This window comes from Drosophila erecta, unplaced genomic scaffold (assembly GCF_003286155.1).
Source record: "Drosophila erecta strain 14021-0224.00,06,07 unplaced genomic scaffold, DereRS2 tig00000021-arrow-pilon, whole genome shotgun sequence".
Taxonomy (NCBI): domain Eukaryota; kingdom Metazoa; phylum Arthropoda; class Insecta; order Diptera; family Drosophilidae; genus Drosophila; species Drosophila erecta.
The window spans coordinates 21,770,135-21,832,508 of NW_020825198.1; the positions used below are offsets into that span (position 1 = coordinate 21,770,135).

Here is a 62,374-nt window from a genome sequence, read left to right on the forward strand (position 1 = left end):
TGTTAAATGGGTAGGCTAATTACAACGCTCGTATGCTCGGGTTATTTTAAAACAATCTCATGCTAGAATTGTCTTTTTTACAGCTCACAAGAATACTATAGTTTGAGTGATTTTAGTGATTAAAAGATTTCTGCAATGCCCCCAGATATTAGGAACCAATATCTATATGTTTCCCATGCGATCAACTCCAATCGCAATCTATCCGAAAAAGACTCACATACAAAATTTAAATATACAAAAGACTTGGGCGACAAACTTGTTTTCTCCATTTTGCGAGCCAAGCAACAAAAAAGCTCTGATGTTTTCTTGGTTTCTCCCAATGTTTATTTACACTGATCGCCGGGCATTAAGTGCCCACCTCCTTGCCACATTAGTCGTCCAATACGAGTTCAAATGGATGCACATGCACAACGAAGCAAACCAGGGCCAACACTCTCGTGGCCAATACACTCAAATGATAACAGTACCGTGTGTAGAGTCAACTGGGGGTAAAAACTGAACAGCCAACAGCCAACCGCATCGACACAATATTCAATGGAAACGAACGAAACGTTTTGAGATCGTGCCGGTGCCAACAGCCAACCACAGAGCAGCACTCAGAAGAAGCGACGCTTTAACATTTCCGGAGAGCGGAGAGTCTCAAGCCGAACTGCAAACGTACAGCAAACATGTTCGAAGCAAGTCGGTACAGTGGTGCACTTGGAAAAAAATGGTAGCTCTTTGCAACAATTATCATGCCCAAACAATCTTTAATAAAAGTTAAGTTCAGAATTATTCTTATTATTAGCATACAATTTGCCTGATAATCGCTAATTTAAGTACCAAACATTATATTGAAAAATCTATTATTTTCATCTTAATAACTTATAAAGAATATGGGAGTATTCAAGTAGGTTTAAAACTTGAAGTTTGGTTGTGGATTTTTGTCTCGAAAGCTTTTGCGTTTTGTGTTATTTCAGAAAGTATAGTAAAAGCAAACAATTTTACTTTCTCACGGAACTTACTTCTCAATAACATCTTTAAAAGTAAACATAACTTAAACTGAGCTACCTTGTAATTAAATTTCTCACGAAAAGAACATAGTTTGGCTGAAAAAGACTCATGCAATTGGTTCGGTTAACAGTTCAGTCAACAGATCTTACCGCATTAACATTTCTGTAAAGCCGGCAGAGCAGAGCATGCGCAGCATTCGTCACAGCAGCTGTTTGCCAAACAGGATTTCCTGCAGCGGCGGCGGCCGATTAACAGTTAAGTTTCGCCGTGCCCTGCCACTGTTGCAAACGCACACACACACTCTTGAGACGCGTGCGCTTTGTTGTCTTGTTGCTGTTGCTGCTGTTGCTGTTCGTGCTGCTGCTGCTGTTCGTGCTGCCGCTGCTGCAGATGCTGCTGCTGCTTCTGCTGGGTAAGATGATCTTTGAGGCCAGGGCCGCGCTGGCAGTCCGAGTCTGTTTGGCGCTCAGAACGACGGCGGCGATTTAGTCTCGGATGGACGCTACGCTACCAAGCACCGTCAGTCAGGCTTTCGCTGCTCTCTCGCTCTCGCAATCGCAGCCGCATTATATCCGACCGATCGCGAAGTTCTTCGGCACTATGTGCGCCACGTGATTGCTGAAGTCTCCTTCGAAAGCCGTCGCTATATCATCAGCAATAATTCGGATTTAAGGTGTCATGTGAAGAGTGTGTTTGATATAATCAGCTGAGTTTCATTCAAATGCACCCAAGTGAGTGAAATAATAAAAAAAAAAAACTTGAAAAATTAACATCTAAAAGGAAACCATATGAAAATAGTGATTTGCTAAAAACATCGAATTTATGCTGTTTTGGAAATATACAATCAGAAAAAGGTAAGGTTTTTTATGCCACAAATCCAACGCTAAGCCCTTAAACAATACAAGCAATATACAAATATAAAAGATTTAATTGAATAAAAATCACTGCATAATTCCATAAATAAGAAGATTATGCCAAATAATGTTGGTATTGAAAAAAAACAAACAGAAGACTTACAAATTAAAAGACAATAAAAATCGCAATTGAAAATATAACACCTACAATTGCGTCTATATACATAATATATTTATCTATTCAATATAAATCCTTAAAAAAGAATAAAAAAATCCTTATTAAAAAGAACAATCCTAATACAAAGCTGCTGCAAAGAAAGTTACCGAATTTCCTTAGCTATCAAAAACCAAGCTTAACTCCCATGAGTTCATACTCACCACTAAGGACGGCCAAGGGGAACCAGAAAAAGTGTAATGGCGAAGACAAAAGAAGCTCATTGACATGCTCATTAATAATGTTATTGCCTTTTGTGCGATAAGTGTCAAGAAATTACTACAATAGGGGCAGAGGATGGACAAGAATAGGAGATATACAAACATTTAATTGTCCAACTGCTGTCGGCAATCAAGCAGAAAAGGGCCAGGGGCAGCCTGGAGCGACTGGATCGTGGATCCTCGATCGCGGAGGATGAAGGATCGAGGATGGAGGATGGGGGATGAAGGAAGGAGGAAGGAGGATCGTAGATCGAGGACCGCGGACTGCGGACTGCGGAAGGAGACAATTCAAACTAGAGCGTGTGACTGCTGAGTGGATTTGCATACTGCGAATGTCCGTCTCCAGCGGCTAGCAGGGCTAATAATAAAGCATATTACGGGCAATTGTCCGCCAGATAGAAGGGATTCGGGTTGAGGAAGGGTTTGGGTTTGAGTTTGGACTTGGACTTGGATTTGGATGCAGATTGTGTCAATGCTCCGGGGTTCAGTGGGCTGTGTGTTCTGCATTCTTGTTCTATTTTGTAGCGGCTTCAAAATATTTGAGACAATCGTGGTTTGCTTGTTTGAACACCTTTTCTCCCTCTGTTGCCTTTATCTGATTTGGCATTGTCCATCATTTTGTTTGCTTTTAAGGACACATTTTTTTTGGAACCTTGTTTATTATTCTTATTGAGAGAAATCCAACGTTCTTCACATTTTTTTCAGCTCTGTCAACAGCGAGTTGATGAGCTTGTTGAGAATGTGGCAGCGACCAACTGATCTGGTTTTTATTGTCTAAGCCGCTCTGAACTTGTCCCCCCGAGTTCATCTACAGATTTCCAGAGATTAAATCCAAACAATCATCCACTTGGCTTGCGATCGATATGTAGTTTCTGTAGCAGTTTAGGTTTCTAATTAATTGTCTGTTTCTGCTCAATGTGTAACATTAATCTTGGCTTAATCGATAAGCCCGACAGCCAAGATCGTTCCTATATTGTGATCTGTTTGGTTCGATATACACTCAGAAATGAACAATGGGGATTCTGTTTTGAAATTTGAAAGGAACCTGCAGAGTCAAATATTTCGAGTTTGCACAACTCTCGACTACTCATTGTTTTCCCACAAACCAAACTGGCCATCCGACCCAAGAATTACATTCACCTTATGCTTGGGCTCGGCTTGAGGACTTTTAATTAGCCCCAGGCATGGGAATTATGTACTCCTCCATGACTTCTGCTACTTCTATTCAGTGAATTGAAGGGGTCCTAAAGATGCGCCAAGAACAAGCCTCTCAAATATGCGGCCGGTTACGTGGATTAGTGGCCTTGGTCTTCGTCGTGATAAAGCTAAAGGATTGAGATGCCGCCTGCGGATAGAGATCTGCAAGTTTATAGCTCAAGCGTGCCGCTCAATTGGATTTCATTCGGGTTTCTCAATAAGGATCGAAATGATTTTTGACTTTTTGTTGTTTATCTACGTTGATCGGGTACAGCGAGATACATAGCAAATTAAAGCACCTCTATGCATATTAAGCGAATAAATACTTATTTCTATGAGCGCTCGGCAACATATTTTCAAAAACTTTCTTTATTTATGAAAGTAGTGCGTAGTCGGAGGTCAATTTCACCCATCTTATGCAATTATAGTTAATTCTCAGATTACGCGTTGTTTATGAATCCATTTCCCCAATACTGATCTTTTTTCTGGCTGAGTGCTAGAGTGCAGTCTGGCTTACCACTCCAGCTCCTCCAGCTCCAGGAACTGCGGTTCTAAGTCGTTGGGACCACGGGACTTTTGTCTGCGATGGAAGATCTCCTCGATGATTTTCCTGCTTTCTTAAAAAGTGCACCGCTGTGCCGAAAATTGTCACGGTTTCGCGGTCGATGGCTCGCTCGCTGTGAAGGTGCAAATTTAATGTTTGCCAATTTAGCAGCGCTCTGCTGTCACCTTTGGTGTCCATTAGCGAGCGTTTATATGCAAAGTGCCGAGCATTGGCAGGCCAGCTTCGGATCTGCCAGTCGGCGGGGTTCGGACGGGGCCAACCATTATCACAGAAGCAGCATCACGTTGTGGCAACACCACCTGCTGGGCGCATTTCTCGGAGCAGCTCCCTACCACTCGCAGCCCTGGTCCGGAAAATGTCCAGACTGGGAAACCTCTGAGGAGCACTTAGGCTGGCTGGCATTGGAAGAGGTCAGGGCAGTTCTGTTCTCAAAAGGGTGATCGAGAATTACCAAGACAGTGATAGGTTAGCCACAAGATTTTTAACACTAACAGTAAGAATTGTAATAACAATAATAATGACAATACTAAATATCATAACAATAAAAATAACAATAATAATAATAAACGGAGTAATAACAACAAAATTTAACAACAAATTTAATTGTTTTTTTAAATTTTTTAAATAAATGTTGTTTTTAAGATTTTTTGGTATAACAGTAATTAAAAATATAACATATCCTTTTTGACGACTAACAAATAAAAATGAAATTAAGTTTTCTACCAATTCTTTTTGAATTGCTTGATCTACTAACCTATCATTAATCTAATTGTATTATCCTAGGCTTTGCACTTATCAATATTATTTACTTATTTCTTAAAGCAGTTTATGTATTTCTGTTTCTTATTTACATATTTGTGGCTTTATTGGACTCCACAAAATAAATATAATCTAGGCTCCTCTTGATGCTTAAACTATAATACTTAACTTTTCTAGTTTATTGTCACTTTTAGTGGGTTGAAGATTTAACGCAATATGCTATCCATCGAAAAGATGTGTAAATTTTGATTTTGAAAGACTGATTTCCGAGATTGATTGACCAAAAGATAAAAGAATGTTAATTTCCCTAAAGAGGTTCCATAAAAATATTAAAAAACGAGCTTTTGCAGCTTCGGTCCTTCGCATGAAAAAGTATATAAATACAGAAAATTATAGAAATTATGAACGAAGAAGTCTGTCTATTGCAGCCCGTATTTCCCCAAAAAGTGGCAGCTAAGGCCTCTATGGAATACTTTATTTGCACACAAATGTGTCTAAGAATTTATATTGTATATCCATGACAAAATTGATACCTCCCTCGGATTCTTCATGCTCATTAAATAGTTGACGCAAGATTTTCGCAGATATTTTATTTGCTCGTCGCCGTATCTTTTCTCGCTTGACCTTAGGCTTTATGGGCTGGCAAAACAAGTCACTGTAGTACATTGCATTAGATGTGTGAAAGAGTCTTCCCGGGAGAAGGGAGAGGGGTTCTCGGGTGGACGAGGAGGGAAGACGAGGGAAGACGAGGTGCAGGGTCTTCTGACATTGCCGCGACCGAAACTTTGATGGTGCAAGCCCAAACCGGTCGCTGCATACCTCAATTTCTATCCACGACCTGTAGCGAAATAAAAAAGCAAAATTGCAAAAAAAAGAATAAAATAAAGAGAAACGCAGTGGGTCATCGGTTATGCATGCTGCTGCTTGCCGCTGCAGTTCTCATTCCTCCTCTGGTGCTTCTTGGCGTGGTTGTTCATGTTCGTGGTTGTTCATATGGCCATGGCCTCGTCTCGATCACAGCTGAGCTGAGCCAGCCAATGGCTGGTCCGCCAGCAGGAACACAATCCAGCGAGAGAGCCTGTGAAAATAGGCACCATCAATAACAAGGACAATCGTGAAGAGGTCGTCGGAGCTGGACTGTTCAATTAGACGCACAGAAACACATTGGATAGGATAGAAGATGCCAAATATTGCTCAATTATTTATGTATTTTGATATTACTTAAATTATGATTTGAAAGAGCGCCCTTACAATGCCAAAGAATTTCAGGGATTTCGTGTTGAAACCCAAATGGTTTTTATTCTATTCTAACAGCATATCCAGAAATGTGTTACATCTGAGGTGAAAGTTAAACTTTTAAGGGCGTGAAAGATGTTATAACTCATCTGGTATCCAAAAGGAAGCAGGTCTTCAATTGTAATCTGAATAGGACCACTAAATTAGAGTTTCGTTGTTGTTGATCGTAAAGTCTCCTTATCCGATATTCATACGTTTTTATATAAAATTTTGGAACCCTATCACGTCGATCCCATATGTAAAGTCTATAAAATGAAATTAAAAGAAATTCTTATTAATGGAAAAGGTTTTATAACTCCCTTCTTATGGATCAAATTTTAAATTCGATAAAAGTTAAACGACTTCATCATATAAGAGCATTAGGAACAATCTGATGATTAATAAGAAATTGGTTTACTTTCGTTATTCTTGGTAATGCTATATGTACATATATTACTGCAATGGACTGTATTACTGCCAGCTTTATTTCTTGTTTGTAAATACCTAGAAAGATTTGAAGGCCCTTAAACTGCAGTTTTATGTAATCCTCTCTATGATAACGACCAAAAAAGTACATAACTTAAATCCTTGCTTAGCCTGAAATAATTTATTATAAGCCTATTAACATAAGCTTCAGTGTAAATTAAACAAGCAAGTACACATATAGAGTAAAATACTTAACTTTTAAGAAATGAGACCAAGGACATGTAAATTGAGTTCAAACTAAAAGTAAAACAAAAACACACTTTATTCGATTTGATACCCACTTAATATAATAATATTAATATTAATAATAATAAATTATTGTTACTATTAATTTCTCCTCAATTTGTTGCAGATGAACCAGCTGTGCAAAGTGTGCGGCGAGCCGGCGGCTGGTTTTCATTTTGGGGCATTTACATGTGAAGGCTGCAAGGTGAGTTCGTTACTATGTGGGAATGGAAACCCAAATCGATATTTTATATAACTCATTTGTGACATTGTGAGAAACTGTTGGGATGCGATTTCGCACATTTCGTAGACAAAATGTGCAAAAAATGATCTCGATTTTGGGCTTTACTTTTACACAAAGCAAAATCGAAAACATTATTACTGTAATTAAAATTCAATTCGGTAAATTAATCGATTTTTAATTGACTATAAGTAGATACGTGTGCGCAGAGGCCACAATACATGGCTCACCTTCAAGTAGCATGGGAAAAAGTGCAAAATTCAGAGCAGTCCGCAGGGGAAGGGTGATGAATCCATATATAGAGCTAGGTAAGCCCCAAGGCGAACACAATTGTGAACTGCAGTCAATCAAATAAAAATTACATGCATATTAGATGAGTCAGCGCAATCGGAAACAAAAGTCCCAGACACCCATCAAACACCACTCAAAGTTGAACTTCAAAATCAACTGAGGGCAAGTTTTCCAACTCCAACGTGAGTTGGCATGGCTCCAAAACAAAGGCAGTCAACTGTAATACGTTAAATGGATCACGAAGAGCTGTTCCTTTATCTTATCTTCACAAGTAGTTGGCCGAATTATTGACGCACATTTTGTAATTGACGCAAGTTCAATGGGCCGAGCACTACATTGGCAGGTGCAAACAGTAGAAAACAATGAAGTAATGAAGATCAAATTGTGAGAGTTGTTAAGTGGATTATCTGATACAGACTTTGTTCAGTTTTAGGCAAGCTATTTGAATGGACTTATAATCGACAAATGAGGTAGCCCAACATATGCTGCAGATAAAATATTTACATATGTAGTTAAAATATTTACTGTGATTTAAATAAGGACATTACGGACCCAACGTGATAAGCTATCCAATGCCCTATCCCTAAAAAATATAAATATAAATAAAACGATTTTTAGGCGTTAGAATGGGTGTACAATTACTTGTGCTGGATCTACGCCTCTAGAATTTCGATGCTAGTCTTAACTTCCTAGCTTTTATAGAACTCCTGGTAACTTGACGTTCATACAGACAGGTTCAGATCGACGCGGCTAGAGATCATGATGATATACATACTTTATAGGGTAACGACTAAACAATAGGAAATATATATAATAGCTAGTCCACATAGATAGATAGTCCATTAGTTCCTTTAAATATAAAGAAAATATACTTATGCACTATGCCTTTCCCTCCGCAGTCCTTTTTCGGTCGAACGTACAACAACATTGCGGCGATAGCAGGATGTAAGCACAACGGAGATTGCGTGATCAACAAGAAGAACCGCACGGCCTGCAAGGCGTGCCGCCTGCGCAAGTGCCTCCTGGTCGGGATGTCCAAGAGTGGCTCCCGCTACGGTCGCCGCTCCAACTGGTTCAAGATCCACTGTCTGCTGCAGGAGCAGCAGACGACGTCGGGCCTCGGACTAGGGAGCTCCTCCGGAAGCGGATCAGGAGGCGGGGTGAGCAGTGCGAGTCTGGAGCAACTGGCGCGATTGCAGCAAGCCAGTAACCAGGCGCGGCAAACCTATCAGGACAAGACCAATCCCTGCATTAAGTCAGCCACGGCGACATCACCCACTATCGAGGGTGCGGCAGTGGGCACAAGAATCGGTGGCGGCGCCTCGCCGTCATTTCTTCAAGCGGCCAAGCTCCACCACCATCATCACCACCAGCGACAGTTAAAGCTCGAGTCCCGCCTCAGCAACACTCCCAGCGATTCAGGAGCATCTTCTGCGGGAGATCCCAACGAAGATGGGGCCACCAGCGTCTTTAGTGGCCAAATCGCAACACCATCCTCAACCAACGCCACCAGCCTACCTAAGCTGGATCTGCGGCATCCGAACTTTCCAGCCACCTCGGAGCCGGATGCGGATATGCAGCGGCAACGCCACCAGGAGCTGCTTGAGATCTTTCGCAGTCACTCGGAGCCGCTGTACAGCTCCTTTGCCCCATTTAGCCATCTGCCACCTGTGCTGCTCGCCGCCGGAGTTCCGCAGCTGCCCATTTTCAAGGATCAGTTTAAGGCTGAGCTGCTGTTTCCGACGACCAGCAGTCCGGAGATCGAAGAGCCGATCGATCTTTCCTTTAGATCACGAGCGGACCCTGCCAGTCCGTTGGCCCACAACTCTAATAGTCCCAGTTTAAGTGAGCCTGCTGCGGCGACCCATTGTTTGGGGGAGTCCCCAAACTTCGTCAAAAAGTCCACGCCTCTTGATCTCACCCTGGTGAGATCCCAAACGTTGACAGGCTGAGATCATCTCGTGATTGCCAGAGAATTCGCTCGAGTGCCAAAACAAATTCGATATCCATAGGCTTAGGTATGTAAAAAGATTTTAATCAACTTGAGAGATAGATGGGTTCCAAGATGATTTGCGGTTACATTACTTTTGTTTGCTAGTAAGTGTATAAATACTTTTGGAAAGTTACAAAAATTCATCGCAGATTATCAAATTATTTAAAAATGGTTCTAAATTCCCACCTACTTGATACATTAACTACAAAAAACATAGTAGCCAACCCATCGATTCAAAAACAATACATATTTTAAAATGCCTAAAGACATTAAACATTTTGGTGCCAGTAAAAATAATGTACAAATATCCATATTATTACACATAACTATAGCTCAATGACAGTAAAAAACCTTAAAATAATTAAGTTTATAAACTCAATATATGTATAATACAATATTTAGCCCAATTTACTTTGCTTAAATTTTCATTGTTTTCTTAACATATTTAGAACTTCTACTTTATAAGAGTAAGATAAGGATTAATAATTTAGAGTGTTGTTCTCGTATTGACTTTTTGTTTGTTTTATTATTTTTAAATTATTTATTTTCTTAGAAAGTTAAGAATATTAAAATGTAAACGAGGAAACAAATAAAAATGTGTAGAAAAGAAGTCTTGTTGTTTTTTCAGAGCTTCAGTATTCGGTCTTCTGTGTTGCTTTGACCTACAAACTTCCAATAAAAATCTGTACATTTCTTCCTCTGGACGCTGACACAAAAAGCTTCATTCCATTGACACATGAGAAAACTTTTCCTGCCCATCTACAGCAGAAATTTGTTCAGTACACAAGTACATTTCAACATATATATATGTATTTTCAATTCAACTGTCAATCCATCTGGGTTTATGTGTATATCCTTCAAGACGGAGCAGAAAGTCCTGGCTAGTCAATGCTTTATTCATTACGTAATAGTGCGGACTGACATATTCCCAAATGTCAGGCTACCTAGATGTTGACTATATAAATGTAATTATGACAGGCCAAGACAGATGACACAAGTGTATAATAGCACAACGATTGAGCACCGACTGGTACGTACGGGGAATAGAGACTAAAACAAATGACTTAGGCAACGAACGAGGGATTTCAGATAGAAAGAATTGTGCATGTAAGTATATCAATAAATGAGTGAATTGACTAAGTTATTGTGCAGAAATAAGTTAGAAATAATAGAAAGTTTATTTAAAAAGCTAAAGCAATGAAATATGCTGTGAACTCAATTAAAACAAATGACTCAGGAAACGAACGAATGTACTGTCCTCGAATCAACAAATAACTTGAAAATTTCGTAGTTCACTCAAGGTTGATGTCATATTGATTATATAGCGGGACTTACAACAAAAAGGCCATCTTATACGGCTGCCGTCTAGCCATCTTTGCTGATTTATACATTTAAACACTTTATTTCACTTACGCTCGGCCATTACTCACACTCCGAGGTGTGCATATATACGAAGACTTAACTCTTGATTGGCTGTGAAACTCTCGAACGGCAATTCACACGTCTATCCGATAGGTATACGTCTACATCGGTGTGTTCGGGAGAGTATCTTTGGGAACACGCCCCCCGAGAGCAGCGCAAAGTGAGATACAAAGCTGAATAATCGCACGACACACGCACAATTAGCCGCGCAAACAGTAGCTGCTAAGCAGAAATAATACCCCCAGCGAATTCCAAGTGGATCCAAGGCAGGGGGATCAAAATGGGAGACTGGAGATCGTGAGCAGAAACATCGACTCGCGTGCTCAATATGCTTTTAAAATGCATTTATGCACGGTGATGGGGAATGGTGCGCCGAGATACAAGTACCCACTGCTGTAGATGCTTGTTGCAGATACTTTCGCAATGAGTTTTATTTGTGTCGCCGATAGAGCTCTACCGATCAAAGAAAAGCCCCTGGCATGAAGGGATAAAGATAAGGTAAACGAAATTCAGCACAGCGTCTTAGATCGCCCAAAAACCATAGACCACCCAATTTATGTAATACAATACCTGCTCCAATAATAATCATAACATTTGACTCGATTTACGACGGCAGAACTGGGAGCATTCAATAAAATGAAAAAAATAAATAAATCTATGGCACAGGGAGAAAATGAAATCAGTTTACAATCCGATACAGGCTCAGCGGGCGAACATTTACAAACAATGAAATTCAATGCAATAATTCAAGATTCAATTGAATTTTAAGTACGCCCAGCGCCGAGCTTCCTTTTGTATCCGTAACTAGAAACTGACGATAAGCTGAGGCCAACCGACTGTCAGTCAGTCAGTCAGTCATTCAGTCAGTCAAGCAGTCAGTCAGTCCCACCGACGGCAATCCATCTCATCCCCGATCGTCGGTCTGTGTGTCTTTTCGCCTGTGTGTCGCGCACGCGCATACACCTCTCTCTGAGCCAGTTAGCTCTGTAAGAGGGAATTGGCCCCAAAACCGAGTCAGTTATTGGTATCTGCTAAGCTGTGATAGTGGGCTACACATTTGCGGGCTGAGTCCTAAGAACTGTCCTAAGAAGTGCTGAAATTGCTGAAGACGAAAGCCCTGCAGTTTGCAGATTTTGAAATAAAACATTAATGATTAGGCCGTATTTTAAATTATTTTAATTTCGTTTTTTTATTTTTAATTTCGTTATATGCGCCGAGAATGAAAATATCATATTAATAACTTTTTGATTTATTTATTTAATCTATTAATTCTATTATCATTTATTCTATTTATTCTATTTCACTTAACACACTTTCATATCATTTCTATCTTATTTAAATAAATAAGTTGAACTTTCTCAATTCCATGATGATAATAGCTAAATCGAAAAAAATGTTGTTTAAGTTGTCTACTAAGGGGTATACACGTATCTAATGTTATGGAAATAAATGTATTTATTATTAGGTCTTTAATTTGTTGCTAATTTGTTTTAAGATGCCAAATGGAGATGCTCTGCAAGATCCGTTTGACAGCATAAAGCCCGCTCTTTACCTTGACGCTGCAAGATCGCAGAAAGATCACCAACAACACTGTAGAAGAAGAAGAGTTCAGAGTCGTCAATAAAAATTAATTGCTATTTTATTGCCACAGAAGCAGCTCCTGCATACAAAGTACTCGATGTGCTTTACACTCGAATGCTCTTCAGTCTTGGGAGATACCAAACAATTGAATGGCTTTTGGTAGCTCAAATAAATAAAAAAATTAAGGCTTTCAAGCGTTTCTGGGGGTGCGGACATGGAAGCAACATTCTGGATCTAAAATTAACATAAAATTGCTTCCAATGTTGCGAACAGCCAACTAATCCATAACTAATACCATAACTAATCGGGAAATTATATGGAAAATAAGGAGAAGGCAATCAAAAAAGTGCATAATACAGAATTAATTTAATACATTTCCCCTATCTTCCCCTATTAAAATAAAAGTAAACTAGATAATTTATTTCTCAGTGAAAATAATAATCGAATATGTATTTGACAACGATTAGACAATTAAAACTATTTTTACTTTATCTTGCATAATAAAATAGTTGCGGAATAAAGGATAGTCTTAACACTGTTAAGGAAACCTTTGCTCATAATCTTATTTTTAATATGTAAAGATCTTATTTATGAAACTAAACCCGAAAAACTGGTCTATACCGAATTAGAAAACTTTTTGAATAAAACAACTAATTTATTATTCCTAGAAAATAAAATGTATTACAATATTTACTAAAGTTAAAATAAAAAATAACATTAGATAAGTTGTATGGAAACTAAGAGACTAGTTTCCGTAGAAATGGCTGTTGATACTGATCAAGAATATATTTACTTCGCGAACGCGTCCATATCAGACTAAAATCAATATATCTTCTGAAAGGGTATACAAGAAAAGAACGCTATAGTTGATTACCTCCAAGTGTACCCTACTTAAGATAAATAACACTAAAATAATTAAAATACCATAATAGTATGTAAATGTAAAACTATTTTAAAAATTATGGTCATAAAAAATCATATTTTTTTATTACTAAAAATAAAGGTAGTTATATCAATGTAAGAACATCTGCCTTTATTTTCATTGACTTTTGAATTTAATTTTTATCTAGCTTAAATATATGTTATACCCATTACTTGTAAGTTTAATGGGTATATTTTATGTCTTGAAATATTTTAAATTTATAACATAATGCTTTAATATTGTAGTCATTTATATTTGAAAAATGACTTTAAATTAAATAAGCTTGATACAAAAGTTATTTTCGATTTATATTTAAATAATTATTTTAGAATTGAAAATTATACCCGAAATGTAGTACAAGGATTACTTTTAATTTTTTAAGGCCATCTATTTCCTCAGTTTTTTCTGGTTTGTAATGAAATCCAAGACGAGGTCGTGTTTGTTGTACGTGTTGTACGAATCACCCTAATATTTTTCAAAATCTGCTGGTATTTTTTTTTCGCCCTGCAATTGGTAACACCATGCCTGGTGTCTGAGTTTTGACTTCGCCATAAATTTGCCGGCAGCTGTGCAAAATGTATCCTGTGAGCTCTCAGAAGAGGTCATGGACGTTCGCCAACGAGGGCCAGCTCATGGACTTCCGCGTAGAGCAGAACAGCAAGTACATCGAGTCGCACGAGGAGGAGGCGCAGGGTCTCGACCTTAAAGAGCACTTCCTTACGCCCGCGGAGGAGCGCCTGTTGCTGAAGCAGTACGAGATCTACCTCTTCGACTTCTGCCGCCGCTTCGATCCGCCGATGCCCAAGTGCGTGGTGGGCACGGCCTTCCACTACTTCAAGCGGTTCTATCTGAACAACACCCCCATGGACTATCATCCCAAGGAGATTCTGTAAGAAAGAGATTCTGTAGGCAAACAGTCGGTTTATGCCTCTTAAAATCATCAGTATACATCTATGAAACCGCTTACAACATTACCGGAAAACAGAAACATTTAAAAAATGTACCTATATACGTTTTCAGAGCCACATGCGTGTTTGTTGCCTGCAAAGTGGAGGAATTCAACGTGTCCATCAACCAGTTCGTCAACAACATCAAGGGCGACAGGAATAAGGCCACAGACATAGTGTTATCCAATGAATTACTGCTGATTGGACAGCTCAACTACTACCTCACCATACACAATCCGTTCAGACCCATCGAGGGGCTTCTAATAGATATAAAAGTGTGATATATATTTACATTTATATTTCAGATCGTTAACATTTCGTTTTGTTTTAGACTCGCAGCAATATGCAACATCCTGAGCGTCTGCGGCCACATATTGATAGTTTTATCGATTCCACATTCTACTCGGATGCCTGTCTTTTGCATACGCCCTCGCAAATCGCATTAGCTGCCGTCCTCCACGCTGCCAGCAGAGAACAAGAGAATCTTGATAGCTATGTGACGGATCTTCTTTTTGTCTCCGCCAGGGAGAAGCTACCCGGCCTCATAGATGCCGTGAGAAGTAAGTTTGTCCTGTGAAATAGCGCACCCTGCTCTACATCTCCTTTCCTTCACAGAAATTCGAATAATGGTGAAGCAATATCAGCAGCCCGATCGGGATAAAGTTAAGGCCATTGAGAAGAAGTTGGATAAGTGCCGCAATCAAGCAAATAATCCTGACAGCGAACTGTAAGATGGCCTAATTAGTTCATGCATTCTGTATTTAATAGCGTTTTTATTTTAAAAGCTATAAGGAGCGCCTACGCCGATTGTACACCGACGAGGATGACATGCCTGCCGAAGATGCCTCATTCCACATTGCAGACGTGAGCTCGGATACATCTGCTATGAACATAAGCCAATAGCCTACACAATATTTATTTGAATGATAGAAAGATGTACTTCTAAGTGGATTTCATCGATATTAAAGCATTTTGTAATTTACCATTGTTTGATTGTTAAAATTTATGTATTTGGTTATTTATGCATAGTTTAAAAAACAAAGTTAGTGTCACAACACCAGTTTGGAGTAAATAATTATTTAGCCTAATTATCGCGGCGGTGTATAAGTCTATTAAAATTTAAAAAAGTATTTAACTTAAACAATTTAAGCAAGGCTTTCCCAAACCCCTTTTTTAAAAATCCGCTAAACGCTGATTGGGAATTTTTCGTTCGTGGTCAACGGCCACACTGCGCAAAAAGAAAAACAAGATTAGTGGATCCAGTCACAACAAATAACAAAAAGAATTCGAAATGCACGATTTTTTGCCGTCCCTGGATGTTCTCTTCCTTGGACTACCGGGTCACTACTCGGTAGCTCTGATCACGCTTCTCTTGTGCGTTTTGATTGCTTTCTACTTCGCCAATATATTCAAGGACAAGGGCGTGGGTGTTTTTGCCGGAAGAAGTGGACATGTCCTGGAATGTTTCGGTATTTTATCTTTTGCAGGAACTGGAGGACGAAGGTTTGGGGGACGACGAGCCACGCGATGAAAATGATTCCGAGTCGAAGGAGACTCCACAAGGAGAGGAAACTGACGACGACGAGGCCTACGAAGAGAACTCCACCGACAGCGAAGTGGAGCCTATCGCGGAACAGCTGCCCGGGCACAACTACAACCACCTGATGGGCCAACTCAAAGCCAAGAGGCTCCAGCACAAGATGGAGAAGACTCTGACTCCCAGCCAAATCGAGGAGGAGCGACGAATAGAGCGGGAGCAGCTGGCGGCTATCTTTGAGCTCCTGCGCAAACAAGAGGTGGAATTAAATCTCCAGGACCGCATTAGCGACCAGGATCTCAAGCAGCAGGTGCGGCTCTATCGCTGAAGTGGTGGCAAGCGTACCTGACTTTTAAGAATTGTGTGATCTATAAGTTAAATGTTTAAAATCCCAGGCTTTGCTGTTGCCCACTTAGTACGGGTAAAGTCTTTAGTCAAAAGCTATCACAATTGCATGTAAATTATATGTATTAAAAAATGACTCTGTGTATTCTGTGAGTGAGTTCCTGGTATAATTCATATCTGATTTATCAAAGTTTTGTAGTAAGTGCCAGTTCGGATCTTAAAGTATGTTGAAATCAGTTTTCGAATTAAGAATATATATTTTTACATGTTAAATGTTAGATTTGCTAAAAGTCAAGATTAGAAAACATTTTACATAATATAAACATGGCATGATCTTAGCATTAAACATAATTAGTTGCCAAATTCGTTGGTTAGATAAAAATTGTATTTATAAAGCTTTAGTGTAATTACTGGATTTATTTGTTTAATAAAGAATGTAAAGCTGTGTTAATATGTAATATAAATACTTAAATTTAAATCAATTGGGGCCAGAACCATTTTCTGCTCATTTCTTAACCGACGGTAATATTTTTTATCTGTTTGCTGATATTTTGTAAAACTATTGACTGCGACTTGTTTTTTGTCTTTTTTGAAAATAATTGTATCAACAAATAGTTTCCATCAACACACCTTCGATTGGATCAGTCGAAATGCCTAGCGCTTCAGTTCCAAAATCGTTAGTACTAAAATGTTTTTAAATTCACGTGGAGCAGAAAATTTGTTGGAGTTCTAAATACGTTCGGTTTGGTTTGGTTGATGTTTAAACGTGTCGTTGTGGCGCCAATACCCATGCATGTTTACTATCGCTTATCGATACACCGCGTACACGGCAACCGTGTGTGACCAAATCAAGCACACAATCGTTGACCAACACTGACTGCACAGCAGCAACAACAAAAACACAAGCAACAACACCGACGTGCGTGTTCCTGTGTGTGTGTGCGTGTGAGATTGGAAGACAATGGCTGCAGCTGCGGATCTGGTTGTTCCTACCCTTGCCAGTGAGTATAATCCGGATGCAATCCCCACCAGGTGGTCCCTGAGGTGCCGTCGCCGTCTTGGAACATCGAATGCGGCCACTTTTTTCGCCCGGGTAGCGGAAAAATGTGAAAAACCGGGCGACCTCGTGTTTCCATCTGCTAATCGGGGCCACCTCTCGATTCTTCTCCACAGTTCGTTCTAGCGTGGCCGTGGAAGTGTGGTCCTCGGCGGGCTCCAAGCAGCCCTTCGAGCACAAGCCCCACCTGCCACGCGAGGAGACGAAGAGCTCACGCTCGATCTGCTTCAGCCCCGACGGCCGGTACTTCGCCTACTCCAACGGTCAGGAAGTCAAGGTGCTCCAGGCCAGCCGGGACAGCGCAGCCAGCTGGCCGGCCAAGTGCGTCCTGCCCAGGCCGAAGGCCTTCTACCTCCAATTCTCGCCACGTGGCAGCTACCTGTGCACCTGGGAGCACTATGCCATCACTAAGGACCGGCCGGAAGGGTCGCCCAATCTGCTCGTCTACGATGTGGCCACCGGCGTCGAAGTGTTCGCCATCGTCCAGAAGAACCAAACAGACTGGCAGCCCTCCTGGTCGGCGGATGAGTCCATATTCGCTCTGGTAGTCGGCGGCGAGGCACTCTTTTATGACCTCGGCGAGGGTGCCGATAAGGGATTCGCCTCCACATCGCGCAAGATAGGAGGCAGTCGGGGCGGTATGCTGTCGCTGGGCCCCGGTAACTGTCCCCCGTTCCTTGCCTTTTACACGCCGGGTGCCAAGGGCGCTCCGTCCATGTGCAAGCTCTACAAGTACCCGGCGCTTGGCCAAAACCAGACCGTAGCCTGCAAGAGCTTCTTCCAGGCGGATCGCGTCGAAATGTTGTGGAACAAGCGGGGCAGCGGACTGCTCCTCCTAACCAGCACGGAAGTGGATAAGAGCGGTGCCTCTTACTACGGCAACCAGGCGGTGCACTTCATGGCCACCAAGGGCGACACCTGCTCAGTGCCCCTCTCTAAGGAGGGACCGGTGCACTGTGTCAAGTGGAGTCCCAAGGCAACCGAGTTTGTAGTCGTATATGGCTACATGCCCTCCAAGGCGGCTCTCTACAACCTTAAGTGCGATGTGGTCTTTGACTTTGGTGAGGGACCACGGAACTGTGCCTACTTCAATCCGTTTGGCAACCTCATAGTTCTCGCCGGCTTCGGCAATCTGCCTGGAGCCGTCGAGGTGTGGGATGTGACCAAACGCGAGAAGCTGGCTAACCTCAAGTGTGCCGACACCACGGTCTTTGAGTGGCATCCCAATGGCGAGTGGTTCGTCACGGCCACCACCGCACCTAGACTCCGCATTAGCAATGGGTAAGTGGATCCACCCAAATGAGTATACTAATATAAACGTAACTATCTCACAGGTTCAAGGTGTACCACTACTCCGGGGCTCTGCTCCACGAGACTATGTGGCCCAACGGTCAGGAATTGCTGGGAATTGAGTGGCAGCAGTTTGCGGATAAGACGTTCAGCGAGCCCAAGATTACCAAGGCCAAGCACGAGGGCATCAAGTCCAGCCAGCCAGAGGCCAGCAAGAAGGCTTACACACCGCCCCATCTGCGCTTGTTGAAGGAGGGCAAGAATCCGGAAAAGTATCTGCCCCAGCCGAGTATTCCCGGACTGGCCCCGGCGGCAGCAGCAGGTAATGCGACGCGGAAGTTTTGGCACAGGCAGTACGACCTGGATAATCCCATTATGCGGCGAGGCGAGCAGGTCCAGTGCCAGCTGGTGGCGGCGAACGGCGCGGAAAGACCACCGTCTACCGGGTCCTCGACCAGCCGCCACAATCGGCGCTATCGACCCTACCAGCACAAACGCTACTAGGCTCAAAACTCACGCAGCTTGTCAGCTCCTCTCACCCCTTCCACACACATTTTGTATTAGCATGCCATTAGGATTAGGGATTGCGCGGCCGTAAGTAGGTTCGGCTGTGTGTTTGCTAATTGCTGTTTGCATTTCTATTCGGCCTGCAGGTGGTGCCAATGGTAACAAGAGGAACAACAAGAACAAGCAGCGAAGCGCTAAGAAGGATGTTAACGTTGTAAATGGCGGCGATGCGGATTCTGTCCCGACTGAGGTGACCGAGCACGGTGCTCCGGTTGCTCGTCAGTCACCCGTTTTCGTGGCTGCAGAGGAGCGGAGGCAGCAGCCCACTCCCAGACAGAAATACCAGCCGGATAACGCTGCCGATTCGCCACCGATTCCTCATGGACAGGGACAGCCCAACGGCCAAAACATCAGCGATAAGGAGCGAAAAATTCGCAGCGTCGCCAAGAAGCTGTCGGACATTAAGAAGCTGAAGGTCCGACGCAGCCAGGGCGAGAACCTAGAGCTGAACCAACTGAATAAGATTAAGATGGAAGCACAGTACCTGGATGAGCTCAAGGCTCTTAAGCAGTCTGCCTAGGAGGACGTTGATGGCGCTGACAATGACGACGGCGGCGAGAATTCTGAGAGATGCGAGGAGTAATTGCTCTTGTGATTGTGATACACTACCTCTTCTCAGCTCCACTCCATTTTCACCTGCTGTCCGTCCCCTTCCTGCTGTTTTACGCTCAATTTGTGGCCCATTTGCCGCAACAAGTTTCAAGTTAAAACATTTTTCTACTATTGTGATTTCCTAATTATTTTCGGCAAAACGTACAGTAACTCCCGTAAACAACAAATTTATGTACCAAATTGTGCTACCAAGTAATAAAGATGTTTCCACCAAAATCCACGGATTACTGCTCCCAATTCGACTTCTTCTTGATGAACTTTTCTTGTCCGTTCTCCTGGACGGCCACATAGTATCCCAGACTCTCGTACTTGTACCTCATATACGCGATGTAACCGAAGACCCCGGCAAACGCGGTCAGTCCCAGGCCCATGATAATCTTGTTCTGAAAACGATTATTATATACAATTCTAGAATTCGTTTAAATCCAATCGAACTTCAAATAAAACCGCACCGGCTTCGTGTACAACTCGAAGTTGATCAGCCGGAAGACTCCGGTGCTTCGCATAGATCGGATGCCATCGCCAGGGCCCTGTTGCTTTCCCTCGCTCATCCTGGTCGCGTTCTCCTCTTAACTGCTTTTGAATTTATTGCACAATAATATTGCATATATAAACATGTGAAAGGACTGAAGCGTTCTAACAGTGTGACCCTCGAACTGCAAAATACCTTCTATGTGAGACACATGAAGATTACCCCTGATGTGCGACTTTGGTTCCCTTTTAAGCGCAGAAAAAATATTTCAACGTCCAAAATCTTTACTCTGTTATCTAAGCTACTTACAATCCATTTACAAAAATGAAGGGAGCTTCGAAGGCTACCAATCCAGTTAAAATGCAAGCTGTTTTTATTTATAATAAATAATAAACAGCAAAAATCAGTTTACCTCCATACATTTTGAAACATCCATCTATGAAAATACTATTTACCTAAAAAGTAATACAACAAAAAGTAGGAACATTTAGAAGACCCACCTGTTGAATATTTTGTAACAGCTGACTGTTGGTTATTCGCAGTGAAGTGATTTCATTTCGGAAAACTGTTTTAAATGTTTATGGGATTAACAAAATGCCTTTAAGTCATGCGCTATATTTTAATTCACTGGAAGACTCCGATGAAGATGAGGACTTCATTAAGTCGAGGCATTCCTCGAAAGCCCAGGCTATACCAAACCAAACCCAACTTCCTAGAGGATATAAAAGATGATGAGTTTATAGCTTTATTTCGAGTTTCAAAAGCCACTTGTTCAAGGCTTTTACAAAAAAATAGGAAAAAAGATGAAGCATCCAACATTTGGGTTACTTCAAGACGAACCCCTTTTGACGCAGTGAATCTGCCTAGGCACCACGTCCCAAGTCCCGACGACAAGTTGCTCCTGGCCATGAGGTTCTACGCCTGCGGAAACTTGGCTGCCGTGGACTTCCGCATATCCTCTACATGTCGGGCGGTGGAGGAAGTTTCGCTTCACATTGCGGCCCTGTCCAGAGAATACATCAAGATCGGAGGGCACGATGAAGTCGTAGAGCAATTCCAAAGGATCTCCAAGTTTCCAAATGTGATGGGGGTTGTCGGCTGCACACACATTCGGCTCAAGCCACCGAGGCAGAGCCAAGACGATGCCTATGGCAACCGCGAGGAATTCGTGTCAATGAACATCCAGGCTGTCTCGAATGCGCATTTTATAATCCAAGATATCGTTGCACGGTGGCCTGGTTCAACCCAAAAGATCACTATCTTTGACAACAGTCGATTAACATCCCGGTGGGAAGGCGGCGAATTTGAAGACAACTCGGCATACAATGCCATCTCCAAATGTTTTGAGGTCTGGAGGTAGAGGTGTCCCGTCCTATTCCTTGGAATGCGCATCCCTATTGATACGGCGAATTGTAATCGTTGCATGTGCGGTCCTTCACAACATAGCAATCCAGGAAAAGGACCTATTACCTCACGCTCCTGTGGATATGGACATTCCTTTCGAATTTTTTGACGATGGCGATGTCCAAGCTCAAACCACCGATGAAACTCATAGAAACAACATAATTAGTAAATACTTTGAGAGCTTATGTACATTTTGAGAATTTTGACACTATTAATCTAGACCAACACTGTGATAATTACAGCTCATGAATCCTTTGGAGAGTCCTGCAACTAATAAAAACGTTAAACAGTTATTTGACTTACATTAAGCGTTAGCGTACATTAAGTTTCATTTTCTTTTCAGCGATTTCCAAGTAGAGGAGCTCCTGTTTCGCACTTAGAGTTTCCATTTCCTTCAAATGCTTTTCCTGTGCTCTGATGTTTTCCTGTTCATAAAAATGTCGCTGTGCTCTGACCAGGCGTAGCTTCTCTTCATGAAAAAGTCTGCCGGCATGACGCCTTAACCTTCCAGTTGGGCCTCTGGGCGTTGCAGTTAATTCCGCCTTCAAGTGGAGGGGATTACTATAAGTGGAAGCCTCGTTTTCATTGGAGTTTTCCCCCGTGAACTCGATGATGTCCCCAATTGATTCCGCCTTCCAGTCATCTATTATAACTGGAAACTAATTAAGTTTAGCTAGGCTAAGGACAGTCAGGATCCTTACTTACAGTCACTGTCTGAGTTTTCGCCACCCGTATCATCGTCCCCCAGGATCTCCCTCAGCTTTTCGGAAATCGATGGAGTTTTTGGTGGGTGTCCGTACGGAAGCCCGGCTCCCAGCTTCTTCTTCAAGCTCTCATATTTGGCCCTCAAGCTATGTCCACTGCGCTTAACTCCCGATCTGCTGGAGTAGGCGACTGCCAGGTCATCCCACGCCCGTTCCTTCTCCTTCCAGGTCACCGCATCACATTTCTTATTTTCGAAGATCTTGCGGTGCTCCGCCGCCATAGTGATGAGCAGAAATTCCTCCTCCGTGGAAAAATTTTGACCTCGCTTAAATTTGTTTCTTTGGCTGTTCATTTTCACGATTGTAGATTCAGTAATGGTTTCGTGTGCGCTGGTGTCTATCTGAATTCAAATACGCTTTTAAGCCCGAGATGGCCAAAAATACTTTTTGTCTGCAGATTAGATATCCATAGAAGCAGGGGTTGCGCGATCGCTTACACTTTGGTTTTTGGTAAAACAACAAGAGGCCTTCCTAACTACAAGCTGTACCTTACATTTATTATACCTGCCAGTTAAATTAAAACAGATGTTACGAAGTTGCCAATCCAAAATTAGGGGTATTCCCGCCAGCTAGCTATTTCATAGCTATAAATGTTTAATTATCGGTAACCAAATTAAATTGGTTCCACGTTTCCGTCACCTTAAGTGGTCGGTAAAATTACTAGGTTGGTTTATAAGAAATTTGACGCTAGTACCTTTTTTAAATTATGTATATCTTTCGAATACTTAAAACTCTTAAAATGAATTTCTTATATTTTAAATATTTATAATATTAATTTTTTATTTGAAGATAAAACAAAGGGTCTGTCGAATTACTTTTGAACCTTTTGTCAAATTCTTGAAAATTATCGTTTTTTTAATAGTTATATTATTACTTTTGTTATCTGAAGGTTAAATCAAAGGATCAATTAAATTATATATAATAATAATTGACACTTACAAGACCCAAAAGATTTAATACCACGGAATATCAATTTTTAAGCGTTTTGCCTTAATACGTATAGCTAACAAGTATTCTTATGGGGTCTATGTTAAACACCACGTTATCGGTGCTCTTCGTTACTACGTGGACTACAGTCTAAATGATACTCTATCATGCATTAGGAACAAACACGGGAATCCGCATGGGGCATGAAACTTTGAAATCCATTTTGGCTTTTTTTTTGTGCAACATATATTTTAATAATAAATTATTGAATAAATCTACGTTTGTATATTTACATATTTTGAGGTCAGTGAAATTCAAATTGGTAGCCGCGGTCCACAAAGCTTAGACCCCGTTCAGAGTCGACAGGAAAGTCGGCGGTGAAAACAATATATCCTCGATATTCCAAAGAGCTTTTAAGGTTCTGAAATGACTTAATTGATTAGACATAAATAGAGCGATATTAAGAGGTAAATAGTAACCGCTCGATCCACATAGTCCTCAAAGCCACTAAGGTCGTAGTAGAGCTTCAGAGGTGGCGACCGTCTAACTCCTGGCTTCTGTTTGTACGGCTCCCGCCGCTTAAGAATACTCAAGGCGCGTGGTAAAAATGTTGGCGTCAGATTTCGGCAGTAGGACACGTCGAGATGTTCCAATCTTGGACAGAGTTCCACGAATTCTAAGAGAATTTCGTCGCTCAGGTCATTCCAGTTGCGCAGGCAGAGCAGCTGCAGGTCTGTCATACAGGTGTAGCGCTTTAGGTAGTCTGCCGAATGCGTCCAGCTGCAAATGGCCAGGCGCTTCAGGCTGCGATGCGTCCAGATGGGCAGCTTCTCATCCCAACCCGGTTCCAGTGGCATATAGTACCCGTCAACGGCAAAGCCCACTATATCCCTGGCCTTGAAATCCATGATCTCGTAGAACTCGCTGACCTCGCGGATCTTGTGGTCATAGCTGTCCGGACTGACCAGCGGGGGGATATGCCACTCGTTGTCCAGAAGAACCACCAGTTTCTTGAGGGAGGGTAGCTCCAGAACCGCGGGTAGAATTGGTTTCAAGGTGGCCAGATTGAGCTTAAGATCAGTGAGGTTCTTTAAGCTCCGTAGGCAGTTTCCCAGCTGAAGTTTACTGATCATATCATACGTCCTAATGTCCAGGACTCTAAGATCATGCAGCTTGCTGTAAGGCAAGCGCAAAATGAGTTGCGAAAAATTAGGCAGCTGACGATTACTACTTACCGGCACACCTCGTCCAGGTACTTCTGCTGCAGCTCAAACGCCTTGTGTTGGTCTTCGTAGAGGTGGAGCTCCTGCAGGTGCTGGAAATTGGACAGGTACCGCCCGTCGATGGGCGTGGTGAGGCGCAACTTTCGCAAGCCAGGCAACAGCTGGGCCAGCTTGCGGATGCTCCGGTTCGTGGGATAGCAATCGACGTCGTCCGAGTCGTAGTAGAAGCTGGTCACCAAGGGCAGCTCCACAATGTGCATTTCATCTAGATCCTTCAGTATAGAGCACAGGCAGCTGCTCCCGCTTATCTCTCTGATGTACGGACGCATCTGGCTTAGGAAGTACACCAGGTCTTCATGGTTGGGCAACAGTACCCGCCATTTCTCCAGATCCAGTTGCTCGTATACACGGCTGGTTCGCCACTTGGCCAGACAAATGGACTGCAGTCGCTGGCAAGCCCTTGCAAAGGACACTTCCGACGGTAAGTCCTGCAAGCGTTCGAAAATCTCGGCCAGACAGTCGTCGTTCAGCTGCAGAATCTGGGATACCGGCTCGTCAGCCATGGTCCCGAGACGCGATTCTCGCTGCCGAATCTGGATTCAAGGACTGGTGAAATAGCCGGAGCGAGGAATAGTTTGCTGCCTGCGGTCGGTTTTCTGGATTGTTCCAAGCAGGTCAACTCAATTGAATAACAAACAAAAATAAATTTCTGTGCTCCCCCAGTGTGACCATCTCTTGATCCCCTAAATATCTTGCACAAAGAACGTACAACTTCGTTTTATTCATTTTATTTTCGTCCGGCTTGGGAATAGGAATTAATACAGCACATTTCCAATAATCTTAAAATTTATATACATAAGAATGTAAAAAGCAACAAATAATTTTGGTAATTCTAGTTCTGTCTAACGCAGCGTTGCGTTATTTCCCAATTCAACATTTTCATTTATCTATGTCGGCACGGTATTAATAAATGTTTACATTTATTTACTCTCATTTTTGAGTTTTCTTTGAAAAAAATACCCATTGTATTGACAGTGTTGAGGAACGCTCGAAGGCAATAGAGGTGTGGCCAGACCGATAGCTGCCGGCGAGTGTTGCCATACCACTGATAACTAAAAAACACGTGTGTGTGCGCATTCTTTTTTGTGTGACAAGCGTGCGGCTAGAAATTAATTGCGGACGAAAAATATTGACGAATAGTTCAATCATGACAGACCTGCTAAAGTTAGCCGATGCAATCGTCCTAGAGTACTTGCAGTCCAAGGACAAGAACCTGGCCAAGGTTTTCCAGCAGAAGACGAAGGCGGTGAGTCTCAGTGCAAAGCGGCAAGTGCAATGTGTGCGGCTTAGATGCACCCAAAACATGTGCCATCTGCTTCCGCCTGGCACTGTTTAGAAACCAAGTCCCTGTGCTGTTCAAAGATGTCTCATTGAGCAGTCCAGCTGCCCCTTGCAGCAGCCTTCATTACCACGTGCTTCGTCCAGCTAACCAACAACAAATGCCTTTTTCCAAATTCCAGGCCAGCGTCGCCAAAAGCAGCCCAAAGTTGAGTGAAATCCTTCAGTTCTACCAGACCAAGAGCTCCACCAAGATCCCAGCAATCAAGGCAGCGGCCGGTGACTCCAGCGATGATAGCGACTCAGACTCAGAAGCCGAATCGGCGCCTAAGAAGCCAGCGGCTCCACTAACAAACGGCAAGGCCACAAAGAAAGCAGCCTCTTCCAGCAGCGAGGACAGTGATTCCGAAGAGGAGAAAAAACCAGCAGCAAAGTCCACGACGGCCAAGGCTGCTCCTGTTAAGAAGGCAGAATCCTCCAGCGAGGACAGTTCCTCGGAGGAAGAGGCGTCCAAGAAGACTGCTCCAGTGAAGCCATCTCCGACCAAGGCGACTCCCGCCAAGAAGGTCGAGTCCAGCAGCGAGGATAGCAGTTCCGAGGAAGAACAGGCAAAGCCCGCCGTCAAGGCCACACCGGCTAAAACTGCTCCCGCCAAAAAGCCTGCCTCCAGCAGCGAAGACAGCAGCTCCGAGGAGGAAGCAAAGCCAGCTGCTAAGCCAGCTGCCAAGGCTACACCGGCCAAGAAAGCAGCATCGTCCAGCGAAGATAGCGACTCCGATGAAGAGCCAGCCGCTAAGAAGCCAGCAGTCCAGCCTGCCGCGAAGCCAGCTGCTTCTAGCAGCGAAGACAGCAGCTCAGAGGAGGAGGCCAAGCCCGCAGCTAAATCTGCCAAGGCGGCTCCTGCTAAGAAGGCGGCTTCCTCTAGTGATGATAGTTCCTCTGAAGACGAGGCACCTAAAAAGCCAGCAACTGTAGCAAAGCCCACTCCGACTAAGGCTGCTCCCACCAAAAAGGCTGACAGCTCCAGTGACGATAGTTCTTCAGAAGACGAGGCTCCCAAGAAAGCAGCTCCAGGAAAGGCTACGCCAGCTAAGGCAGCTCCTGGAAAGAAGGCAGCTTCCTCCAGCGATGACAGTTCCTCGGAAGACGAGGCGCCAAAGAAGGCTGCTGCGCCACCAAAGGTGACACCGGCCAAAAAGGCCAAGTCTTCCAGCGAAGACAGCGACTCTGATGAGAAGGAAGCTCCCAAGAAACCTGCTGCGAAGACAGTTGCAAAGGCTGCTCCTTCCAAGAAAGCAGATTCCGAGGACTCTTCGGACGATAGCGATAGCTCAGAAGATGAAAAGCCAGCAAAGGCTGCTGCTCCCAAGGCTCCGGCCAAGCCCGCAAAGGCTGCCTCCTCCAGCAGTGAGGATTCCAGCGACGATGAGACGCCGGCAGTGAAGCCAGCTGTCAAGAAGACTGCTGTTCCTGCTAAGAAGGGTGACAGCAGCAGCGACGACAGTGACTCTGGCGAAGAATCCGGCGAGGTCAAGCCCAACTCGGTGACCAATGGCAATGCGAAGCCCGCTCAGAAGCGCAAGTTTAGTGGTGGCGACCAGGACGAGGCCACTCCCAACAAGAAGTACAACAACTTCGTTAAATCGGGAGAGCAACAGGTAAGCCGGTGTACCTTATTACATCTAGAAATATCCGCAGTCCGCTACAGACTTTATTCGTTCAGACTCAAAATCTGAATGTTGACTTTACAAATTCCCAGAGTTAAAAACTTGACCAATGACCAATGGCTTAAAAGTAATTTTTAAAAGCATTAATGATTACTGTTCCCTGTGTCCTTTTGGAATACTGTATCCGAATTTCAAAAAGCGAATAATGTTTATATATTGTCCGAATCCTGTGCAGACAGTTTCACATAACTTCATTGCCATTCGCAGAAGAACGATTTCACGTCCACGCCTAACAACTCCTTCAGCCGAAACAATAATATGAACAATAGCGGAGGGGGAAGTGGGCGACGGTCACCCTTCCGGAGGGTACGCACCGAGGATGTGCTGGTGGACTCCCGAGTCCAGGACATGTCCTTCGAGGCGAAGGTAAGTGCCGCAATGGATTTGAGTAACGTGGGTGTGTGTGTTGAGGTTGATGGCTATTGAGGAATAGGAGAAGGGGGATCTATCTAAGAGGCTGAAAAGGGGCAGACACACAAATTAGCAAGATGCGCCGCGAATAAATCTCAAATCACTTGTGGCACTTTCCAAATCCCAATTTTGAACACATTTCTTAAATCAAATCGTTGCTAATTTGTGGTTTGCCCTTTTCGGCGTTTCTTCATTGCAGGACAACGGCTTCAAGAAGCACAACAATGGACGAGGCGGCCGAGGTGGCTCAGGCTTCTCCGGACGACCTGATCGCAGCACTTGGGAGACCAACAAGTTCAACGGCGAGGGTGGCGGCGATGGAGGCGGCTTCAAGAAGATAGGCGATCGCAAGAGCTTTGGAGGCTTCGACAACAACCAGCGCGGAGGACGTGGTGGTGGCGGTCGTGGAGGCGGCGGTGGCTTTGGTGGTCGGGGCGGTGGCGGTGGCGGCCGTGGAGGCGGTGGTGGCTTCGGAGGACGCGGTGGTGGTGGTGGCGGTCGCGGAGGCGGCGGTTTTGGTGGACGCGGGGGCCGTGGTGGAGGCGGACGTGGCGGCGGATTCGGTAACAAATCTTTTGACTCGTCGGCGCCAAAACCAAACAAGAAGATCACCTTCGATAATTAGAAATAGTTTAGATAGCGCCACCCACCCTACAAACAAACACATACCCCCACTAGATGCAAATATGTAATCGGGTTAACCTAATTTTATTTGTTCACCGCGACAGAAAAACGCTGCTGGATCTTGGGGCGAGCGAGCCAACAAGGACCTGAAGCATACGCGCGGCAAGTCCTTCAAACACGAGAAGACCAAGAAGAAGCGCGGCAGCTATCGAGGTGGCCAAATTGACGTAGGTGTCAATTCAATAAAATTTGACTAGATTTATATACACCCCGTAAAATAATCCTTATTCTAACGGATACAATTAGCCTGTAAGCAACAAAGTAACTATATAGAATAGTTTCTTAATAGTTCCGCCAACATGTAAATTCTTTCCCAAGTGTTGATTGACTTGGGGAAGTCTGTACTTCCGTTTTAAGGTGAATTAATCCAATGCAAACTGGCGGTCGACATACCCGGAACCCGGAACCAAGTTTACGCTTTTAGCCATTAACTCTTTTTAAATGGTTATTATAACTGTAGCGGATTAAACCCTTTCTTTTTCTGATCGGTCGGAATGAAACCGGAATGATTGTCGCGGACTTTTTATAAACCTTTTAATATTTAAAGCCTAATACATTATTATTGTATTAACTTTTATCTATTTTTCTCTAAAGTTTAAAAAGGTTTATAAGAAATCATGCTGAAAAACAAAAATATTTTCCAGTCACTTGGTTAAATGAAGGGTTGACTTCCTATTAGCAATTAAGTCATTTCCTGCTAATTTGTGGTGATAACCGGATTACCGCGATTCTGACATAAATATGTAAAAGATTATTTGTCACTTGGGACAATGTATTTAAATCAACTTAAGAAAAACGGAAAGAAATACATGTATTTTTAAATAACTGAATTGTTTGTGGTTTGATTACATATTTTAATTAAATGTGACAAAGAATAAGTTAAACTATTCTGACCGGATTGAAATTTAAATTCATTTGGATTTTCTACTTGCACCACACAGATTCTGAGCTCTAAGAGCTCTTTTGATTTCGAGGAAAAGAATGGCAACAATTGATTCAGATCGCATATTGAAAGGGGAACCCAAAAAAGATGTTTTAATTTTTCTCTCTATAGATTATTCTTTTAAAATGTAATATTTATTAATATGAATTTGATGCTTACGTTACAAGTAACTAGGTTTGACTTTATCTCTTCATGATCTTTCACATTAGTATTCAGAATGTATTGTCGTTTGATTTCACATACATAGGTGTGTACATAGACGCGCATTAAGTATTTTATAATTGAAAACGGTTTAACCAAATTCAAGCAATATCGATAAAGAATAAAACAGTGGGCGGGCCATTTAATTATAAATCATATAATTAAATAATCACATTGCGTATAAATCGTACGTTAAAGTAATGATATTACATAGTGTTCATTTAAAATATCCATGTCACGGTGTGTTCGTAGTTCGAAGGTATCAGCATATCAATTTACAAACTTTCGAGGCATTCTCATGGGTTGTTTTGAGATTCTTAGTGTGTGTATACGAAACGAAGCTATCTGAACTAGGCAGGGCTTGGGGTGGTGTTTAAAAATATTTCAACAAAATACATTTATATATATTTATATAGTTAGTAGTTATATGAGATTCCTGTCTGGTTTTCACTACTTTTGCTCATCCCATTCCCCTTGCGCTTCTTATTTTGTGCAGTTTACTCGCACATGTATGGATAGTTAACATCCCGCAGTGGTACAAAGGTCTCCTTGATGGATTGCGGAGAGGTCCAACGCAGAATATAATGGGGGCCTCCGGCCTTGTCATTGGTGCCGGACATCCGTCCGCCTCCGAATGGCTGCTGGCCTACCACAGATCCAGTTGACTTGTCGTTGATGTAGAAGTTTCCAGCGGCCATTTTGAACTCCTGCAGAGCGCACTTGACGAAATCCCTGGAAGCAAACGTTATGAAGTAAAGATAACCCTTTATATAGATGTTTCTTACTCGTCCTGCCCGAATACTGCTCCGGTTAAAGCAAACTTGGTAGAGGTGTGCACCAGTTTCATTGTCTCAAGGAGGTCCGACTCCTTGTATACATAAATTGACAGCACAGGACCGAAAATCTCCTCGGTCATGATGCGGTCCTTGGGATCCTTGCTGAGAACAATGGTCGGATTCACGAAGTAGCCCTTGCTGTCTGAGTAAGTGCCGCCGGCGAGAATCTCGAGGTTCGGGGAATTTTTGGCATGCTCAATGTAGCCCGTAATGCGTTTAAATGCTTTGTCATCAATCACAGCCGACGTGAAGCTGCTGAAGTCTTGAACGTCGCCGATCTTCAGCTTCTCTGCCTCTCGTAGCAGGCCCTCCTTGATCTGCGGGTGAGGGGTTAAACGGATCAGCGTTGCGAAAACATCGCATGATGCCTTTTGAACCTACCTGTGGCCACAGGGATTCCGGCACATACATGCGCGAGCAGGCTGAACACTTCTGGCCGCAGTACTCAAATGCTGAGCGTATCGTGGAGGTCACCACTGACTCCACATCGGCTGATGCATGTATAAAGTGGAAATTCTTGCCGCCACACTCACCAGTCAAGCGGGGAAAGTTGACGTAGTTGTCGATGTTGTTGCCCACCTGCTTCCACAAGCGGTTGAAGGTTCTGCGTCGGCGGAAATGGTATTGAACAGGAAAATCAATAGACCGACAATTACTTACGGCACGGAGCCGGTGAAATTGATGCCTGCCAGGTGGGGACTGGCCGTAATCGTGTCCCCAAACACGGGACCATCGGCGGGCACAAAGTTGACCACTCCATCGGGCACTCCAGCTTCGCGCATAATCTTGAAAATAATCCAGTTGGACAGCATGGCAGTGTCCGAGGGCTTCCACAGCACACCATTTCCCTGCGAAAATCAAAGGTGGTTAGTTGCTTTATTGGTATTTCCAGTCATTGGCTAGTCTTACCATCAGAGCTGGCGTGTAGGACAAGTTGCCACCGATGGCCGTAAAGTTAAAGGGGCTGACAGCGGCGATGAAACCATCAATGCCACGATAGCGCAAGGAATTCTTTGTGACCTTTATGTTCTCGCTGATGGGCTGGTACTTGGTGACCTCCTTCAGAAAATAGGCATTCATTCTGCGTAATAGAATTTGTATTTTAGTTCCAAAGGATAAATAAATTTAAATATAAATAAATTATAAGTTCGTATATACAGATTAGTTTAATTGTTTAATATTTATATTGATCAATTTATAAATAAATAAATTGATTCTTGTTTTGAAAAATTGGTATACAGGAAAACATTATTTTCTAAGAATTAAATAATCCATTAGCACAGAATCAGAAAGCAAATATTTCTAACCATGCAGATATGGAATATTTTGAATATTTGGTTTTTCTATTTGGAAAATCGTTTAAAAATGTGATTGGAACAGATTATGTACTTGTTCTCCATATATCTTGTAATGAATCATGACATCACTCACCGTATAAAGTCGATAAGCTCCGCTGCTGAATCGATTTCCGCTTGGATTGCCGTCTTGGACTGACCCAGCATGGTAGCGGCGTTGAGATCCTGCCGATACGTTGTTGCCATTAGGTCCGCTGCCTTCTCCCAGATCTTCAGGCGGTCTGCAATCGACACTCGATCCCACTTGGGCTGTGTTTCCACCGCCGTTTTGATGGCCTTCTCAATGAGCTTCTTGTCGGCGTAGTAGAAGCTGGCCAGCTTGTGTTGGTGGTCATGGGGCATGACCTGGTATCGAATCTCCGACGTCTTGTACTCCTTGCCGCCGATCACGATGGGGATGTCCTCGCAACTCGAGGCCGTGCCCTTCAGAGCCTGCTCCAGGGCCTTACGCTCCTTAGAGTCCTTGCGATATCCCAGGATCGGCTCATTTTCGATCGGGAAGTCCTTCAGTTTGAGATCCGGTATTACGGAACCCAGACAGCGAATGGAACTGAAATAATTGAAGTGCTAACAATGTAATAAGACCAACAAAAATTAAATGTGTGTATAAAATTATTATATGCATAATAGGTATCTTAACCTTTTGAGTGTCACTTTTAAATCAATAAATAAATAATATATTATAAACCTGGGCATACCTTTTCAGCACGCTCTGCTGCAGACTTGTGCATCTGGAGGAGGAACTTCGCAGCATTCGCAACATCTTGTTCGGTTTTAGGGGCCTGTCTCCTTTACTGCCGGATTATATAAGCGGTCTCTATATTCTTCGTCGTCGTCGGCTCGGTCCACCTAGAATTTTGCTATCTGAGCGATAGGCGAGACAAAAGTTTGATTAGTATGCACTTATCAGCAACCTTGGCAATTCACTGGGGGTCCGCGTCGAGTCGCGTGATTTTGATAAGCAGCCAAACGTGAAGCTCCCGACGACACACCCCCCAGATAAGACGCAAAACACTGCGACCCAAAAGTATGCGCACTAACATGCAATTCTAGAATATGCGCTCACTTGGCCAGTTGGTCAGCCGAGCAGATGACTGATTTATTTTCAGTTTATTTTATTATCGATATCCACGTTCCCTCGCACACACACACAGGCGCACTCAGAGCGCTTTTATGCACAATCACAAGGTAAAATTTGACGAGCATCAGCTGTTCTGTCTACAAAGCGCACAGTGGGATGAGTGCGTGCCAAAGCTGATACAATTTAATCAATCGAAAAGTAAGTTTGCTTATGCCGTTTTTTTTGTCAATTGCATCCACATAATGAGGGTTTTACTTTAAATTGTGTGAAAGAATAACAAGGGGAAATAAGAAAGAAAATATCCTTTGCCTGGAACACTGAACATATTATCTTTGAAACATTTTTAAATGGTATTGTTATGGAAATTAATACAATGCATAGGTAACCAATTGGTGCGGATTTCTTGGCACTGTGCGTTTAAAAAGTGAACGTTGGGCTCATCTTGCATCTCGATAAAAAATTAACTGTCTGCCCATAAAAGCGAGGTTGCAATCATGTAATTTCAGTTGCCGGCTGCTTGTCTCTTTCCACTGTGCGGTGGCTACGGAAATTTCCCATTGCCGAAACCAGAAAGACTGAGAAGGGGGCCGAAGGGGGTCTCAGCAGAAGTACATACGTATGTACGTAGTTCTTGCGTTTTTTAACTGGCACTGCCTTGATTTATGAAATTAAGCGGCACACATGAAGGGGAAGGGGTGCAAAAGTGGCGCAAAAGTAGAGAACCGAAAAACACCCCCCCGCAAGAGCAGCCTCTGTGAGAGGGAAAGAGATGGCCAATAGAGAGATAGAGAGAGAGATAGTGATAGAGAGGAAGTGGGGAGAAAGGTGGCGAATATGTGGAACAAGCTCTTTTAACGTAAGAATACTTCTGCTCTTTGTCTTCCTCTTTCCACTCACAGCTTGTCAAGTGCTTAATAATATATTACGATATATTAAAGACATTGATGTTTATTTGAAAGGAGGAGATTTATGGGAATGGAGAGGACGGGTGCACTGCAAAGTTGCCTTTTGAGGACGAATATAAAACAAATTTATTTACTGCTCAGCTGTAGATACACACGCACACACACAGGCGCAATAGAATGCAGTTGGTTGGCTTTGTTTTTTTTGCTTTTCTTATTGGCCTTAATTACGCAATGCAATTTTTTTGCCGCCTAATGGCCTCCGCCTTTTAACTCCCATTCATACAATTTGCACCACCAATTCGATTTTTCGGCGGTTTTCCACTGATTTCGGGCTTACTTTGTGTGAGTTTCAGGCGACGGCGGCGGAATTCGGCGAGAGCACGACGTGTGTGCCTTTGTTTTCTGTTTTGCGAGACTATTCGGTTCGAATTTGGAAGTGTTCACACAAATATAATCCACCGTTGGAAAGTGCAAATCTGGGCATACTGTCTTCGTCTGTGCCCGATGTGGCAGCCTCTTCTTTGACTTCACTAAATCTGGCATCACTCGACACTTGTTTACCGTTAACTTTCAGTATTCGATTCGATTCGAAAATTTAGTTTATATCTATCGTTGATGACGTGGCTACGAAAACTGATTTATTGTGAATTCTCGTTTATTTCGCACTCGCAGAAGTCTTGAAAATGTTTGTAAGGACGTAATTAATGTTAAGAAAATGAGTTAGAACCGATTTTGGACCGCAAAATTGGTTGCCCACGGCGCGGTGCAAGTGCAATTGCAATTTAAAAAGTTTCAATTACTCCACACACTTAGAGTAAAAGAGTATACTATATTCATTGAAAAGTATGTAACAGGCAGAAGGAAGCCTTTCCGACCATATAAAGTATATATGTATATTCTAGATCAGGATCAATAACCGAATCGAACTGGCCATGTCCGTCCGTCCGTCCGTATGAACGCCTCGATCCCAGGAACTACAAAAGCTAGAATATTGAGATTAAGCATGCAGCTTCCAGAGACATAGACGCAGCGCAAGTTTATTTCCAAGTATTGCCACGCCCACTCTATCGATCACAAACCGCCCAAAACTGTTAAGAACAACAAAATGAGTGGTAAGTTGTAGAACTATAAATAAAGTTAAATTTACATCTACTAATCTGGTAAATGTATTACATCATATTCGGCCTAAACTGTTGGTACGTCTCGGCGTTTGTCGGCCGATCCGACCAGGATTCGATCGCTATTCAGTGCCCTACTTGGTGGTCACGATGCAAGAAAAATTAGTCAAATTGACATATTCATTTTCCATATAAAAAACGTAAGCCGATCTTTTGAAAAGCCTCACAGTAAAAATTCTCCCAAGACACAAACCATTAAACGATAGTCTAAATTATCGATAATCAAACTGGTAAAGTTCCGTAGATCTTTAAGGTTTGTTAGAGCATAAGAATAATATTGATAATCAGTTATCAAGTGACTGTAATAAAGTGTAATGAACTACAAATAAATCCACCAAGTATTATAATTATAAAATTATATATTTTTTTTTAAAACACCTAAATGCATATTTTAGAGATCACAGCCTCCAGGGCACCTGTAATTACTCTTATAACGTGAGCTTAGAGATTTGGTCATATATGTACATATATTCGTTAAAGGTAAATACTTTTCTTTTTCTCAGAATCTAAACAGAAGCCATTCTATATTCTAAAATCTGCATCTTTCTGACCTTTTATGGTTCTTATAAAGTGGCTCCTTCAACTTGGCTATGGTCTGGATCATGCTTGTGCACTTATAGGGTCTGAAATGCTTCCTTCTGCCTTTTAATATTATTACAAATTACCACATTAGTTTTTCGAGCTATCATCAATTACTAATTATACAGTTTTCTAGTAGTTACATATTACTGGAAGTATAGAATTCTATGATTGTAATAAGAGTTTTAAGGTTCTCCCGTTTAGATCACTTTGTCACCGTGTTTTACCCCTTGAAAAAAGCATTGTAACCCAACAATTAATCTTGACTTAGCCATAGTACATAAATAATATATTTATTAGCACTAACACACTTATGGAGTAGGGTGACTTAACCGTTAACCGTACACTTAACTATCTCAGGTTGCGAGCCGCTTAGCCGTAGTATCCGCTTCCGCCCGCACTGGCTGTTGCGAATCCTCCACTGCTGCTGGCGTAGGCCACGTCTAGAGGAAGAAAGAGGTCCAGAACACTTGTAGATTACTTGGGTGCTACGGACTAAGGTGCGCTTAGCCGGAAAACTCACTCATGCCGTTGCCGCCATAGGGATATCCCCCATAGGGATACCCGTACTGGCCGTATCCGCCGTACATCGAGGAGTACGGGTTGTAGCCGGGGTACGAGTAGTACGGATATCCGCCGTAGCTGTAGGGGTATCCGTACATGCCGCTGCCGTAGATGTTTCCGTATCCCGCTCCTGCTGCCGCATTAGCCCCGCCGTAGTAGGGATATCCGTAATATTGGCTCGCGGAGGGCTGCAGGAGCATCGTGAGCAGGACCAAGCCGAACCAATAACATGAAGAGCTGCTCGACTGTTTCAGGGACATGTTTTTGCTGGCCGTGTTTGGCGTGTTTGGCGTGTGTAATCCTCGAACGTTAACTGAATGCAAAAACCCCGACATTAACTGGTTTTATAGAGTTTGCCGCCGAATGCTTGCGATTTTAAAGCATAAAACGCTTTTTTAATGGAGCTTAATCGGGCGCCCATCAGCGGCTGCTCGGTTTGCTCGTTCGTGCATGACCCAGCCGACGTATACGCAATATTTCGAAATCCCAATTTGAAGGCACTGCAAACGTATGTATTTAGTGCGAGTTAACAACAAAAGAACGAAGCAAAACAAAACTAGTTGGCCCTTATTGGCCTAGCGCCTCGATTACTCATCCCACAGCTCATCTGATAGCCGTTTTGCTATCAATTTAAATTAGTCAACCGCTTTTTTCGCCAGGGGTTCACATTCATTCTGCGTAAACACAGTCATTAACCTTAAAATTGGTTGATGGTCCGCCTAGTCATGTGCGATGCCAGTGGTGGTTTCCACTTCTTTGAGGTTCATTGCCGGCCTGGACCGTGGTCAATGCTCACTCACGCCCTCCGGATGAGGTCAACCGTAATAACTCCGATTCTAACAATTAGAACCGTATTGGTTTTCGGATTTTCCATTGCGATTAGCATGGTCGTTGGCCGAGAGTTCAGTGTGAGGGACATTTTGGCTACAGACTTTTGGCCTTGGTCATGCATCGACGGTAAAACTATTTCAATTTGGAAAGTGTTGCTTAAAAACTGCATATGTAGAAGTTGAACCATCTTGCGAAGAAAGGCGAAGGGAAAAACGGGGTCGTAATTAATTTGGTATCCGTGACTGTCTTACAATAGTCTCACCATTTTCTTGGTTGTATGTTATACAATTTGGTTATACAACACAATGGTCTATTTTGATATGTTACATGCGGTGTGTTAACTTTTATATTATTATAAACCTACAATTACTTACAAAAAGCTCGTGGGGAATTCCAAAGAATTGGTATACCCATAACACTTAAAGTAATGGGGTATACTATATTCGTTGAATAGTATGTAAGAGGTAGAAGGAAGTTTTTTTCCTGATGTCGGCCCCACTCCAACGCCCACAAAGCTGCCAAAACTGCCACGCCTACTGTTTTGCAAAATGTTTTGATTTTTATTAATTTTATTATTTGTTACCCCAATTTCCATCGGTATGCCAATAATCGTAGTGCAACACCCACTCTAATGCCCACAAAATGTGTTGATTTGTTTTTCATTTTATTTCTGATTTTACATTTCGTGTCACTTTCTATCGATATGCCAACAAGAAATGTGGAATTTTCTCGTTTGCACTCCCACTAGCTGAGTAACGGGTATCTGATAGACGATAAACTCGACTGTAGCATTCTCCCTTGTTTTCAATATACATACCTTGTACCTCCTGCGAATGTGCCCAAAAAGTATACAACATGCCATTCATAAATATTTAAGGCCTTTCCCGTGCTGAACTCTTACGCGTTCGTGTAGCTGTGTGTCATTACACTGCCCAACAATGCAAAATGTCACAATTGGAATTGTCCCGCCTTTGGGTTCTCATGCAGCTGACGTTTGCCTGCCGCCGCCCGCTCTCTCTGCCCGGGGTAGTTTCTGGCTCTCTCTCCGATTGTCGCACTACTCCAGGTGGCTCAGGTGTATTTGAGCCGCGTAGGTGTTGCATTCTCGATGCCCTCCAGTTGAGTGAGTTGCTCCGGCTAGGTGCCCATTACGCATGCTCAAGCCTGGATGTGCACGGATTTCGGGACACCCTGTATTAAGGTAGCCTCAGTTGTTTGAGCCGAGTGACTTGCCCTTTGACTTGGCATGGTGGTTTGTTTACGATTCAAAGGTATTTTATGCTGAGTCTAATATTTCTAAGATCCTTAAGGCATCGATTGTGCAAGAAACCTATCATGTTTTAATAAAAAATGGTTACTAATGGTTAACGTTCTAAAAAAGAATATGCATGTTTCAATAAAAAGCTCATATTTTGAAAATGATTAGATTAGACATTTGAAAATGACGCCGTGAAAGTTAAATACATCCTGGAGTTGAATTATGCGAAAGGGTACATTTTCCAGTCCCCAATTTAAGGACTTAATTTTCCCGACCCCAAACGAGCAATTTTTCTTATTAAAAAGTTTGTCTATACCGAGCTTAACTGCTCTCCCCACTATCCTCTGGAAAATTTGAAAGCTATCCCTTACAAAACTTCGGCAAACTTTTCATTCATTTAGCCTCATACTTTCGCATTACATTTGGGACAGTAAAATGCTAATTGTTTGTCCAAAACGAAAGGAACCTCCCTGTAGCCATCAATTTTTGAGTATTCTTACGTGTAATTAATTAAAATTTTGATGCAGCAGCAACTTTTGTTTGCTGTCGAAATTACAGCAGCAACAAAAAGCTAATTAAAACTTAAAATTATATAGGAGTGCAACTGGAGCCGTGACCCACAGAGATCGCCCACTCGAAAGTCGCACTCGCTGACAGGAGAAACTCACTCAAATCGCCGAATTGCAACTGAATTGTTACGCATACGCCGCGTGGGCCCGAGCGAGATGCCATCCTGCTGTGAGTGAAAGCCGGGCGAAAAAATAAAGAAAAAATCAATTAAAATGCACTCGAGTGCACCGCGCTTCTGTACTCATTTTTTGGGTTTAGCAAATTTGTAAGAAATTTCTGAACGAAAATAAGTGAGGCAGAGCATGCTTTCTCCGTTCCTCGCCATATCTCTGTCTCGCTCACTCCTTCCCTTTTGCTCTGCGTGTGTGTGTGCGTGTGTGTGTGTGTGTGTGTGTGTGTGTGAGGCGGGGGGATATTTCAATTCAGTTATTTGTGCAATTTCGCTCAGTCAAGTTGTGTGTTCCTTGTGCAGTGTGTGCGCCTGGCATCCATCAATCAGCCGACCAAGTTCGACGAAAGGAGATACCCAGAAATTACCAAAAAAATTACCCGGTTGACGACCGATAACAGCGGCTTAAGTGCATCATCCAAAAACAAAACGCCGCCAACTGCATTGAAAGTGCCCGAAGTGAGAAAGAGAGAGCGGATGTAAGGATATTGAGAGCGATTGAAAGAGATAGCGACCACGGGAAATAACAGTTTCGACAGCTAATAACAGTCGCTCTGTGCCTGTGTGTGTTTTGCCTCTGTGTTGGTGACTGTACTTTTTGGCGCCCAAAAGCGTTCTCGCCCAACAACAAACACTAAGAAAACAAACAAACTGAAAACATTCAAACTAATTAACAACATTTTACCACGGCGAAATTTAATGTAAACTTTGCGCCACCCAATTGACAGGTGAGTTCGGACTGCTGAACAACTATTCAAAAACGATGTATTTATAGTGCTATACTATTAAATTACGCGAAGTTCTTGATCCATGTTATGTTAAAGGGTATTTGATTGGAGTTCATTTTCATTGCCCAAAATTTTAATTATGCCACATTGATAGGATATCGATATCGATAGGCAGATAGGATTTCGAAACAATGTTAGTAGTCTACAATCCCTTTAATATTCTAACGATTAACAATTTGAATACGAAATGATGCACACTTAAATTTCAGAAACTAAAGAAACTTTTTGAACATTTGCTTTAAAATTAAAGTATCAATGCGAAACTAAGACATGTATATATTTAAATAATTTGGAGAGTAAATCCAATACAAATTTGAACAGCTCTGACTATTATTCTGCAATGGTGTAATGCACATTGTTCCTTTCGGGCAAGACAATGGCCCAGACACAAGGACACAGACAATACAAAGCGTAGGGATTCTCAGGATCGGGAACGCGGGTCTGGAGTGGGGGGAGTAGTACGGAGACTAATTAGAACTCCGCTAGACGTCATAATTGGGGCCGAAGGGGGTGTGGTCTGTGGTGGGGCTGGCCACGGTGGCGGATCTGAAAGGATCTGGAGCGGGAGCTGGCTACAAGTGCATTAAGTAGGCGAAGACTGTGAAAGGACCCGCTGCTTGGACGGAAAATTTTCACTTAAGAGCTAGGGACCAAAAATCTGGGCAACAGGGGAAAGGGGCGGGAGGAGAAGGCGAATGCTGAGCACAAAGCAACATGCCGCACATCTGCACAGAGCAAAAAAAAAGAATAGGGAGAGGAGTGCACCAGAGGAAAAGGGTGAAAGGAGAAAAGGGGGCATAACATAGAAGAGTGAAATACATATTTTTACCGTGCGCTGTAATGAAAGGCCTCGGGCATAAGTTTTAAATAAATATTTGTCCTTCTGTATGTGTGCATGTAATTCAACAAAAACAACTGAAAACACAAACAAAAATGTGCACGGAATGATAGAAGAAGCCGGGAAACTGAAGGCACTGGACTGAAAACACGGCATATCAAAATTGTGAGAGCCAAAAACAAGGCCCAATGCGAAAGTGTAAAAGTTGGTAATATTCTGGGCGGGAAAGAGATCAAGTGAATTCCCGAAGAGCTTGCTTATCTGCATAGTTCATTTTTAGTAATTCAAGATGAAAACGTATGTATACAAAAATTTGTTTTAATACAGATAGAAATACTTCAATAACTAAAAACAAAAAAATTCTTAGTATCAGTTAAAGAGGAAGCTGAAATGGTATTAAAAATATGTGGGCTTAGTAAAATTCGACAGCATACCTTTATGTATTTTTAAGATTACACCAAAGCTGGCTAGCTACATTCGCGTATTCACAATAAAACTGCAGGATGTACTACATTTTTCACCATATTTTTGTTGTGTTTGCTCGCTCTAACACGAAACAATTTAGGTCCACTCATTTGTAGGGTATAATTAGGGAGGGCGGCACATGATGAGGGCCTCCAGCAAGCATGTGGGGGAGAGGGAGGGGGAGGGGGTGTGTTGCAATGGGGCGCTATGATGTGGCCAAGTGGTCGGGGCAAGGTAAACATGCCGGGCACAATAGGGGTAAGAAAGCTGGCTGACGGACTGCGTCTCTCTCTCGCTGCTGACTTACCAGCAGGGGCGTATCTAGGGGGATTTTCAAGGGGGGGAACTATTAAGGTATAGTTAACATTTTTGTACGCAGTTGAAATTTATTAATAATATGTTAAGTTCAATTTTAATTTACATCTACGGGCTTGCTACCCATCCATACCAGTAATTCTCTCTGGGAAGCGGGCGAAGGAACTGAAAGTAGGTTGAGGTAGCCACTGTTTGGCGCCGCCATGTTTAGAAAGTGCACACAAAGCATAAGGCTAACAAAAAGGCTAAGAGAGAGTGGGAGGGGAATCGAGAATGAGCGAATTTCGCTGCTAGAAAGTTTAACAAAAGGTTTGCATAGCTTTCATGTAAAGCGTAAAATATAAACAATTATGAAGTTGGTAGACAGCGATCTTCTATTTATCATGATGCACAGAAAGGGGTTTATTGTTTGGCCGTAAGTTTCGCAAGAAACAAATACCTATGCTTAATGAATACTTGATACTTGCTCTAAATTATAAATTCAATGGCAAAACAATAAATCTATCAATGCACATTTGCAGCAATTTAGTATTTATGAGCACACTCGGATTTCATTGTGGATATAGAAATGATTTATAGCTCCATTATGAATGGAATTATTGTATTTATATTTTATACCAAATTGTTCAAGTTCTGTTTTATAGGTTTAGGCACCTTTTAATATAACTACTTGTACACAGGCGTTATACTGAGACTGGAACACTCAGTGATAGGCTTAGTATTATCAAATAAAAGTGCTGGTAGGGGATAAATAACTTTCAGTGCATTCTCTGCCCCCATATTCCCTATGCAGGACGCCGCCAAGCAGAGGCTACTTGAAAATTTGGACAAAGCAGAGGTGACCTGTTCCATGTCCCCACCTCCTTCCACCAACCGCCCTCTCCTCCCACCCAGCATCCTGTGCGGGCTGCAACGTTGTCAGACTTGAGCCGAGGCCTACAAAATATGACAAATTACAAAATAATTGTGCGCACAGTCAAAACGATGTCCTCGTTTGTTGCTGCTGGGCTGTGGCGGCCTTCCTTTCATTCTTTCCTTGCCTTAACCCCTGACCTGCCCCGTCGTCATCGTGAGCGTACCTTGCAATATTAATGAACTCTTTTACATCGTCTGTCATTTCCATAGCAGTGTAAACCGCAGTAGAACCCCGCGCCTCATCCCTCGCTTTCCTGGGCCGTGTCCCCCATGTCTGCCTCGTTCCAATACTCATTTGGCTCCTATTTGCATGGCTTTGGTTCCCGAACGGGCGGAGGAGGTCGTCCTTATAAAGCCTGTATTTACTTTGGGGCAGGCCTAGCGAAAAAATTGTACGTTTATGCGGCTTGAAGTTATGAATACGCATCAAACGAGATTCCTTAAATTAAACTTTTTGTTAAAATTGAAAATATTATTATTTCTTATCATTTAAGACAAACTTGGAAAACAAAAATAAAAAAGCTTAACTTTTTAAGACTTGTTTTTCGAAACTTTTTGAATTAAATACGACTTTGGTAAAATTACTTAATGGTATCTTAAAAAAAAGAGCGAATGCTATAGTCTATAAAGAGAAAAATGCTATAGTCGCGAACTTGACTATATAAAGAGAAATTTCATTAATTTCATTAATATCGTAAAAATAAAGAAATGAAAAACAAATTTTTAATTTTTTTAAAAGTGTGGTCGTGACAGTTTTGTGTGGTTTGTGGACGATAAAATGGCCAAAAGTTTTTTGCAAATCGATAATAAATTTTTTTAATTAATGAGTTTGCTTTTTTATCATATCATTTTTATAATATTATGCTTAAAGCTAGCTTAAATGCAGTTTACAGAGATTAGATTTTAAAGGCATCTTAACAACTGAAATTTTAAATTATATTTTATATTACAATTTATTGATTTAATATTTTAAAGCAAGGAAAAAGTGGTGCAAAAAACCAAAGACTAATAAAAAATGAAATATATACAACATTTATCAAGAGTGTGTGCAGCTTAGGGCGGTTTGTGGGTAGAGTGGGCGCGGCAAAATCATTTAACAAACTTGCGCTGCGTCTATGTCTCTGGAATCTGCAAGCCTAATCTCAATTTTCTGGCTTCGATAGTTCCTGAGATCTCGACGTTCATACGGACGGACATGGCCAGATCGACTGGCTATTGATCCTGATCAAGAATACATATACTTTATACACTCGAAAACGCTTCCTTCTATCGGTTACATGCTTTTCAATAAATCTAGTATACGCTTTTACTCTATGGGTAACGCTTCATAACGAATAAAGCTTCAGAATGATAATTCTATTAAAAATTCAATCGAATATCCCTTTTTTGTTCTACTCAACTTCACGACAGCGGTAGTCATGTTGAAGTCAATTCCATTATTTGTGATCGTGAAATCCTGCCACATAAACACGTATTTTTGCATGCTGTAATTGACTGTTGTGCAGGCAGCCCACCACTATTCACCAGCAACTGTCGCTCTAGGATTCCGAGCCCCGAGTCCCCGACTTGCAGCCCCCAAGTCCCTGGATCCGATCCAGCGCCACCCCTTTGGGGAGCATCCGGGGCGCTCCCAAATGAACGCGTTGGCAGTGTTTAAAGTTTGTTACTCGAAATGCATTTTATATGGCCCGTTAGCCGTTACAGTTGTGTTTGCATTGGCCCGCGGGTATTCATTAAAGTAGAGGGATCCGCACGTGGTAAGTGGGTGGTGCCCGCCCAGCTTTAAGCTTTAAGCTGACAATATTCCGGGACTCCCAGGCGAACGGACGGGCGGAAGGAGAGGAGTTCGCAGTGGCTGGGCACGGCAAGTTAGTTTGGCGTCGGAAAAAACTAAAAAGGAAATTAAAGGAAAATGTTGCGTCGCTACTCTGGTTTGAGTAATGGAAGTTCTGTTGGGTCGGTGCTTCGGAAAGGAACGGGGACAATGTGGGGCGACGAATGGATTTGGATAGACAGGCCAGACGCCTGGAGTTGGCTTATTACATGGGCCAACTGCTCTGCGTGTGAGTGCGCTGGCCAAAAACTTATTAGACAGTCGGAAATTGAATATTGTTCCTGCCAAATTGTTAAATGTTTGTCCTGGTCTCCTCTCTGTCATGTTGATGTTTCCTGTTTCGGCTTGATTCCATCTCCACCTCCCCCAGGCATACTTTGTCCTTCATGTGTGCGGTTTCATCTCTATCTACCCGCCACATCCGACTTTCAAATTGTTTTGTTATGCCCCGTATGGGGGCAAGTAATTAGAGCAATGTTCACATGTGCAGCCAAAGTTTCCGATGTTCTGTTGATAAAGTTCGTCCGGGGCCCTTGGCCAAAGTGCGAAAAGTGTTGGGATTAGCACACAGTGCAGGGAAGCATGATATGATGATATGGGGGAAAGCTGGATTAGGATGGATCTGGATGTGCTGCGAAAATTCTTCCTTGCTGATTTCCGAGCTTTCTAAGCACACAATTTTAATTAACTAGCTTGCTGCAGAGACTTAATGCAGGTGCTTGGCACTTAACGCAAAACCTTTAAGACAAACTACAAAATTGAGCATACCTTTGTAGTTTTGCTGTACTTGAATGCAGAGCAGAAACAAATTAAAATGTGTATTAAGCTTTGCGTGCTAAATATTAATAAATATCCACTATTTAACGCATTTAATCTTTCTTCCACTGACTCGAAAGCCTCTTAAAAAATCGTGTTAGCCTTTTCATTTGTAACCCTAGAACATGACAACTATTTGTTTAATGATCAATGGTGCATATTTAATACAGCTGAGATTGGTAATCGTGCATTTAATGACACACACATCACTTAAGTCACCTCATTGCACTGAATAGTTCAGATACTTAGCAATATGGTTTTGTAATACTTACATACGAGATGCACATGCTTATTTTTTATTACCCATATTATTTAGTAATCTCCTGAAATGTTGCTTGAATGCAGAAGTCAGTCCTTGTTGGCATGACGCATAAGACCTCTGCGAGGATAAATATAAACACTCCCAAAGCCGCAGTCGCTTCATTAGTTACATTGGAGCCCCTGATAAGCTCATTAGCGTAATGCAAGTAACAATGTTGTCATTTCGACACGGTTGCATGACGATCCCGAGGTGTCAGGGGGACACGTTGCGTATACGCAACGTGCGCACTGCAGGCAGCGACTCCAAGGAAGCGGCTGCTTAAATTGTAAGTAAACCATGGAAACCACAGTTTGCCCGAGAGCTCCCCGGAGCAGCCCGCCCACTCACCTGGAGCTTATTAAAGCCCTTCCGTTGCAGACGCTTTCAAAGCGATTTCCATCTTCCTGCCCCGCACCTCGCAGCTTTCTCCAGCTATCCAGCTATCCATCCATCTATCTATCTTCTCGTCTGTGTCTCTGTCTTAATGCCTCTTGAGTGCTTCGCTTGGCTGGGCTTAAACTCTTTGCTGGCATTTCAACGCTGCAGCAGTTTGCAATTTCACTCCCCGCCACCTCGAGCCTCGAGTTTCTATCTATGCCCCACCTCTTAACCCCCAACCAGCAGACAAAAATCTCCCAATTCCCTGCAACTTTGCCACTTTGCATTTGCTTCACCCACACACTCACAGAAAAACTCAAAATTGAACTTCAATCTTCCTCCTCGTGCAACAACAACAGCACAAAACACAAACGCATGTAAATTGGCCAATTTTGTGTAGCCGCCCCCCCCACAACCTCCACGGCATAGACACGCCTCCCGCCCCCTTTTGCCACCCGCTGGTACTTCTGCTTGGCATCCGGGCGGTTCACTGCCAGAAAAACAAATAATAATGTTTTCGTAAATAGCTTAATGGTTTTGGGAGAGCCTACGGTTATGTAATGCCTAACCTATTCTAGAACTAACAGAACTAGAACTAATTATCGTAAGTATTATTGTCAGTAAATTTACGATATAATAATCGATTATAATAATCATAGAATGTTTCAATTTGTTCATCAACAAATTTAACGAATTAAGTGCAGATTTTGTTCAGCGTAGTTGATATTTTCAGAAAACTTGGTCTTTTATGACGTAAAATGTATCTCAATGTATTATCCCGCTATTGTAAGATGTTATTAAAAATATATTTAGGAATTTATAAATAGTTCTTTACGCTTCAACAAATTTAACGGAAAGGAAACAAATGAATTGATTAATAAATCGTTAGTTTTGGAGAGGCCCCTTAAGGATATCAGAAAGAATTCTGGAAAATGCCTGCAAAATTTTGTATAAAATAAAACAGTCATAACCGATTCTCCTCTGTGCATATCAGTAGCAGCATCTGAAGCAGCGAAAAAATTGCATAAAATCCTTTTCTTTTCGGTTTCTCCTTTTGATTTGTTACTGGCGCACTTTGTTGTTTTCTCTTGGCCTCCGCCTCCGGTTCCTTCGACTGGTCCTTTCGGCCCCTTGGCATTTTATTTGTTATTTGCTTGACAGCCGCTGAGCCGAGCAGGAACTGCATTTGTTAAAAAAAATGCTGGAATATGAAAATTGGCAATTGGAAAGCTTTTGCGTTTTTTGGAAGTATTGTAATGAATGGGAATTGAAAAACTTTGGAAGCATTCCTGAGCTGGTATTCCTATTGCTGGTGCTGAGGAATTTTCTCGTCTATTAATTAGACCAATGTCGTGTTCTAAAGCACATGAATGTACCCAAAACGCAATTATCATTGCAGCATTAAAAGCCCTCAAGAAATTCCATTCAGCCAATAAAAATTAATAAATATTAACATATAAAAATCAAAGTCTCAAACAAATTCCCCAGGATCTGTCGCCCTATGGTAACAGGATTGCTCCTGCTATTACTCCTCCTGGCTTGGAGAAGTCCTATAACTACATGCACCAAAGGACAAGCCGGTTTCGATTTGCATTGCAATTAGGAATCCTGTCGCTCCTTGAGCCGTGTTGGCAACCTGAGCGGTAATGAAAAGTTGCGGTTTTCCTTCTCTGTTTTCGTTTCTAGCGCAGACCACAACCAATCTCCAGCGCGGAGATGTTCCGCCTGGTGGCGAGGTAAAAGTTTTAATGAAGCTGCCGCCACTAGGACTGTGCCCCACCTGAAATCGTTTTCGTTTTCGTTTTCGGTTTCGTTTTCGGTTGGGTAAAGCCATCAATCGGGAAATGGAAGCAGTGGTATGTGCCTTCCCGGCTGCCGCTAATCAAATTAGAATGCCAAAGCTCGCGCTACGTGGCAACATAGCCTTCTGCTGAATTATGAGGCAGCTACTTTCTGCGGTCAACCGAAGTTTGACGAGGCAGCTTTCGGTGGTGCTGATATTACTTCGCATTAATTATTTGCACCCTCGACTGTGCCCGACCCGCCATAATATTTATTTAAAATTTTAATGAGGCGGTGCGAGTGAGTGGTCCCGGGAAACTGCTGCTGCTCCTCTAATACTTCCCTGCGGTTGCCTTGACAAATCCCGGCTGGCAAAGAGTCGACGTACAGCATATTTGTGCGGTTCTGTGGCGCACAATACATTTCCACACACACACACACACATACGTGGTCTCAGACGCAGAGATACAGATACTTAGTTGCAAACATCGCTGCATACTTTTCGGTGCACTTGGACAAGGACACGGGACGTGTGATTGATGTGGACGACAATGGCACTCAGGGCTGGAAGGCGGGGGGCGGATGGGAGCTTACATGCTCTTTACATGGCCATTAGATATATCATACGTATCTCCAGCCGAGGCTGCCAGAAAAATAACGCTTCAGGCTTGATTCCTCCTCTTCACTTTAGCAAGCTTTTCTGAGGGGATTTGTGTGCGTAATATATTTAAACTGAATTCTGCTTGCTGCATCCTGGGGAATAGTATCCTGTGCAGTATAAAATGCCAAGATATATAGAATCGTATGGCTGTTCTTGTGTGAATTTGTTTTCTATAGATAAAAAGTGCCTTTTGCGGCCATATCCGAGTGCAAACCAAAACCTGAAGATTTCTGCCTTATTGATACCAACTTATCACAAATTTTAGCATTAAAAAAGGATGTTTGTTATGATTTCTCATTCATATTCTTCTTGCTTAAAATATGTTTAATTTGAAATTGTGAATAACCATGAATTCTTTACTTATTTGTTATCTTAATGGAAACAATTTTAATCATTCATCTCTGTTATGGGATCTGTCATTGCGACCCATGTTCTTCTAAGCCAATTAGTGAGTTTTTTCGAAATTCAGATGTGATTCTCGGCACTTCTAGCTATTTGTTTACTTTTTGCCAGTTTGCGTAGCTCTTAATTAATTTAACAATAATTTTGTATGCTCTAGCCACGCAGAAGGCATGCAGAAAATCAAAAATAATTACAGAAATAAATGTATTCGTTTTGTTTTGCTGCTGTACTTGCAATTTTTGCATATTTTTGCGTAGCCATGTAAATGGCACGGGAAAATTGGTGAGAAGAAAATAAGCGAAAAATAAAAGCTGAGAAATCTCGGCTATAAATACACGACGTCAGCGAACGGCGACAACGACAACGACAACGACAACTACACGCTGGCACTCCTAAGTGCCCCCAAATCCTACCGCCCTCCCGATACCGCTGCCACCAATTTGGAGGCGGGACGGATCGGAGGGACGGAGCTGCTTCGCTCTATGCCAAATGCGGTGGCCTCAGTTCCACAACAACGCTCGAGAGTCGTCACAGGGCTGGGGGCAACAACTCGGGTCTGTCCTCGACCATCTCTTCTGCCCCGCACAGTGGGGCAGTACCAGGGATCTGCATGTGCAGGACCTCGGAAAAGATATTGATGTTCCAGGTGGTGGAGTGGCTATTAGAAACTATCTATTACCGAGGTCAGGCGTTTACTAGCCTTTGCAGTTTAGGAGATAGTTAGCTGCTGGGAAGAAAAGAGCGTTGATGGTAAAAAGGAGTAAAGCTATCCACTGTGCATAGCATCCTTTTGGAGTGCCCGCCTCGGTCGGTGGAAAATGTTTACGCAGCTCAGGCCAGAAGTGGTTCATGATGCCAAGGCAATGGCAACATTTTAAGCTTCATCGGGCATGGAGAGCTCGCCACTGGAATAGTTGAGGTAATTGTGAATGTCCGTGAAAGACGTCTCCAGGAGAGTTTACAGAATTCGCTGGTGGGCAAGCAAAATAACGAGTATCCCCTAAAAAAGAAAGGGGCACCCGGATTCGAACCGGGGACCTCTCGATCTGTGGTCGAATGCTCTACTTCTGAGCTACACCCCCACTTGTGAGGCAAGACTTTAGTGGTGTAGAGGGAAAGCAAGCCTGCGTTTTGATTTACTTTGATTTTCTTGTCAACTCGTCAATACGTAATGCTGCATTGACCCACTGAAACCTAATACAAATGTAGATATCTTCTATTTACCCCTTTAGCAACGAGGCTTATCATTACATGCCAATAACAGCTTATGATCATACTACATTTTATGGCAGTTGACTGTATATGCACTCTTATATATAAACAAAGAGATTCTCTGTATCTCAGCTTTTGTAAAAACTATACTTTTAATACACACGCCTTATTTTGCTCACTGCATTACCTTTGCTGAGGTGCAGCCCTGCGGATTTCTCTATCTGTCGTGTCTGCATTCGAACCGCATATATGTTGTCTATATATTATGTACTAAATCTGTCGTTTTCCTTCAATATGTCAACGTTGTCGTGGTACTACCCCTGCCTACCCCTTCCACTACCTCTTAGTCTGGGTCTGCTCTGTTCTGGTTGCGTTGTCGTCGTCGCTGCTGAAATTTAATTAATGTGAAAATTTGCACAGACTTAGGCTATTTATAAGTTGTTGTAAGAGCTCGCCATGACATAGCGAACACCCTGCCGCTGCCGCTGCCCCTGCCCCTGCCCCTTGGATCCTGCAGTGCCTCCGGTAAATGCCATGTGAAAATTGAAAATTGGGAATTTCCCCTGGAGAGCTAAGGACTAAATTTGGCTTTCTGCGGGCGGGTGAATATTTTTTGGGGCTTTTGGCTAATTTAAATATGCAAAATGTTGCATGGATTGATTTTCGCTTCTGTTTGCAGATGGTGGGTGGGTGGTGTTGCAGTGGGTGTGGCAAAACTGGTGTCGCGGGGAGCGGGGAGCGGGGAGCGGGAAATGGAAAATGGATAGGTGTGCCAGCACCACAATCAAACACTTCAAAGTGAGCCTGAAAAGCCTCTGAACTCTGTCACTGCCAGGCGGCTCCTCTCGACACAATTTCGATCGACCTCCCTTAACCACGTTGTTGGTGTTCAGGTGTGCAGTCCCCGTTGTCCCTGTTGTCCCGCAATCCTGGGGTGCGGGGAGCGGGGAGGAGTGTAATTGAATTTTGATTTAAAGTCCTTTGATATATCAGAAACAAAGTGAAGACTTCGACTCACTTACGCCAGCAACAGAATGGACCTGGACCAACTTGGGTCAATTCAATTCAATTTAGATGCCTTTCCCCACCGCCGGGCCCCCTCTTTACACGAAAGTTAATCGATAAGCCCTCATTCCCTCCTCTAGCATCCGGAAAATCAAAACCAAAAACCAATAAAAATTCGTTGAAGTGAACGACACAACAGTAGATGCGATGTGTGGGCAAAGTTGAAAAGTTGTTGCAATAATTGATTTGTTGCAGATGTTTTGGGGCTTTGCCGGCTTTGTCTGCATTTGCCAGGCATTTGCCAAATGGAATTCTTTCTCTGAATTCCCTCTATCTCTCCCTTTGTCTGTGCAGCCGTCGAATTATTGCTTTTCCACTGTAATTACTTTGATTAAACGGCAAGTGGCTATGAAGCTGGCAAATTTAATTATAATTATAAGCTTGCCATCAATGAAATTGTAATGGATATCGCATTGTTTTGATTTAGATACTTAACATTGTTATTAACCTCGTCACTCTTAGAGTAAAAGGGTATCCTTGGTTCGTATGTAACCAGTAGCAGGACAACTTTCTGACCCTGTAGGATCACTTTTACACGTACCTGCTGGGATATCTCCGAATTCCTCGCACTTCTCATAGTTAATATCTAATATCAATATATCCAGCTCTTTCCATTTGCAGTTTTATCAATTACCTATTCTTGTACTTACAAGTATATAATAATCACATAATAATCATATATATTATATAATATTATATTATATAATATTATATTATATAATATTATATTATATTATATATAATCATATACAGTCCTTCATTTTACACCCATTTTTTGTTTCTTAAGTGAAAAAAACATGATTCAAAACGAAAACTATGCATCCAGCTGATGATCAACGATTGATCTACCGGCTACCAAGGAGTTGCAGGAGAATTTAACAGAATGATAGAACGGACCCGTATAAATCCAAATCGCTCTTTAGGATTGGATGATACAAAAGAGCAGAAAAAGGTGCAGATGTTACACGCGGTGAACGAAAAATCATGCGTTGATCCCGGGAAAGTTCAAATGCTGGCTTTTCCTTGGGAGAACCCTTACAGTGCGGTGGGGAAAAACCATTAAGACGGAACCGTCGAGTTTTTTGCGTGTACCTTTTCCAAGATAGAAGTAACTAATATATGTAAAATTATGAATAGAGTATTCTGGATGGGTGAAAACACAAAAGGTGGAATTAAACTGAAGGGAGTCGCCATTATTATGGCATATTCTAAAGACTCATAATTTGTGCAAAGGCTTCAATGTTTCTTTTATTTGTCTCGCAAATTAAATAATAAAATTTCTGAAATTTGCATATCTGCATCTCCTTCGCACTCTCACTAGTTGAGTGATGGGTATCTGATAGTTGAGTAGCTCGACCATAGCGTTCTCTGGTTTTAATGTATCATACATATGTAAATTCTTTGCCATTTCATTTCTATCTTAAGACAAATAGTAAATGTTTAAAAGAATGTTTACTCATCTTTTAAAGCTATTCTAAGTATTTCCATCTTTATACATTTAATATAAATATGAAAATATTGCTTTAAAAAACTCGTATTTTTTTACATTGGTAATCAGTCGCCATTATCTTCACAAGCTAAATTCAAGCGCCCATTTATTATTATATTATTGAGTCCTACCGGACCGGACTCATTATAGTCTCATTAAGTCACAACAATCTAACTTAAATAAGTTGCTCGAATTTAACCAACTCAGCCCTTAGAAGTAAAGTTAGGAGGACCTTTATAATTGGCGGGCGCAAACTGTGGCAACTCAGGCGGAAAATATTTTTGTAAATTTAAGCAGCCGACAGCAAACGGGGAATCCGGAATGGAACGCTTTGGAAGCCAAAAACAAACGTTTCCCTTATGCGGTGGCTCAGCCACACCCACTTTTTGGGAATACTTTTCTGACTTTCCATTAACCGCTGGTGCAGTGCAAACGATAATAGATCCCCCAAGCCTTTCCCCCATTTCATAGTCAAAATGTGTTTTCGGACAGAGCCAAAAATATGAGCAAAAGTGAAAATAACGCAGAAAAGCAGGAAAAGCAGTGCTCCGATATTTTAATTAGAATCAAAGTAATTTGCATGCTAAACAGGAGATAGAAAATGGAAGCAAGAAGAGATAAAGTGGGTAGGGGTAAAATGTGATGAAATGCATGTACGAATTTATGTGAAATTGAAAAATTACCAATTTAATTGGGAAAATACGAAACAGAAGCTAAAGGCTTCAATAAAAACAATTTCACACGAGGTTCGTCGCCAATTTGATATTTTACCTTAAAGCTCCATGGTCTGAATATAATAGAAAAATGTTTTCTTAAAAAACAAGAGGGAACGCTGTAGTCGAGTTCCCCGACTATCAGATACCCGTTACTCACTTAGTGGAAGTGCTAACGAGAAGTTTAAACATTTTTCTGGCATATCGATAGAAATTGGAAACGCTTCCTTCTACCTGTTAGGTACTTAATTCAAGGGTATTCAAGGGGTAGAATACCGGTTTTTTCTACGTGTAACGGGTATAATAATAATATCCAACAAAATTGTGGACGTGACAGGTTTTTGCGGTTTGTGGGCGGTTGAGTGGGCATGACAACGCTTCGAAACAAATTTGCACAGCTTAGGGGTCACAAGAATCTGCATGCTTAAGCTCAAGGCTCCAGCTTTCATAGTTCCTCAAATCTCGATGTTCATACGGACAGAAAGGATAAACGGACACAACCAATACAACGCGGCTAGTAATCCTGATCAAGAATATACGTACTTTACGCTTCCTTCTTTCTGATACATACTGTTTCAAAGAACCTAGTGTACCTTTTATTCTACGAGTATAGAAATTGGTTTCTTAATGTTCATAAGGAGGTCGAAATATAACCATTGGTGTGAAGCCCGCCAAGTGAGTTATGAATAAACCAAGTTAGATAATGTGATAAGTTCATACACTTAATACAGATTAATAAAGATTAATTGTGTACAATGATAAACAGCCAATAACACCTACAGTAAAAGTTAGTACTCCCTTAACATCTGTAGCTTTTAGGCCAGTTGCAAAATCAAAAGATACTCTCGCCTACAGACAAGCATTTGGGGATGCCGCCCTTAGATTAAAATTGACACTTAACTGTGATTATCACAAAAAAGCTTTTTAGCTTTTTCAACTAACAGGGCCACCCACAGGCGTTCTGAAAATCTGAGTGGAAAGTGGGAAGATGAGCAAGTTGACATGGGGCAGGACATGCAAGGCAATCAGTCAATCACTCAGTCAATCCGTCACTCATTCACTCACGCATTCAGTTAGTCAGTCAGTCAATCAAAAGGGGACAAATCAGAAAGCCTGGAGTCATAGGTCGCCTGCGAGCCCGTCCTTAAATGCCCCAAAAGCGTTAAGTGTCCTGTGTTTTGTGCTCTGTTTATCCTTGTTTAGAAACGACAACAGCAACATCAAAGTGTCGCTTCCATCGAAAATTCAATTTCAATTCCGCTTTCTGCGCTAAAGGACATGCAAACTAAAACTGATTTCTAATGCAGCTGCTCAAACGGTAATCAAAACTCACCTGGGCAAGGGACGGCTATAAAATTTGAAGGAACTTGATGGCATGTAAACGGAGAAGTTGGCCAGCACCAAGGCCCTTCAACTTGAGTGGTTGGTGACCAACTTTAAGCATGAATTTTGAGATGGATGTGCGAGAGTGGGGAAGCTGATAGCTCTAAAATGTTTCTGAGGCGGCGAGATAGGAAGGAAGTTTAGATAAGATATCAAGTGTGTTAGTTCACTACCAACTGTTTATTTGTATGTAATATGCCTTCTGGGTAAACCATAATTCAATTATTAAAACTTATTCATTTTAATTCATTTTTATACGGCAATAAAAACTGTGTATTTTATACCTAAAACAAGATAGAGTGCTATAGTCGAGTTCCCCGACTATCAGATACTTGTTACTCAGCTAGTGGAAGTGCGAAAGATAAATTTCATAATTTTCTGGAAGCTATGTCTATTTTCTGGAAGCTGCATGCTTAATCTCAACATTCTAGCATTTGTAGTTCCTGAGATCGAGGCGTTCATACGGACAGACGGACGGACAGACGGACAGACGGACAGACGGACGGACAGACGGACGGACAGACAGACGGACAGATGGACATGGCCAGTTCGACTCGGCTATTCATCCGGATCAAGAATATATAATACTTATATACTTTATAAGGTCGGAAACGCTCCCTTCTGGCTGTTACATATTTTTCAACGAATCTAGTATACCCTTTCACTCATCGAGTAACGAGTGTAACTACAACTACTATTGCGTAGTATAAGGAATTCCATATCTCAATTGACCACTCAATTTCCATTTAAATGGATAATGTCGAACACAAACGTTGTATCGCTAAACGAAATTGTTAAATGCTAATATAATAAACTAATTTGTTCGTGCTAATTGGTAAATTTTACGACATAATATATCATCATAGCTGATATTTATTTCTTTGTTTTTCAAAAATTATGGTGTCAGCGGACTTAAAAACACTGCTAAAGCCTCTAATTCAGCCAAAAATGTATAATGCAGTCCCCCAAATGCCCTTCCCTTTTCTATGAATTTTAATTGACCAGTTATGAAAGGATAAATGTCGCCCAAACCTGAACAATTTTAATGCCCAAAATATGACAAACTATGTAGAATGCTGGTTGCAGAAGGTGTCACAACAAATCCCGGTCAGACACTCCCCACGCCCATGCCCCATAAAAAGCAACGGAATTTTCACATCATTATAAAAACACAACCGTGAAAATTATCCGCTCAAGTGGAGCTGTCTGCATGGAAGGAGCAGGAGGAGCAGGACCTGTCCAATTCCCAGAATATGCCCCAACCCCCTGCCCTCCTCCTAACTTATTCACTAAAGTGCTGGCCCAAAAGCATTTAGAGGCAAACTCTGCGACGCGTCAAATGCCTCACGGCAACTTTGTTGTAGTTCCCGTTCTTAGCCCCATTTTCTCGCTCTCTCTGCCTTTCTCCGTTCTCCGTTCTCCGTGTTGGTTGTAACACGGCAAATAAAAATTGAAAGCAAATGAGACAGGAGAGACAGAGACAGCCTGTCCGCTCCATCCAGGAAACCAGTCTCCACGCATACACTGAGCGAAAAACCGCGTTTGTTCATCTCTAATTTCGTGTCTTGGAGTTCAATTTTTGTTGGCTTATGTTTAAAACGCCGCATGTATTTGACTTAAAAATATTTAAAATATAAGACCGAACTAAATAAACTATAAATTATTTTATTTAGGTTTCACAAGAATATACTAAGCACTTTAGAATTACATTTTTTAGGCCTTTATGCCTTTATAAGCCTGTATTTTACTTAAAATATTTAAAATATAAGACCCACCTAAATAAACTATAAATTATATTATTTCACATTATTTTATTTTTACAAGAATATACTAAGCACTTTAGAATTAAATTTTTTTAGGCCTTTATGCCTTTATAAGCCCGTAGCCTTTATGACAAGTCATAAGGAAGACAGCAAGAGAATAATTATTTCTATTCATCTTGGTAGATAAATGATACTTTCATGATTTTCATAAAAAGATGCTTATAAGTATATATATTTTTGATTTCAAAAAACAACAGTTTCTTACTATTTGTGTTGCTACTGCATATAAATGGTTCTCAATGCAGTGCGCCTCTTTTCTCTCTGTGTCCTTTGTGTCCTGTGCCTTGACAGCCTGCGCTAAAAACGTTGAGTGTCTTGTGGGGTGGGAAGTTTGCTGCCCGGCTCCTAGTTAATGCGTGACAGAAACACCCCTGCAGCCGATCCTCCACCACCCCCTCATCACCATTTGCAAATTCAAATTTGATGGCGGCTGTGGCTTCCGTGCCCGCCCCTTCTCCACCCCCCTCCACTCCTCTTCCAGTTCCGGATATGAGGCAACAGCAGTGGAGCTTGTCTATGTCGTCCTTTGTGCCTCCTCGCCAGCCCGTCTCCACCACCACTACCTGGCGCTATCCTGATCCTGACTCAGCCAGAAAGTTTAAGCGAATTAAATTATTTGCTTTTTAGATTTCAATATTTCCGCAGCTGAGATTTCAGTCAATATCCATGGAGAGACGAGCCCTGTAAATGTTTGACGACGGAGGGGCGGAGACGTGACTGGTATAAATTGGGTTTTTATGATGTGTCTGTAATCATAAAATGCTTTGGGGCAAGCACTAAACATTTGTTGAATGTTCATTGAAACCCATTGTGGGAAGCATTTTTGTCAGGAAATGTTTCACAAGATATGGGAAGGGCGACCATTTCGATGTTTAAAAACTTTTTGTAAAGGAGAAAAACATAAAATTGAATAGAATCTACATTTTAGATGATGCTGCCATAAAAAATCTGTATATGTGAATAATACTTATGTGCACTATTCAGATCGTACCAAACCATAAATTTCTGTTTTCGGCAATTCATAATTAATATGCATTTTGCTATAACAAATTTGCTAATAATTAGAATTTAAAGCCACGAGAATTGTTTCCAATAAACAAGAAAATTTTTCTTCTTTTGCATACCACTTAAATGTTTTTGTTTAAGTTTTTCAACGGAATATTTAATTCTGTATTATTGAGTAAAAAGCACTTTCCAATTATTTTTAACTGTTGAGTAAAAGGGAACTTTAAAATTATTTAATTTGGTCTTAGTTTACATTTGATTTCACCACCTAGTTATCTGTCTAAGCACATTATTTTTCCACATCGCCTGACGAATAATTTTGTGGTTCGAAGTATATTCGTTACTTTTACCACTTACTTGTAAAGTTGGGCTTTGATGGCTAAGAAATTGCATACCCTTTGCCTGTCCTTTCGTGACGAATTACTCCTCAATATTTCACATGGCTTCGCATTCAACCATCAAAGTTTAAGTTGGCATGCCCAGCGGAAAACCAACCCAACGCCCTTTTTAACCCAGCAGAGCAATTCTCAAATGATTTCCTAGCACGCTTTTCGGCTCAGCTTTTCGTGCAAAAAAAGCTGGGTTTTGGCTGTGGGCTCCTTTTCGGGTAATCACAATCATTAAAATAAATAATATACAAACAAGGACGGCCAACCAAACTGCTACGTGGCCCCTCTCTTTTTCATTTTTATCGTTGCTTTTCTTTCTTTTGGTCTTTTGCCTTGTGCCATTTAAATTTCTACTCTAATTCAATTTTGTCGGGAGCTGAGCTGGCCTTTTTTCCAATTTTCTCTGGTCCAATTTAGGCTGGTCGGCAAAAATATAAAATTAAAGGAAAATTATTTCGAGTCGACGGAAACCTTAAGCTTGATTATTATGAAGCCAATAGAAGTTAATTTTTTTCCGCCGCGCAAAGTAATTGCAGCAAAGTAAAGGAGTTGGCCCAAAGTTTCCAGGCAAGTAAGTCGTGGGTAAACTATTCATGCGCGCATTCATTCACCCAACCAACCATCCTCCCACTCCGTTTGCCTTTGCTTCTGGTTCTGGTTCTGGTTATGCTGTTTGCTGTGGTGAGCCAGTTCCTGGCATGCTCCAATGGTTGCGTAAAACATGCCATCATCATCATCAAAGGGAAGTACACCTAAGCGGCCACGAAGCCGTCTGCTGTGCTTGTTCTGGACAGGCCCACACTTTCTGGCCAAGAGCGAGTCCGATTCCAATGCCGATTCCGATGTGGATTCGCATACTGGCACAGAATCTGAACCTGGCTGTGACTAGGGAACGGCTATTTACGTCCGGAAAGGAACTTCGGCTGCACAGCACGCATTCCTTTCTTGATCGGTAAAATTCTGTCTGAATATCTGAACATAGGGTATACTATATTCTTTGAAAAGTGTGTAACAGGTAAAGGTTAGTGCTTCCGCCCTAGAAAATATGTGTATATAGTTTCAGAAGAATGTCACGTCCACTCTAACGCCCAGAAAAATCAGTCTCAATTCTCTAACGGGTATCTGGTAGTCGACAAATATAACGTTATCTAGTGCTTTAATGCAAGGTGTCACGTCCATCCCCTGTTTATATAAAAATAAATTCGTAATTCAAGCCGAGCTCTTAACTGAATGCCAAGAGTATTCTGAAGGCTTCATGAATGGCTCGATTGTTTTGACTGACTATTGATTCCTAAGAATGAGCTATTCTTCTTAAAAAAAAAAGTTTGAGTTTGAGTGTAGAGCTGCAGTGGAAATCGCCTCCTTCCTTTCCTTATCGTCTGGCAACAGCTCGTTGCAACAACTGCAATGGGGTTAGAAGTCATGGATCGCTGTTGATTGGGTGCTAATTGTGGCTCTGATTCTGTTTGGTTTGGCAGCGTTAATTGAACTCCTGCTCTATGGCTTCTTGCCAGGTGATGTCCAATGAGTCAAAGCTTCCGATCTGAGTTGCCTCACAGGTTATTGCCTTATTGATTACCCATCTTGCAACGGTTTATTTCGCTTTTGCCGCATGTTCCTTCACCTTCTAAGAAGCGGTCATGAGCTGAAAATGCACTATCCAGTGCATTTTTAAACTCAAGAAATCTTTGAATTCCTAATGAAAAATTTCCTCAAGCCCTTGCTATCAGGTACATCGCTTAAAGTTATTAAATAATCTAAAGTGGAGTGAAAAGATGTAGCAAAGGCTGGGATGACAAAGAGGATGATACATCATCGGCCATGGCGCACAGCAATCCAGCTCCCTTTCCACTCCTGATGATTCACTTGAATAAATCATTTAATGCGTAGCATCCTGTGACATCCCAGCCTCAGCACACGTATCCACCGCAAAACTGTTTTGTCTGTGGGTACACTTCCGTCACCCGATTTGCCCCACTAATTGCCCGCGAGTCAGGGAAGCCTTTGGCAATCAGCCTCGGCCCTCCACCCCAATCCTTGGTCCTTGGTCGTTGCTCTGGGCTCTGGGCTCTGGCTCCCCTGCCGTGTGAGTGTCCAAAAATGTGCGGCTGCTTTGGACCCCAAAGCGGGACTTTGGTTTGGCTTCGCGGTTGACACTGTTTAGTGAACGGATGCGGGAGAGCTGGTTAAATGAAGCAAGAGCACACAAACAGGAAGTGAGGGGGGAAGTGTGGAGGGCGGTGGGTGGATCTGGGTGACGCGGGCTTAGCCTTATTAAAGGATTTTGTACTTAACGCTGTGCTGAGCGCTCGCAAGGTGAGCGCGCGCATATTGATAAAAATAGTCATTAAAAGGGTTGTTCCTGCTCGTTTGCACGCCCCTCTGCACACACCGCCCCTTTGTGCTTTATAAATACATTTTAATTTAGCTTTGTGCATTGGAACATATTTAAATTAAGAGGCAACGGGTTGTGAAATGCACTCCCCCTCCACGGACACTCGCCCCACATGTGAGCAGTGTTTCCTTTCTGCTGGGTTTCCCACAGTTTCCGAAACGGGTTTGTCATTGTCCAGTGGGCAACGCCTCCTCCGGACCGTGTTGGACTTATTTGCGCCGCCAAGCGTACTCAATTGAGAGGCCCGATGTTGGTCCTGGCCTGTCCGGTCCGGTCGGTGTCCTGCGATGTCCTGCGATGTCCTGCGATGTCCTCCGATGCCCAGCAGCTTGTCATCCGTTCGATAAAATTAAAACGTCTGCTTATGTGCAGGTTCGAAGTTGCCTCTTTGTTTATCGACTTGGCAATGTCCTGCTGCCATATCCTTCGCTCCACTTCCTGTTAACTCATTTGACTCATCCTGGGCAAGGAACTGCTTATGAGCTACTTTATCTCCATATGGTTGGACGTTTAAAGAACTGTTATAATTAAAATAGCTATTAGAAATTGGATTGCTAGGGGTAGAAGATTTCAAAAGATACCCAAACTTCCAAACTCAACAAAGAAGGTAACTCCCAATTTAAGCAGGAGTAACTTGAGCACATAACAAATATATCATAATTAAATTGGCATATCAGTGTATTCTCCATTCGACTTGATGTTCTCCTGGAAAAACCTTTTCATCCTCCTCCTCCTTTTCGCTTTGTCATTTGCCTGGCCGTCGACGTCGTCCTCATCACCATCGAATGAACAGCTGCTGAATTTACAAGCCACTTTTTATGACAACAATTTTGCCAGCTCTTCACTTCAGTTATTTATCGATAATTGGAAATTTCTGCCACACAGCCAACCAACAGCACCAGCCACAATAATAGAAAAGGCCAAGCTTTGACCATTTGCATGTGGCATTCATTGTCCTGATTCCGATTTCGCTGCGAGTTCTGATCCTTGAAGGGAATTATATAAGGGGAATTATTTAGGTGATCAATTTTAATATACATTTGATCGGAAAAAATACTTCTTGTAATTGATCTAGGCTGTGCTTGGGATACATAGGATACTTAGGATTCATCTAGAATTTATTTAAAGCGCCCCTTATTTGTGTGATACTTGTGTGATACTGGTACCCCGATTATTGGGGCCAACAATAAAATGATGGCCAGGGGAAACTGGCTGGCAGCAGTTCCTCACTGATGGACTTTATTTCACCCGCCTGAAACAATTAACTTCAGTTTACCAGTGCCGTCCGGTCCCCTTGGTTTTCCTCCTGCGGTTGCTGCACTTTTCCGATAAGCATTGGCATTGATTCACGTGCCCACCACCCGAATCACCACTCCCCGCTGGGAACCAGGGGATTCCCATTTGCGCTGGATGGGACGACATTGTGTTGCATCGACGGGCTGGCTAATGAGTTGCTAATTAGACATGTGTGTGCTTAATTCTGGCTTTAAATGACAATGTGTTGCCGGATGGCCGTTTTAAGTTGCAATTAGATGACGGGTAATCTTTCGCTTCGCATGAGTCACGCATTGCCTGAGGAAAAGCTGTAGAGCTACACTAACAAAAATCTAGGCACATAACACAAACAAAGCCTTGATTTGCAACCAGTTTAAGTTGCCAGGTACCGCTTTGAATTTTCCAAAGGATATTTCAACGAGCATCGGCTAGTTGACACAAAACTAAAGCGCTTTCAGTTTGCAATTTAAGCAAAATAGGAACTTTGTACACATAACATCGTGATTTCCACATGGTAAAGGATAAAGACAGGGTTTTGGAAGGGGAGGCCAGCAGAATCCTCATCGGAGGCAGTGGCATTGGGTGCGTTCATAATGACCACTCAATGCAGCCACTTGATTATCAGGCCAAGCCCGATTTCCCTTGAAGAGCTGCCAGCGCGCTCACCTCGCGTCAAGGCAACTTTCACTCAACCTAGTGAAAGGCGACCCGATGGCATTTAAAGCTTTTTGCGCGGGGAAATTCGCAGGGGATTTGCATGTGCACAATCGCAGGCATAATCATAATCCTTTCAAATCGTGTAATTAAAATGTGTGCATATAATGCCTTCAATTATAAGTGGGAGTGGAAAGCAGTGGAATAATGGAACGGAGAGCCGCAGAGAGAATCGGAATAGGGAATGTAATTTGCATGCCCACATGTACTTTCTTTCATTCTCTCTCATGGATGAAGATAAATTGAATTTTCATTAAGAAAGTTGTGCGGGACAGGGACAGGGACAGGGCTGTTCGCCGCTCTCGCTCATGTCACTTCAAAATTGAAATGTGTAATGGCTGTGTGCCTGTGTGTGTGCCTGTGTGTATGTAGGCGCACTTCAGCGACTTAATTGTGTCGCGT

The 62,374-nt window shown here is 42.3% G+C and overlaps 11 protein-coding genes and 1 non-coding gene across 20 annotated transcripts; 6 read left to right on the plus strand and 6 right to left on the minus strand.

Moving 5' to 3' along the window:
• The first annotated feature begins 1,387 nt into the window (after positions 1–1,387).
• On the plus strand, positions 1,388–9,553 carry LOC6544061 (protein embryonic gonad). Its single transcript, XM_015158674.2, has 3 exons — positions 1,388–1,847; positions 6,917–6,994; positions 8,221–9,553. Exons 2-3 carry the CDS (start codon positions 6,917–6,919, stop codon positions 9,271–9,273), a joined length of 1,131 nt encoding a protein of 376 aa, XP_015014160.1. The 5' UTR covers positions 1,388–1,847; the 3' UTR covers positions 9,274–9,553.
• Positions 9,554–13,731: 4,178 nt separating this feature from the next.
• LOC6544062 (cyclin-H) lies at positions 13,732–15,168 on the plus strand. Its single transcript, XM_001973655.3, has 5 exons — positions 13,732–14,128; positions 14,260–14,461; positions 14,518–14,746; positions 14,802–14,913; positions 14,972–15,168. The coding sequence occupies exons 1-5, from the start codon at positions 13,815–13,817 to the stop codon at positions 15,087–15,089; spliced, it is 975 nt and encodes a 324-aa protein (XP_001973691.1). The 5' UTR covers positions 13,732–13,814; the 3' UTR covers positions 15,090–15,168.
• Positions 15,169–15,377: 209 nt separating this feature from the next.
• Positions 15,378–16,204, plus strand: LOC6544063 (matrix-remodeling-associated protein 7). The gene is made up of 2 exons (XM_001973656.3): positions 15,378–15,609; positions 15,674–16,204. The coding sequence occupies exons 1-2, from the start codon at positions 15,478–15,480 to the stop codon at positions 16,049–16,051; spliced, it is 510 nt and encodes a 169-aa protein (XP_001973692.1). The 5' UTR covers positions 15,378–15,477; the 3' UTR covers positions 16,052–16,204.
• A 527-nt stretch (positions 16,205–16,731) lies between these two features.
• LOC6544064 (eukaryotic translation initiation factor 2A) lies at positions 16,732–19,831 on the plus strand. 2 transcript variants are annotated; one of them, XR_001448577.2, is made up of 4 exons: positions 16,732–17,069; positions 17,242–18,406; positions 18,460–19,009; positions 19,069–19,135. XR_001448577.2 is itself a non-coding variant. In XM_001973657.3 (4 exons), exons 1-4 carry the CDS (start codon positions 17,030–17,032, stop codon positions 19,500–19,502), a joined length of 1,917 nt encoding a protein of 638 aa, XP_001973693.1. In that variant the 5' UTR covers positions 16,743–17,029; the 3' UTR covers positions 19,503–19,831. The 2 variants fall into 2 exon arrangements, 1 of the variants encoding a protein (XP_001973693.1); XM_001973657.3 differs by having other exon boundaries at positions 16,743–17,069; positions 18,460–18,737; positions 19,069–19,831.
• On the minus strand, positions 19,704–20,314 carry LOC6544065 (small integral membrane protein 8). Its single transcript, XM_001973658.3, has 2 exons — positions 20,047–20,314; positions 19,704–19,977 (listed from the first exon to the last, which is right to left on the minus strand). The coding sequence occupies exons 1-2, from the start codon at positions 20,143–20,145 to the stop codon at positions 19,819–19,821; spliced, it is 258 nt and encodes an 85-aa protein (XP_001973694.1). The 5' UTR covers positions 20,146–20,314; the 3' UTR covers positions 19,704–19,818.
• LOC6544066 (putative nuclease HARBI1) lies at positions 20,305–21,512 on the plus strand. The gene has a single exon (XM_001973659.2). It carries the CDS (start codon positions 20,674–20,676, stop codon positions 21,424–21,426), a length of 753 nt encoding a protein of 250 aa, XP_001973695.2. The 5' UTR covers positions 20,305–20,673; the 3' UTR covers positions 21,427–21,512.
• Positions 21,513–21,640: 128 nt separating this feature from the next.
• LOC113563881 lies at positions 21,641–22,787 on the minus strand. 3 transcript variants are annotated; one of them, XM_026976698.1, is made up of 3 exons: positions 22,176–22,787; positions 21,791–22,122; positions 21,641–21,734 (listed from the first exon to the last, which is right to left on the minus strand). In XM_026976698.1, the coding sequence occupies exons 1-3, from the start codon at positions 22,525–22,527 to the stop codon at positions 21,714–21,716; spliced, it is 705 nt and encodes a 234-aa protein (XP_026832499.1). In that variant the 5' UTR covers positions 22,528–22,787; the 3' UTR covers positions 21,641–21,713. The 3 variants fall into 3 exon arrangements, with proteins under 3 accessions (XP_026832499.1, XP_026832498.1, XP_026832500.1); XM_026976697.1 differs by having other exon boundaries at positions 21,641–21,740; XM_026976699.1 differs by having other exon boundaries at positions 21,641–21,740; positions 21,791–22,129; positions 22,176–22,219.
• Positions 22,788–23,395: 608 nt separating this feature from the next.
• Positions 23,396–25,322, minus strand: LOC6543685. The gene is made up of 3 exons (XM_001973661.3): positions 24,397–25,322; positions 23,641–24,337; positions 23,396–23,582 (listed from the first exon to the last, which is right to left on the minus strand). Exons 1-3 carry the CDS (start codon positions 24,945–24,947, stop codon positions 23,466–23,468), a joined length of 1,365 nt encoding a protein of 454 aa, XP_001973697.1. The 5' UTR covers positions 24,948–25,322; the 3' UTR covers positions 23,396–23,465.
• Positions 25,323–25,448: 126 nt separating this feature from the next.
• Positions 25,449–29,374, plus strand: LOC6543686 (nucleolar protein dao-5). 3 transcript variants are annotated; one of them, XM_015158675.2, is made up of 4 exons: positions 25,449–25,690; positions 25,905–27,380; positions 27,657–27,815; positions 28,589–29,374. In XM_015158675.2, the coding sequence occupies exons 1-4, from the start codon at positions 25,592–25,594 to the stop codon at positions 28,739–28,741; spliced, it is 1,887 nt and encodes a 628-aa protein (XP_015014161.1). In that variant the 5' UTR covers positions 25,449–25,591; the 3' UTR covers positions 28,742–29,374. The 3 variants fall into 3 exon arrangements, with proteins under 3 accessions (XP_015014161.1, XP_001973698.1, XP_015014162.1); XM_001973662.3 differs by having other exon boundaries at positions 28,060–28,673; XM_015158676.2 differs by lacking the exon at positions 27,657–27,815 and having other exon boundaries at positions 28,060–28,673.
• A 455-nt stretch (positions 29,375–29,829) lies between these two features.
• LOC6543687 (delta-1-pyrroline-5-carboxylate dehydrogenase, mitochondrial) lies at positions 29,830–34,339 on the minus strand. 4 transcript variants are annotated; one of them, XM_015157444.2, is made up of 8 exons: positions 34,203–34,339; positions 32,578–32,743; positions 31,956–32,429; positions 31,434–31,605; positions 31,185–31,372; positions 30,906–31,128; positions 30,474–30,841; positions 29,830–30,420 (listed from the first exon to the last, which is right to left on the minus strand). In XM_015157444.2, the coding sequence occupies exons 2-8, from the start codon at positions 32,640–32,642 to the stop codon at positions 30,186–30,188; spliced, it is 1,725 nt and encodes a 574-aa protein (XP_015012930.1). In that variant the 5' UTR covers positions 32,643–32,743; positions 34,203–34,339; the 3' UTR covers positions 29,830–30,185. The 4 variants fall into 4 exon arrangements, with proteins under 4 accessions (XP_015012930.1, XP_026833940.1, XP_026833941.1 ...); XM_026978139.1 differs by having other exon boundaries at positions 34,000–34,339; XM_026978140.1 differs by lacking the exon at positions 34,203–34,339 and adding an exon at positions 32,921–33,043.
• A 1,556-nt stretch (positions 34,340–35,895) lies between these two features.
• Positions 35,896–36,628, minus strand: LOC6543688 (shematrin-like protein 1). Its single transcript, XM_001973664.3, has 2 exons — positions 36,146–36,628; positions 35,896–36,065 (listed from the first exon to the last, which is right to left on the minus strand). Exons 1-2 carry the CDS (start codon positions 36,519–36,521, stop codon positions 35,995–35,997), a joined length of 447 nt encoding a protein of 148 aa, XP_001973700.2. The 5' UTR covers positions 36,522–36,628; the 3' UTR covers positions 35,896–35,994.
• Positions 36,629–49,519: 12,891 nt separating this feature from the next.
• On the minus strand, positions 49,520–49,591 carry Trnac-aca. Its single transcript has one exon. It is a non-coding gene; the product is annotated as a tRNA-Cys (tRNA).
• Between the last annotated feature and the right edge of the window lie 12,783 nt (positions 49,592–62,374).

What these genes read in the sequence shown, in the direction of transcription:
- LOC6544061 (XM_015158674.2), top strand. Translation starts at nt 6,917, where the DNA reads ATGAACCAGCTGTGCAAAGTGTGCGGCGAGCCGGCGGCTGGTTTTCAT. An exon ending in TTACATGTGAAGGCTGCAAG is followed by an intron (nt 6,995 to 8,220) that starts GTGAGTTCGTTA and finishes TTCCCTCCGCAG; the next exon opens with TCCTTTTTCGGTCGAACGTA.
- LOC6544062 (XM_001973655.3), top strand. Translation starts at nt 13,815, where the DNA reads ATGTATCCTGTGAGCTCTCAGAAGAGGTCATGGACGTTCGCCAACGAG. An exon ending in GGCTTCTAATAGATATAAAA is followed by an intron (nt 14,462 to 14,517) that starts GTGTGATATATA and finishes GTTTTGTTTTAG; the next exon opens with ACTCGCAGCAATATGCAACA. An exon ending in AATAATCCTGACAGCGAACT is followed by an intron (nt 14,914 to 14,971) that starts GTAAGATGGCCT and finishes TTATTTTAAAAG; the next exon opens with CTATAAGGAGCGCCTACGCC.
- LOC6544063 (XM_001973656.3), top strand. Translation starts at nt 15,478, where the DNA reads ATGCACGATTTTTTGCCGTCCCTGGATGTTCTCTTCCTTGGACTACCG. An exon ending in ATATATTCAAGGACAAGGGC is followed by an intron (nt 15,610 to 15,673) that starts GTGGGTGTTTTT and finishes TATCTTTTGCAG; the next exon opens with GAACTGGAGGACGAAGGTTT.
- LOC6544064 (XM_001973657.3), top strand. Translation starts at nt 17,030, where the DNA reads ATGGCTGCAGCTGCGGATCTGGTTGTTCCTACCCTTGCCA. An exon ending in GGTTGTTCCTACCCTTGCCA is followed by an intron (nt 17,070 to 17,241) that starts GTGAGTATAATC and finishes TCTTCTCCACAG; the next exon opens with TTCGTTCTAGCGTGGCCGTG. An exon ending in AGACTCCGCATTAGCAATGG is followed by an intron (nt 18,407 to 18,459) that starts GTAAGTGGATCC and finishes ACTATCTCACAG; the next exon opens with GTTCAAGGTGTACCACTACT.
- LOC6544065 (XM_001973658.3), bottom strand. Translation starts at nt 20,145, where the DNA reads ATGAGCGAGGGAAAGCAACAGGGCCCTGGCGATGGCATCCGATCTATG. An exon ending in TCGAGTTGTACACGAAGCCG is followed by an intron (nt 19,978 to 20,046) that starts GTGCGGTTTTAT and finishes AATCGTTTTCAG; the next exon opens with AACAAGATTATCATGGGCCT.
- LOC6544066 (XM_001973659.2), top strand. Translation starts at nt 20,674, where the DNA reads ATGCGCTATATTTTAATTCACTGGAAGACTCCGATGAAGATGAGGACT.
- LOC113563881 (XM_026976697.1), bottom strand. Translation starts at nt 22,527, where the DNA reads ATGAACAGCCAAAGAAACAAATTTAAGCGAGGTCAAAATTTTTCCACG. An exon ending in CGAAAACTCAGACAGTGACT is followed by an intron (nt 22,123 to 22,175) that starts GTAAGTAAGGAT and finishes ATTAGTTTCCAG; the next exon opens with TTATAATAGATGACTGGAAG. An exon ending in AAAAGAAAATGAAACTTAAT is followed by an intron (nt 21,741 to 21,790) that starts GTACGCTAACGC and finishes CGTTTTTATTAG; the next exon opens with TTGCAGGACTCTCCAAAGGA.
- LOC6543685 (XM_001973661.3), bottom strand. Translation starts at nt 24,947, where the DNA reads ATGGCTGACGAGCCGGTATCCCAGATTCTGCAGCTGAACGACGACTGT. An exon ending in TACCTGGACGAGGTGTGCCG is followed by an intron (nt 24,338 to 24,396) that starts GTAAGTAGTAAT and finishes CTTGCCTTACAG; the next exon opens with CAAGCTGCATGATCTTAGAG. An exon ending in AGGACTATGTGGATCGAGCG is followed by an intron (nt 23,583 to 23,640) that starts GTTACTATTTAC and finishes AAGTCATTTCAG; the next exon opens with AACCTTAAAAGCTCTTTGGA.
- LOC6543686 (XM_001973662.3), top strand. Translation starts at nt 25,592, where the DNA reads ATGACAGACCTGCTAAAGTTAGCCGATGCAATCGTCCTAGAGTACTTG. An exon ending in TCCAGCAGAAGACGAAGGCG is followed by an intron (nt 25,691 to 25,904) that starts GTGAGTCTCAGT and finishes TCCAAATTCCAG; the next exon opens with GCCAGCGTCGCCAAAAGCAG. An exon ending in TTAAATCGGGAGAGCAACAG is followed by an intron (nt 27,381 to 27,656) that starts GTAAGCCGGTGT and finishes TGCCATTCGCAG; the next exon opens with AAGAACGATTTCACGTCCAC.
- LOC6543687 (XM_015157444.2), bottom strand. Translation starts at nt 32,642, where the DNA reads ATGTTGCGAATGCTGCGAAGTTCCTCCTCCAGATGCACAAGTCTGCAG. An exon ending in CAGCAGAGCGTGCTGAAAAG is followed by an intron (nt 32,430 to 32,577) that starts GTATGCCCAGGT and finishes CAATTATTTCAG; the next exon opens with TTCCATTCGCTGTCTGGGTT. An exon ending in CGGAATCCCTGTGGCCACAG is followed by an intron (nt 30,842 to 30,905) that starts GTAGGTTCAAAA and finishes CCTCACCCGCAG; the next exon opens with ATCAAGGAGGGCCTGCTACG.
- LOC6543688 (XM_001973664.3), bottom strand. Translation starts at nt 36,521, where the DNA reads ATGTCGGGGTTTTTGCATTCAGTTAACGTTCGAGGATTACACACGCCA. An exon ending in CTATGGCGGCAACGGCATGA is followed by an intron (nt 36,066 to 36,145) that starts GTGAGTTTTCCG and finishes TTCTTCCTCTAG; the next exon opens with ACGTGGCCTACGCCAGCAGC.